Here is a 72,089-nt window from a genome sequence, read left to right as displayed (position 1 = left end):
ATGCTTCTCATCATAACTTTAAGTTACAACAAATGGATGTGAAGAGTGCTTTTCTTAATGGTCCTATTAATGAATTGGTTTACGTCAAGCAACCCCCCGGGTTCGAGGATCCCTACTTTCTTGATCATGTGTATCAACTCGATAAGGCACTCTATGGTCTTAAACAAGCCCCACGTGCATGGTATGACCACCTTACCGAGTTGCTACAAGACCGTGGTTTTGAAGTTGGGCTAATCGACCCCACTCTTTTTACTAAGAAGGTCAAAGGGGAGTTGTTTGTGTGCCAATTATATGTTGATGATATTATCTTTGGTTCCCCTAACAAAGCTTTCAATGAGGAATTTGCCGCTCTCATGACCTCAAAGTTCGAGATGTCCTCCATGGGAGAGTTGAAGTTCTTTCTAGGGTTCGAAGTGAAGCAAAGAAGAGAAGGAACCTTCATCAATCAATCCAAATACACTCAAGACATGCTCAAGAGATTCAAGCTAAGTGACGTCAAGCCGGCCTCCACTCCAATGCCCACCAAGTGCCAACTTGACTTAGATCCCAATGGTAAAGTGGTGGATCAAAAGGTATATCGCTCCATGATTGGATCCTTGCTTTACCTTTGTGCATCTAGACCAGACATCATGTTGAGTGTGGGAATTTGTGCACGGTTTCAAGCCGCACCTAAGGAAAGTCACTATGTGGCGGTCAAACGAATCTTTCGATATTTGGCTCATACCCCAAACTTTGGCTTATGGTACCCAAGAGGATCAAACTTCAAGCTTGTAGGGTACTCGGATTCCGATTGGGAGGGAGACAAAGTGGATAGGAAGTCCACTTCCGGAGGGTGCCAATTCCTTGGTTGCTCTTTGGTAAGTTGGTCTTCCAAAAACCAAAATTGTGTGTCTCTCTCGTCCACTGAGGCGGATTATGTTGTCGCCGGTAGTTTTTGTGCACAACTCCTATGGATGAGGCAAACTTTAAAGGATTACGATGTCAGTTGTGACAAAGTGCCTCTTTGGTGTGACAATGAAAGTGCCATCAAGATTTCTCTCAACCCGGTGCAACACTTCAAGACGAAGCATATTGAGATTCGGTATCACTTCATCTGGGATCACATTAGGCGAGGAGAGATCGAGCTCAACTATATCAACACTCATGACAACCTTGCCGATATTTTCACGAAGCCCTTGGATGAAGCAAGATTTCGCGAGTTAAGGCATGAGCTAAATATCATTGATTCGAGCAATGTGGCTTGAACCCTTGCACACCCTACCACGCTCAATTTGTTGTCTAGTTTAGGTGTAGGCATGGACATAGGGGGAGTGTTGTTCTCTCAATGAACTCTCCCTCCCCCCATTATGCATAAATTGATCAAGTCTTTCACTTTAGCCATTGTTGATGGTACTTGTGCTTCAAAGACGAGTTTTGGTCATGGGCCCAAGGTTAAAATCTTCGCGGCGCCATACCTTTTGACTCAAACATAGGTGGCCTCGGCCACTACCCTCGTTTGAAGAGGTGTGTCTTGGTCTTTTTGCTGGCTCTTTTTATTTCTCTTGCCATTTTTGTCGTTCCTTCGAGCAAAAGCTTTGTTGGTTTGGTTGCCATGGCGTGCTGGGTGGCCTACCGCTGGTGGTGCGCGGTACCGCTCATGAGCGGTACTACCGCCCCCCAGCACAGTACTACCACTGAGGGACGGGACCAGGGGGTTAAGTCGGGGCAGGGGGAGGTTTCTTCTCCCCCATACCCATTCACTTCACCCCCTCTTTCCTCTTCCTCTCTCCAGCCTCCACTCGCCGCGGGAGGGCTTCGGCGGATCTCCGTCTTCGGGGCGTTCCTCTCCATTTCCTTTGGTGGAGTCGATCCCCACCCCGTTCTCTTGCCATGGATGCCGGTATTGCCTCCGTTCCTTCTTTCCTTTTGTCTCGTTTTCAGACCTTGTTTCTTAGGGGCAATGGTGGTTGCATCTCTAGATTTTTGGCCAAATCTAGGCTTGAGTTGGTTGGAGAAGGCAACTAGACTATCTCGATTAAAGTTTGGTAGGAATGTTTTTGAATTTGGTAGGCCGGTAGTGCCGGATCTGACCACGATAGTAGGAAACCGCTGTTTCACCGCCTCGTGCTGTAGGAAACTGCTGTTTCTCCGCCTCGAGTAGTACTACCGCTCTCATTGGAGCGGTACTACCGCTTGACCTCGAGCGGTACTACTGCTCTCTTTGGGGCGGTACTACCGCTTGGGGTGGTACTACCGCGGGCATGTCACGGTACTACCGCTGCATGCCAAATTCCATCATTTCCCTGCCTTACCTTGATCATTTTTGTTGAGTTTGTTGGCTTATGCTCATTCTTTCTGGTTGTTTTGCGTGTTCTTATGTTTGGCTCCAGGTGATGACCATTCCGAGCAGCAAGGTCGCCGTATCAACCCGGGGCGTGCTACATCAAAATGCTACCGCGCCTCAAAGCTAGCCGGTGGTTCCTCGAGCACCCAACCGCCTCTAGCAAGTGCATCTGCAAGTGTTCCTCCACCTCCTCAGCAATCGAAGCGATCCACCAACAAGCCAAAGGGGAAGACTGTGACTGAGATGACCAACAAGGAGTTTTGGGAGAAGCGTCACCGCAACCCCTATGCGGTGGACCAAGAACCCACTTTGGTCAACCGCCCGTTCTGGAACCGTTTTCAGTTTGCCATCTACTTTGATGTGATCAAGGCGAAGAAGAATCTTTTTGTTGATGTTCGCTCCATTGACACTGATGCTATGGAGAAGGACCCGGAGTACTTTGGCGAAGCCCTTCAGATGTGCACTCAGCTGAACATTCTCAGGATCATGCAATTCAACAAGGATTTCGATGCGGATTTGGTGGTTCAATTCTATGCCACCGTCCATCTTGGGACAGATGTCGACAGGACTCTGACATGGATGACCCATGGCAAGCTGCTTTCTGTCAAGTGGAAGGCTTTCATGGAGTTACTTGATGTGGTGGATCACGGGCTTGAGACTCCTGTCGGTTTCCGCCCTCACCGCAATGCTACGTCCACCCACAAGCAAGCCCTTTGGCCCTACTGCAATGTGAAAGTTCACCCAGTAACTGAGAAGAAGACCTATGAGCTGTCTCCGTATCTGGACATTCTTCATCGCATCTTCTGTGAGACTCTCTTCCCTCAGATCGGGAATCTGGATATGGTCCACTCTTACCTCGTGGACATGCTCCTTTTCTCTCAGCATGAGAATGAAGCAAGCACTGGAGAGAGCCTGGATATTTCTCATGTCATGTGGTCTGAACTTCTCTCTGTCGTGTCTGAGCGCAAGTGCCCTATATATGGTCCATTCATCATGAGGCTCATTGAGAGGGCCTGGGCACAGACTTATCCCAGAGTGTTGCTAGAAACTGGAAACTTGGTTTCTCATGAGATCAAACGTCTGAGGAATAAGGACAATTGGACAGCGCCTCACACAAGGGGTCCATCTGCTACTGCTGCCACAGGGGGTCCGTCTGCTGCTACTGCCATGGGGGATCCGTCTGCTGCTGCTGCCATGGGGACCGAGGGTGGGGCTGCTACTGATGATCATGAGGAGGACTTTGGCCCCTCTAGTACAGAACCATCATGGGCACAGAAGCTTAAGCGCAAGATGAAGAAGCTTTTCTGCATGGAGTCTCATGGTCAGTACATGACTCATGTGGCGGAGAAGCATGCCAGGACGCGCCACAAGGAGCTCATGCGTCAAATGGGAGCAACAGTTGCCAGTGGGTCTGAGGGTCAGATCACTGAAGAGGAGGAATGAATTCATCAGCATTGCCCTTGGACCGACTCCGATGCCGAGCAGTTTTCGACCCACGATGAAGATGCAGAGATGTGATGTTCGAGATCTTCATCTTCCCATCACCTAGAGTCGTAGCATCACTCTTTGCCCTTTTTGGTGTCTCGCTGCCAAAGGGGGAGAGAGTGTAGGGATTTGTGTTTGTTGCCGTGCTTTGAGTCGTCTTGTGGGTTCTTGTGTGTTTTCTCGGTGTCTTTTTTTGGTTTGGTTTGGTGTGAGACCTAAGTTCTAGACATATGGTGTGAGACATATGCTCCCTATCGCTACCTTATTACTTATGTCTATTCAGAGTACTGTAGTTTATTATGAGATGCATGCTTGTCCTGTTTATTCTCTTCTCTCATATATCTTGTGCTTAGTATTGTTGGACTATAAAATATAGGGGGAGTGTTGATCCATGTGTGTGTCTTGCCATATCTAGGTGCACACATTCTGGGGGAGCCCGTCTATATTTTGTAGTTTTTAGTTTTCTATGTTTTATTTCTTTTCCTTGCGCAAATCCCTAGTTGTCATCAATCCACCAAAAAGGAGGAGATTGTTACGGCATATCTCTCTCAAGGTAGTTTTGGTGATTGATGACAACATGTTTGCGGACTAATCTTGTGCTTTGAATAATTCACAGATTCTCCCCTGGCACGAGACGCTTTCTTCCCCTCGGAGTGTATTTCAAGACGGTGTAGCTCTTTCATTTCTTTCTTGGTGGACTAGTTGCGTAGAGGGCACCGTACTATCAAGAGGGGGTCCGCTGGGGTATTGCATGGGTGGAATCATCACGTACACATCAGCTTCTCACCCTCCGAGCATCTTCATTCCATTGAAGAGATCTCTCCTCTCTTCCTTGTCCTGTCCGGGTCCAAGCGGTAGTACCGCGCAACCCAGCGGTAGTACCGCTGAGGAGCCACAAGCGGCAGTACCGCTCCACAGCGGTAGTACCGCCCGTGGCTCCATAGCAGTAGTACCGCTGGGGTGCCTGGCACCTCCGCCCATGACCCCGCTGCCATAGTACCGCTGGGCAGTCTGGCTCCTACCGCCTCGATTCGAGAGGTCTTTTTCTCGTGTCGGGTTTTGCGGCACTAGTCGTGGTTGTAGAGGCGGTAGTACCGTTCTAGGAGCGGTAGTATCGTCCCTACCACCACGGTAGTACCACGGTTGGGTCCTTTCCTACTAGTCTCCTCTACACGGCAGTGCCGCTGGCTGGCGTGGCAGTACCGCTGTCCTGGCGGTAGTACTGCCCCCTCTCAGCGGTAGTACCGCCCTGTGCGGGGCTGGTTGGTGGGGGGCAACGGTTGGATTGTTGCCCCCACTATAAAAGGGAGTCCCCTTCTTCTTTTTGACCTACCTCTTCCTCCCCCAAACTCCATTTATTGCTCAAGCTCCATTAAATGCTCCAAGCTCCATTTTCGCCCGATCTATCTCTCTAACCAATCAAACTTGTTGATTTGCTCGGGAGTGGTTGAGAAGGCCCCGATCTACACTTCCACCAAGGGATTTTCGATTCCTCCACTCATCCCTAGCGGATCTTGTTACTCTTGGGTGTTTGAGCACCCTAGACGGTTGAGGTCACCACGGAGCCATAGTCCATTGTGATGAAGCTTCGTGGTCTTGTTGGGAGCCTCCGATTAAGTTGTGGAGATTGCCCCAACCTTATTTATAAAGGTTCGGTCACCGCCTTCAAGGGCACCAATAGTGGAATCACGGCATCTCGCATTGTGTGAGGGCGTGAGAAGAATACGGTGGCCCTAGTGGCTTCTTGGGGAGCATTGTGCCTTCACACCGCTCTAACGGAGACGTACTTCCCCTCAAAAGGAAGGAACTTCGGTAACACATCATCGTCTTCACCGGATCCACTCTTGGTTATCTCTTACCTTTACTTGTGCAAACTCTTTAGTGTTTCTTCCCTTGCTTGTTTGTATGCTTGTTGTTATTGCATTATATAGGTTGCTCACCTAGTTGCACATCTAGACAACCTACTTTGATGCAAAGTTTAATTTGGTAAAGAAAAGTAAAAATTGGTAGTTGCCTATTCACCCCCCCCCCTCTAGTCAACCATATCGATCCTTTCAGCGCCGGGGCGGGCGAGGCGAACAGGACGGGCGCGGCAAGCGGGGGCGCGGCGGCGGCGGGGCCCTCCATGGCCGGCGCGGCAGGAGGAGGAGGCAGTTGCCTCCCGTGCGAGAGAGGAGGAGGAGTGCGGGTTGGGGGGAGATTTTCCTCTCAACCTCTACTTCTTCAGGTTGCAAAGTGGTTTGAGGGTTGGACCTTTAATTTTTTTTACGGGTTTGAGGGTTTAGAGGTTCTAGTCTACAGCGTTTTTTCGACAAAAACTATAAAAAACGATTATTTTTAAAGGTTTGAGAGTTTAAGGGCTCTATTAGTAATTCTCTAGAAGCGCGGCTAGTGACGGGCGGAGACTGGGGCTCCTCATCCTTCACGATGCGAAGGACAAGACGCCACTGGCGAACTACAGCGCGGCTAGCGACGGGAAGGACAAGACGCCACTGGCGAACTACTGGGGCTCCGTGCACACTGACCAATTTAGATAACCGGTGTTGGATGGCTAAATCCCCCTTATCATATGCCACGTGACCTTTCAGGTTTCTCTTTTTTTAGAACTCAGTTTTATTTCCTTGCCCTTATCATATGCCACGTGACCCTTTCAGGATTTTCTTTTTGTAGAACTCAGTTGTATTTCCTTGAGACAAGACCTTTCAGGGTTTGGATGGTCAGTAAAATAAAAATTCGGACAGAAGTTTCTCCATATCTCCATTACTATTAAACAATCAAATAAGAACTTCTCTAAACGCATCCCACGAAATGTACACGGATCAATTACCACCGCATGATTAGGCCCATTAAATTTAATCTAACAGCTAGCGTTAATCTAATCCATTTTCTGTGTGCTTTTAGTAAATTGCATTGACTGACCATACTCCACCTTTGAAGAAAATTACCCACCATGCCACCCGTAAGTGAAAAGTAACGATTTGATAGTAAAGCGTCGTTTTTTTCCATACTTCGCTTGCTTCGTCCCTCATCCTTCCCGATTCCATGACCTCCCAACCCTAGCCGGTTGCGCCTCCGCGGAAAATGAATCGGTGGTGGAGAGGATAGATTGAACCCCGCAGGTCCTAGGCGTCGCTGCCGAAGAGAAAAGAAGCCCCAACACGACGAAGGGCACATCGACGCGGCGAGCGCGCACGCAACTGCAAGTCCGCCCCCCGCCACCAATCCCCTATCTTCTCTGCTTCGAGGCGCACGCCACCCTCACCCGCGCTGCCGCTGGATCATGGATGGCGGGGCGAAAGGGCCAAGACCTGCGACTGATTTTGCGGCGCATCAGCAGCAAGCAATGGCGGGCCTGTACGTGCCAGTGGATCTACATAAGGTGTCGGCACAGGGCTGGCACTGCGGCCAGGTGACGTCGCTACCGCCGCCTAGCACCATGCAGAGCTCCCGCGCGAGCCGGCCCACGCCAACGCGCGAGAAGTACTCGCCGCTGCCCTGCCCGACGCCGGACACCACGGCTCCTGTACCTCTCTTGCCGACGCCTCGAAGACCGGCGTGGTGTTGGCCGGCTTCAGGTCGGCGCGGGAGATCGCGTCGGCGGCCCGGGGAGTCGCGGCGTAGGCGGGGGAGCACGTGGGACTTGTAGCTCTGGTGCCGGCCCTGCTCCTCCCGAAGGAAGGCCCTGGAGTCGAGCCGCAGGGTGAGAGCCCACTCCGGTGAAGGATTGGATCGCTGGAGAATGACCTTCTCTGTTCTTCAATCGCGTTCTGGTGAAGGAGTCGATCGCCGGTGAAATACGTAATTATCTTTGCTTTTCTCCTGCTATCTTCCCCATGAATCGCTAACTGCAGTTAGGAACATCAGATTGCTTTCAACTTTAGAATATTTTCCCTTGATCAACCTCTGCCCTTTTATTCGTGGAAGAAGCAGCCGGTGAGGACGACCTGCTCTCCTTTTCAATCTGGTGCGTAAGTCTGAAGTTTCCCTTTCTCAAGCCATGTTCCTATGAATAGCTCACTAGAACTGACAGAATTTTTATCATAAGACCGCTTTCAACTTGATCAAGCTTTCCCTTTTATAAAAAGAAGAATCAGTCGGGGTTGTATTTTGTCTATTGAGATGGAAGAAGAGGCTAACACATCATACCATCGTACCATGCCAATATGAGCTACCAAGCTTTCTCTTTCACATTTACTTTTCTCTCATCCTGAAATATGGCACTTACACAAGTTTCTTGTGCTCACGATTACTTTTCTATTGCAGAGCTATATTGTCCGGTTTGGTACCTCATGTTGGCATGAAATTTAAAAATTCGGATGAAGCTTGGGCATTTTGCCTTAGCTGTGGTGGTCAAAAGGGCTTTGAGATTCGAAAAAGATATACGAACAAAAGGTCCGCAGATGGCAAGGTAACGTCATGTCGATTTGTTTGTGCAAGGAAATGGAATGCTTAATCTATTTTCCTAAAGTAAATTCAGTTATCAAGTCTGAAAATGTACAAGTAGCAAGGGCTACATGGGCTAATTCAGTTAACAAGTCTGAAAACTAAATTCGGTTATCAGCTAATCGGCCTGCAGCTGTCGACAAGGACGGCGTGGCACAGCCGACCACTACCATGGAGATGGGTGTGCAGGTCGTCGACGTGGGGTTGCTGAGCGCGTATGCCGAGGTGTTCATCACGGGCGACGACTCGAGGAGGCCGACGAACAGGACGCCCTTGGACCAGCATGGCGGGGGGAGGCCATGTAGCACACGTTGCTCTGGTTGCCCTGTATCCTGGACGCCGCCGACCACAGGGGCTCCGGCTGCACGTGTTTCCCGGCCACCTCCGACATGGGGGCTCTCGCGATGTGTGGCTTGGTATCCCGGCCACCGCGGACAGCGAGGGCTCCCTTTGCACGTGTTGCTTTGTTTCCCGGCCGCCGCTGACCACTCGGGCTCCGGCTTCACGTGTTGCTCTGCGTCCACCGCTCCTTTGGCGACAATGAGGACACACCGAGAGCTCATTCTACCCCGACGGAAACTGGATTGTTTTTTTGAGAGGGAGAACAGGACTTCTAGGGGAACGAGGAGATTATTGAAATTAGGCGGTCATCATGGTTTGGATATTTTTGTTGTTTTTCTTTTCGGTTTCATACTACTATTGGATTTTGTTGTTTCTCACTAAGAGCTATTCAACTTATAATCCCAATGTTCTGTTGTTATTTTCCAAACTATTAAAAACTGGGTATGTGCTTTATTGTGAATGTTCACAAGAGAAGCTTACTATTTGAAATTACAGGTTGCAAATACCTTCGTTACTCTGGACCTTGTCATGGAAGGATTAACACTAAATGACCATAAATGAATTACATTGGCCAGGACCTTTCAGATTATGAGTAAGTGTGGTTCCACCTTTAGTGCTTTGGGCATCTGATTTGTCTGTTAGCGAGCTTTGTGACTGGTTTCACGTGTTCCTAACATTGCTTGGTACAACCGCAGGGGCGAGGATGTCTTATTGATACAACTTGATGGTAGGTTTCTGTATGAACTAGTATTTTTTTGTTTCTTAGATGCGCAAACTTGTATCTCCGAACTTTGATGAATTATGTCGTTTGATCAGCTTCCGTGGAAACTACTAATTTTTGTTGCCTCTATATACGCACTTACATATCTTTTTTTCCCAGTGCCTATTGGCAGTGGCACATTTGTAGGTACCAACTAGAAGAAAAAAAGATTGAAAATATATTTTTCTTTGGTTTGGAATATTATTCCTCAAATTTAGTCCAGTTTAGATCAAATGATTACTCTAATCTATGAATAACACGTGAATTATGTCAGTTATGTAGTTTAAGAGGTCATGGCTGCAATATATGACAAACAATTATATCTGCATTACATGATGAACATCTATATAGTACCATGGTTACCCGCGAGGTGTTGGTGATGGCGTTGGTTGCCAAGATGCAGTACTCGATCGAGGGGGGACATAATGCAAATATACTTGGCCACAATTTAATTTTCTTCATGGACTGAATTTGTATCAATTAGTTAACGATATTTGGTAGTTGTTACGCAATGGACTTGGGCATGTATTCATAAAGCATGATATTTGTTAGTCGAGACGTGCATTGCATGTGCATGCTTACTAGTTTTCTTTGACTGGAATTCTACAACCGTCCAGAGGAATTTGGTGCCCTCCGCTTCACCTCCGCCCGGTCACTCCATACGTGGAGATTCCTCATGCTTCACATATTATAATATAAATAGACAGTGATCACGGATCACACTCGCGTCATTGGCCAATTTTTTAATGGCGGAACGAGTAGCTTCTTGAATAATGCTGTCCCGGCAAATCCAGCTTTAGAATCCACGCCCTCGGCTCTTCTCGCGGCGGAGACCACACGACGTTCGTATCAGACAGAAATTTCCAGGAGAAGTGGGTGGTGTGCCTACCGACACAAGCTACGGCCTTCACCGGTTCGACATGCCGTCTGCGTGCCGCGGCCGGTTTTCTCCGTCGCCTCTCCCAGGTGCGGCCGCGCCGGCCCGAAAAGCGGACAACCACAGCCCGGATGTGACCATCGGAGCTGTAGAACTCCTGTGCAGCCCTATGTCATTCCAAACGCCATTGTCCTTTGCCCAAGAAACGGATCCTAGATAATGTGCCCCTTTGACTACGGATCTATCTCGACCGCCGGAATTCACGCCGGATGGATTATCCTTTGGCCAGCGCTAGCCGCCCGGCCGGCCCCAGCCGTTCGATGCGTCCTGTTCCAGCCGTCAGATCTTAGTCAATCTTCTTCTTCATCCTCACGTATACCTCCGGTACCAGAAAATGCCAGGAAAAACACATGGCGGTCGCGCTCGCCCACGGCTACGCGCCCTTGCCCTCGGCCGCCTGCGCTTGCCGGCCACCTCGTGGCACCCTGTGTTCGCCCTCGGCCGCGCGCGCTCGCCCGTCTTCCATCGTCACTGAGGAAGACGCCTCACTGATCGCAAAAGCTTGGCCGTTATCGCCACAACAATTTTTGTTGTCGGCCGTAGCAAACGCGGACGACGATTGCAATAGAAATTGTCGTCGCCTCGGTTGTAGGTCGCCAACTTGTGCCGCGAGGGCTGCCGCCGCCGCCCAGGCACATCGCGTCATACTTGCGTTAGACAACGCTCATGTAGGGGCGGGCCCAATAATTAAAGACTGTGTATTCAAATTTTGAATTTCTTTTGGGAAGCCTATAGCCTTCTTTTTGGCGTGTATAACCGATTATAGTAGTATATTGTACTAGTTCTAAACTATATAAAAGATATTTCATAATGTTTTATATTCATCAAAATTGATCATAACTTGCATTGTTCAACATATAAAAGTAATTGTTCAACATATTGTGGCAAAATCTAAGATATATAGAGAATAGAAAATAGAAAAGGATAAGAAACCTTACAAATTACAGGAGTACTATTCTTTAGATAATGTTCATTGTAGCAAAATCAAAATTTATAAACATTTTCACATTACAAATTTAAATTGGAAATTGCAAATTCTCATGTCTAAATAATTCACAATCGACTGCAAACAAGTTCTAATATCACTATAATTATATAGGCAGAGAAGTGTTCAAACTAACTTACTTTTGTTTGTATGTACTGTAGTGCATCCTCCTTAACGAGAAGAAAATTTTGCTCCTGCCTGCAGTGATATATTATTCAGTTGGACTAAGAAATAAGAATTGGCATGAGAAGAGAGCTCCCAATTTCAGAAGTGAAGGATTAATATATCCAATTAGCAATTATACCTGAATCTATGGGTTGTGCCTTTGAAACTGAACCAATGCCTGCTGGCTGCTGCCCACTGCTGGATCAAAACCAGGGTAAGCGGGGGATGAATTCGTCGCGCCGTCCGGGCCGCCGTTCGCACGTCCAATCGCCGAGCAGGCGATGGCAACCGCCGTGGCCTCCTGGCGGCTCGCCGCTCGCGTGGGGAGAGAACAGGGCAAAGGTGTCGGTTCGTCTCTGTCTGACCTGATCGATAGATTTTCTTTTGAGGGCTGATGGTCGACAGATCGATGGTCTGCATGCGTGCGCGCGCTAAAGCCACTTGGGCCAATGGGCCAAGTCGCGGAGTCGTGGAGTTTTGGGCTGAAATACTTAACTAGCAAGTTTGACTGTACAGTTTCGTTTTTCCTTATATATACACAGTATATACATTATATATATCTAGTTTTTTGGCAAAATTAATGGGTATTCAACTGAATACCCTTGAATTGAGGTGGCCCGCCCCTGCGCTCATGCATTCATCCTCACCTTGGCGCGCCAACAAAACGGTTGAGCATTCGTCACCATGTTCGGACGTCAGATGGACTGTACCACCTTCGATGAGGCAGGGGTTACACGCCTCGTGCCGGGTCCATGCGCTATTTGGGTGGACACAATGGATTCTCTCAATAGAAGGATCCTCGTCCGGCGGCCTCCTTTCGAGAGCGGCGGAGTGCAAGGTGGACGAACACCTTCTCCTCGGGGCCGTGTGGGACGAGCTCCGGGTCAACGGGGACTTGGGCCCGCCATGCCGGAGAAGGTAGGAGATCACCGGATGAAAGCTTGTGGGCGGAGGGGAATGGATTCGAGTGGAATGCGGCTAGAGTTTCGTCTGAAGTATGGATAGGGTTCAATTTATTTGGGGTTGGGTGGACATAGTGGACCGGATTTGACGTGGCGCCTGCGTCCATGTGTGTCCGGGCGTCCCCGTATTCACCCCAGATATGGGCAAGATATGGGGGCTGCCGGTCAGTCTGGGTGTTTGGGCCAGATATGGGGCGTCTGGTTGAATGGCATATTTTAGTCTGAACATTGGCCGGGCAGCCCACCTGGGCGTTTGGGTAGGGTATGGGAGGTCTAATTGTAGATGCTTTTAGGTTAGTTGCACAGTGACCAAAGTGGTCACTGGTGGTTAGTCTTTTTCCAACTAGAACAACTTAGAGCATCTACAACTGGGCACCCCAAACCTGCATCAAATGCCTAGGCGGACGGCTCGGTTAGTGACCGATAAAAAAACTACCTAGACGGACGCCTCAAATGGGCCTGAAATGTTGGGGCTAACTGACACCCCTCATATCCAGCCCAGTTGTAGGGTAGATATGGGAGGCCCGGTCGCGTCCGTCGCGTCGGACCAGACAGACCTACCCCACCACAAGTTGCACCAAATCCACCAAACCCTTCGCCTTCCTCCCACCTCCCTCCACCATTTCCAGCGTCTGAGTCCATCGCGGTCCGCCACGCTTGCTCCCTATCCTCGCATCAATCCTGATTTGTTACCCTAGATATTGTCCGGCCCGTCCCCAACCATCGCGACCGAGGTTGACTCTGCGTCGTCTATCGGCTCCCTGTCCTCGGCGACGTCGTGCAAGCTAGAGAACATCGCCCAGAGGAACCATCGACAGAGGCAACAGGAGAGGGAAGCGCACGGTGACGCTGGGAGCGGAGGCGGACCTCGACGAGTAGCTGCCCCCTGCCACGCCCGGGATCTCATCCCCCATCCATCCAGCTGCCGACAAGGATCACGTCGTCAGACCAGGTTGGGACAGAGAAGGATCCGACGGCCAACTGGGGCATTCCGGAGAGCTTTCCGCCTACATAAATGCCGTCGGTGGACGTCCGTCACTTGCCCGAGCTCATTTGGGTGTGGAAAAGTGTGACGCCCGGATAATTAAGCTACAGTGATCCCACGCTAATGATGCCACGTCACCACGGTTACTGCTGCTAATCTATCGTTAGATCAAAACCGGTCCGAAATTCAAATTCAAAGTTTGGTAAATAATAAAAGTTTTCAAACATTAGAATAAAAATGTTCGGTTTGTACTAAATATTACATAGATAAATATGATGCAGTAAACACATTTTTATAAAATGCCTAAATAATTTAAAATGATTTAAAACAGAAAAGAAATACAAAAGAGAAAAACTAAACTAACAACAACAAAAAACAATGGGGCAAAACCCCCGGCCCAACTGGGACACGGCCCAGCAGGCCACCAGGCCAACCAGGCCGGCCCAGCTGGCGCCTACAGCACCCCTTGGGGCGACCGAACCCTAGCGGCACTCCCCACTCGCCCCCACGTTCTCCTCTGCCCCCCCCCCCACGATCTGGATCGAGGGGGTTCGACCCCCATCGCCGTCGCCTCGCTGCAACGCCACCCCCGGCGAGCGCTGCACCGTGCGTGAGGACCGCCGCCTCTGCCCACCCGCTCCTCCAGGGTCGCCACATCGAGCCTCTCTGCCGGATTCTCCTCGTCTCGATCTGAATCGACAACCCGCCGCCCCTGGACATCGGCGCCGTCGTCGTGCGCCGCGCCACCGCCGCCCGGAGACCTCGCCGCCTCGACCGCGTCCCCGTCTCCACCTCGCGCCCACTGTCGTTGCCCTAGGAATCACCGTGAGCCCGCGCCCCCCTCTCTCTCTCTTGCTTGCGTGCTCGCGCCGACCACGTCGTCTGGCGCTCCCCGTCTCTCCCGCTCACCATGCCGCGCCACCCACCGCACCGCGCTCGTCCCGCTCTCCCTCCCGCTCACAACGACCGGGGTTGTGCTCGTGCACGCACCACGCGCGCGCGGCACTCGCCGACCACAACCGCTCGCGTCCACTGCTCGCTAAGTGCACGCGCGCCCGCACGGCGGCCCTGCTCCCCGCTTTGGCCGCGCCCTCACCAGCCGTTGGTCCCACCTTGGCCACCACTCCCCGGCGCTGCTCCTGCCCGTCCACCGTTGCCGGCACGTGCAGCCGCTGTGGCTTGGCTGCTACCGCCTCGGCTACTCCCCTCTCGCTAATGGCCTCGTCGTCGCCTTTCCCCGCACCGGCGCCGTCGCGATGCCCCAGCCGTCCCACGACGCCCCCTCACCGCCCCCGCTCCGGCCTCCTACTAGCGCCCACCTCTGCTGCTCACATGCGTTCGCCTCCCCTGCGTAGCTCCCCCTGGCTGCGCCGCCCGCCATCCGCCGCGCCGCTCGGGGTCGCTCCCAGCCATGGCTGGACTGGGCGGGTGCCCTGTCGGGCGCCAGCATCCGTGCTAGTTCGCCCGTTCAACAGCGCCTAGTCGGGGTATGCCTGCTAGCGCCCGCCCCGCTTTGGCCATTGGGCCTATGACAGTGGGGCCCCGCGCCAGAACATTTAAAAAAATTAATTAAAAAATATATAATAAAAATTAATTAACTAATTAATTAATTAACCCTGTTTAATTAATCTAATTAGCTAATTAACTTAACTAATAAGTTAACTAGACTAATTAACTTGGTTAGTTACCAAACAGAGAATGACACCTGGGCCCCACTACCCAGGTTTGACCAGTCAACAGATGACTAGTCAACTACTGACTAGACATTTGACTGGGTCGAACCTAGTCCCCTGGCCCCACATGTCATTGGCTATGGCTAGCCCTCAGTGGGTATAAAAAGTATATCATGTTTTAATTCGAATTAATAAATAATTTTAGAAAAACATTAAATCTTCTAAAATCAATATAAAATAAACCGTAGTTCGGATGAAAAAACTTTGTACATGAAAGTTGCTCAGAATTTCGAGACAAATCTGAATACGCAGTCCGTTCGTCCGCCACATGTCCCTAGCATAGCGAACACGCAACTTTTCCCCTCCAGTTCATCTGTCCGAAAACGCGAAACACCGGGAATACTTTCCCGGATGTTTTCCCCCTTCACCGGTACCACCTCGTACCGCGTTAGGGCACGCCTAGCATCACGCCTTGCCTTGTCATGCTTCGTTATGCATCTGTTTGCATTGTATTCACTGTTTCTCCCCCCCCCTCTTCTTCCGCTAGACACCGAGACCGACGCCGCTGCTACCCAGTACGACTACGGAGTTGACGACCCCTCTCTCTTGCCAGAGCAACCAGGCAAGCCCCCCCCCTTGATCACCAGATATCGCCTACTCTCCTCTATACTGCTTGCATTAGAGTAGTGTAGCATGTTACTGCTTCCGTTAATCCTATCTTGATGCATAGCCTGTCCTTGCTATTACTGTTGTTACCTTTACCTACAATCCTAATGCTTAGTATAGGATGCTAGTTTATCATCAGTGGCCCTACATTCTTGTCCGTCTGCCATGCTATACTACTGGGTCGTGATCACTTTGGGAGGTGATCACGGGCATATACTATATACTTTATGTTGGAAATATGCGAAATATGCCCTAGAGGCATAATAAATTAGTTATTATATTTCTTGTTCAATGATAATCGTTTATTATCATGCTAGAATGTATTGATAGAAACTCGGATACATGTGTGGATACATAGACAACACCATGTCCCTAGTAAGCTCTAGTTTGACTAGCTCGTTGATCAATAGGATGGTTACGGTTTCTGACCTGGGACATTGGATGTCATTGATAATGGATCACATCATTAGAAAGAATGATGTGATTGGACAAGACCAATCCTAGCATAGCACAAGATCGTGTAGTTCGCATGCTAAAGCTTTTCTATGTCAAGTATCATTTCCTTAGACCATGAGATTGTGCAACTCCCGGATACCGTAGGAATACTTGAATACTTGTTGGGGAAGGTAGCAGAAATTCAAAATTTTCTACGCATCACCAAGATCAATCTATGGAGTCATCTAGCAACGAGGGAGGAGTGGATCTACATACCCTTTTAGATCGTGCGCGGAAGCGTTCAAGAGAACGGGGTTGATGGAGTCGTACTCGTCGTGATCCAAATCACCGATGATCCTAGCGCCGAACGGACGGCACCTCCGCGTTCAACACACGTACGGAGCAGCGACGTCTCCTCCTTCTTGATCCAGCAAGGGGGGAGGAGAGGTTGATGGAGATCCAGCAGCACGACGGCGTGGTGGTGGAAGTAGCGGGATTCCAACAGGGCTTCGCCAAGCGCTGCGGGAGGAGGGAGATGTGTTATGGGAGGGAGAGGGAGGCGCCAGGGCTTGGGGTATAGTTGCCCTCCCTTTCCCCCACTATATATAGGGCCAAGGGAGAGGGGGAGGGCGCAGCATTGCCCCTTCCTCCAAGGAAGGGTGCGGCCAAAGGGGGGAGGAGTCCATCCTCCCCAAGGCACCTCGGAGGTGCCTTCCCCCTTTAGGACTCTACCCTCCTCTTGTCCCTTTGGCGCATGGGCCTCTAGGGGCTGGTGCCCTTGGCCCATATAGGCCAAGGCGCACCCCCTACAGCCCATGTGGCCCTCCGGGGCAGGTGGCCCCACCCGGTGGACCCCCGGGACCCTTCCGGTGGTCCCGGTACAATACCGGTGACCCCGAAACTTGTCCCGATGGCCGAAATAGCACTTCCTATATATAATTCTTTACCTCCGAACCATTCCGGAACTCCTCGTGACGTCCGGGATCTCATCCGGGACTCCGAACAACTTTTGGGTTACCGCATACTAATATCTCTATAACCCTAGCATCACCGAACCTTAAGTGTGTAGACCCTACGGGTTCGGGAGACATGCAGACATGACCGAGATGACTCTCCGGTCAATAACCAACAGCGGGATCTGGATACCCATGTTGGCTCCCACATGTTCCACGATGATCTCATCGGATGAACCACGATGTCAAGGACTTAATCAATCCCGTATACAATTCCCTTTGTTTAGCGGTACAATACTTGCCCGAGATTCGATCGTCGGTATCCCGATACCTTGTTCAATCTCGTTACCGGCAAGTCTCTTTACTCGTTCCGTAACACATCATCCCGTGATCAACTCCTTGATCACATTGTGCACATTATGATGATGTCCTACCGAGTGGGCCCAGAGATACCTCTCCGTCACACGGAGTGACAAATCCTAGTCTCGATTCGTGCCAACCCAACAGACACTTTCGGAGATACCCGTAGTGTACCTTTATAGCCACCCAGTTACGTTGTGATGTTTGGCACACCCAAAGCACTCCTACGGTATCCGGGAGTTGCACAATCTCATGGTCTAAGGAAATGATACTTGACATTAGAAAAGCTTTAGCATACGAACTACACGATCTTGTGCTAGGATTAGGATTGGGTCTTGTCCATCACATCATTCTCCTAATGATGTGATTCCGTTATCAACGACATCCAATGTCCATGGTCAGGAAACCGTAACCATCTATTGATCAACGAGCTAGTCAACTAGAGGCTTACTAGGGACATGGTGTTGTCTATGTATCCACACATGTATCTGAGTTTCCCATCAATACAATTCTAGCATGGATAATAAACGATTATCATGAACAAGGAAATATAATAATAACTAATTTATTATTGCCTCTAGGGCATATTTCCAACAATACTTTGGGTGTGCCAAACGTCACAACGTAACTGGGTGGCTATAAAGGTGCACTACGGGTATCTCCGAAAGTGTCTGTTGGGTTGGCACGAATCGAGACTGGGATTTGTCACTCCGTGTGACGGAGAGGTATCTCTGGGCCCACTCGGTAGGACATCATCATAATGTGCATAATGTGATCAAGGAGTTGATCACGGGATGATGTGTTACGGAACGAGTAAAGAGACTTGCCGGTAACGAGATTGAACAAGGTATCGGGATACCGACGATCGAATCTCGGGCAAGTATCGTACCGCTAGACAAAGGGAATTCTATACGGGATTGATCGAATCCTCGACATCGTGGTTCATCCGATGAGATCATCGTGGAACATGTGGGAACCAACATGGGTATCCAGATCCCGCTGTTGGTTATTGACCGGAGAACGTCTCGGTCATGTCTGCATGGTTCCCGAACCCGTAGGGTCTACACACTTAACGTTCGATGATGCTAGGGTTATAGGGAATAGATATACGTGGTTACCGAATGTTGTTCGGAGTCGCGAATGAGATCCCGGACGTCACGAGGAGTTCCGGAATGGTCCGGAGGTAAATATTTATATATGGGAAGTCCTGTTTTGGTCGCCGGAAAAGTTTCGGGGTTTATCGGTAACGTACCGGGACCACCGGGAGGGTCTCGGGGGTCCACCAAGTGGGGCCACCAGCCCCGGAGGGCTGAATGGGCCAAGTGTCGGAGGGGACCAGCCCCAGGTGGGCTGGTGCGCCCCCCCACCAAGGCCCAAGGCGCAAGGGAGAGTGGAAGGGGGCAAACCCTAGGCTCAGATGGGCCTAAGGCCCACCTAGTGGTGCGCCCCCCTCTATCCCCCCTTGGCCGCCCCCCTAGATGGGATCTAGGCTGGCCGCCACCCCTAGGGGTGGAAACCTAGGTGGGGACGCAGCCCCTCCCCTCCCCCTATATATACTTGAGGTTTTGGGCTGCCATACACACGAGTTCCTCTCCTTCTTGGCGCAGCCCTACCCCTCTCCCTCCTCGTCTCTTGCAGTACTTGGCGAAGCCCTGCTGGAGTACCACGCTCCTCCACCACCACCACGCCGTTGTGCTGCTGCTGGATGGAGTCTTCCTCAACCTCTCCCTCTCTCCTTGCTGGATCAAGGCATGGGAGACGTCACCGGGCTGTATGTGTGTTGAACGCGGAGGTGCCGTCCGTTCGCACTAGGATCTCCGGTGATTTGGATCACGACGAGTATGACTCCTTCAACCCCGTTCTCTTGAACGCTTCCGCTTAGCGATCTACAAGGGTATGTAGATGCACTCTCCTTCCCCTCGTTGCTGGTTTCTCCATAGATAGATCTTGGTGACACGTAGGAAAATTTTGAATTTCTGCTACGTTCCCCAACAGTGGCATCATGAGCTAGGTCTATTGCGTAGATTCTTTGCACGAGTAGAACACAAAGTAGTTGTGGGCGTTGATTTTGTTCAATATGCTTACCGTTACTAGTCCAATCTTGATTCGGCGGCATCGTGGGATGAAGCGGCCCGGACTGACCTTACACGTACTCTTACGTGAGACTGGTTCCACCGACTGACATGCACTAGTTGCATAAGGTGGCTAGCGGGTGTCTGTCTCTCCCACTTTAGTCGGATTAGATTCGATGAAAAGGGTCCTTATGAAGGGTAAATAGCAATTGGCATATCACGTTGTGGTTTTGCGTAGGTAAGAAACGTTCTTGCTAGAAACCCATAGCAGCCACGTAAAACAAGCAAACAACAATTAGAGGACGTCTAACTTGTTTTTGCAGGGTATGCCATGTGATGTGATATGGCCAAGAAGAATGTAATGAATGATATGTGATGTATGAGATTGATCATGTTCTTGTAATAGGAATCACGACTTGCATGTCGATGAGTATGACAACCGGCAGGAGCCATAGGAGTTGTCTTTATTTTTGTATGACCTGCGTGTCATTGAGAAACACCATGTAAATTACTTTACTTCATTGCTAAACGTGTTAGCCATAGTAGTAGAAGTAATAGTTGGTGAGCAACTTCATGGAGACACGATGATGGAGATCATGATGATGGAGATCATGGTGTCATGCGGGTGACAAGATGATCATGGAGCCCCAAGATGGAGATCAAAGGAGCTATATGATATTGGCCATATCATGTCACTATTATTTGATTGCATGTGATGTTTATCATGTTTTTACATCTTGTTTACTTAGAACGACGGTAGTAAATAAGATGATCCCTCATAATAATTTCAAGAAAGTGTTCCCCCTAATTGTGCACCGTTGCGACAGTTCGTTGTTTCTAAGCACCACGTGATGATCGGGTGTGATAGATTCTAACGTTCGAATACAACGGGTGTTGACGAGCCTAGCATGTACAGACATGGCCTCGGAACACATGCAAAACACTTAGGTTGACTTGACGAGCCTAGCATGTACAGACATGGCCTCGGAACACAAGAGACCGAAAGGTCGAGCATGAGTCGTATGGTAGATACGATCAACATGAAGATGTTTACCGATGTTGACTAGTCCGTCTCACGTGATGATCGGACACGGCTAGTTGACTCGGATCATGTAATCACTTAGATGACTAGAGGGATGTCTATCTGAGTGGGAGTTCATAAGATGAACTTAATTATCCTGAACATAGTCAAAAGGTCTTCGCAAATTATGTCGTAGCTCGCGCTTCAGTTCTACTGTTTAGATATGTTCCTAGAGAAAATTTAGTTGAAAGTTGATAGTAGCAATTATGCGGACTAGGTCCGTAAACTGAGGATTGTCCTCATTGCTTCATAGAAGGCTTGTGTCCTTAATGCACCGCTCAGTGTGCTGAACCTCGAACGTCGTCTGTGGATGTTGCGAACATCTAACATACACATTTTGATAACTACGTGATAGTTCAGTTAAACGGTTTAGAGTTGAGGCACCAAAGACGTTTTGAAACGTCGCGAAACATATGAGATGTTTCGAGGGCTGAAATTGGGATTTCAGGCTCGTGCCCACGTCAAGAGGTATAAGACCTCCGACGATTTTCTTAGCCTGCAAACTAAGGGAGAAAAGCTCAATTGTTGAGCTTGTGCTCAGATTGTCTGAGTACAACAATCATTTGAATCGAGTGGGAGTTGATCTTCCAGATGAGATAGTGATGTTTCTCCGAAGTCATTACCACCAAGCTGCTAGAGCTTCGTGATGAACTATAATATATCAGGGACATATATGATGATCCTTGAGATATTCGTGATGTTTGACACCACAAGAGTAGAAATCAAGAAGGAGCATCAATTGTTGATGGTTGGTGAAACCACTAGTTTCAAGAAGGGCAAGGGCAAAAAGGGATACTTCATGAAACGGCAAATCAGCTGCTGCTCTAGTGAAGAAACCCAAGGTTGAACCCAAACCCGAGACTAAGTGCTTCTGTAATAAGGGGAACAGCCACTGGAGCAGAATTACCCTAGATACTTGGTAGATGAGAAGGCTGGCAAAGTCGATAGAAGTATATTGGATATACATTATGTTAATGTGTACTTTACTAGTACTCCTAGTAGCACCATGGTATTAGATACCGGTTCGGTTGCTAAATGTTAGTAAACTCGAAATAAAAGGCTGCGGAGTAAACGGAGACTAGCTAAAGGTGAGCTGGCGATATGTGTTGGAAGTTTTTCCCTAGCTTGATGTGATCAAGCATCGCACGCTCCCTCCACCTTCGAGATTGGTGTTTGCGTTGAGCATAGACATGATTGGATTATGTCTATCGCAATACGGTTATTCATTTAAGGAGAATAATGGTTACTCTGTTTATTTGAATAATGCCTTCAATGGTCTTGCACCTAAAATGAATGGTTTATTGAATCTCGATCGTAGTGATACACATGTTCATGCCAAAAAGATATAAGATAGTAATGATAGTACCACCTACTTGTGGCACTGCCACGTAAGTCATATCGGTATAAAACGCATGAAGAAGCTCCATGTTGATGGATCTCTGGGCTCACTCGTTTTGAAAAGTTTGAGACATGCGAACCATGTCTATTGGTGTATATGCATGAAGAAACTCCATGCAAATGGACAGTTTGGACTCACTTGATTTTGAATCACCTGAGACATGCAAATCATACCACATGGGCAAGATGACTGAAAGCCTCGTTTTTAGTAAAATGGAACTAGAAAGCAACTTGTTGGAAGTAATACATTTTGATGTGTGCAGTCCAATGAGTGCTGAGGCGTGTAGTGGATATCGTTATGTTCTTACTTCACAAATGATTTGAGTAGATGTTGAGTATATTTACTTGATGAATCATGAGTCTGAATTATTGAAAGGTTCAAGTAATTTCAAGGTGAAGTTCAAAGATCGTCGTGACAAGAGGATAAAATATCTATGATATGATCATAGAGATGAATATCTAAATTACGAGTTTGGCACAGAATTAAGATATTGTGGAAATTGTTTCACAACTAATACAGCCTGGAACACCATAGTGTGATGGTGTGTCCGAACATCATAACTGCACCCTATTGGATATGATGCATACCATGATGTCTCTTATCGAATTACCACGATAGTGGGTTAGGCATTAGAGACAACCACATTCACTTTAAATAGGGCACCATGTAATTCCGATGAGATGACACCGTATGAACTATGGTTTAGAGAAACCTAAGCTGTCATTTCTTAAAAGTTTGGGGCTGCGACGCTTATGTGAAAAAGTTTCAGGCTAATAAGCTCGAACCCAAAGCGGATAAATGCATCTACATAGGACACCCAAAACAGTTGGGTATACCTCCTGTCTCAGATCCGAAAGCAATAAGGGATTGTTTCTAGAATCGGGTCCTTTCTCGAGGAAAAGTTTCTCTCGAAGGAATTGAGTGGGAGGATGGTGGAGACTTGATGAGGTTATTGAACCGTCACTTCAACTAGTGTATAGCAGGGCACAAAAGAGTTGTTCCTGTGGCACCTACACCAATTGAAGTGGAAGCTTATGATATTGATCATGAGACTTCGGATCAAGTCACTCCCAAACCTCGTAGGATGACAAGGATGCGTACTACTTCAGAGTGGTATGTAATCCTGTCTTGGAAGTCATGTTGCTAGACAACAATGAACCTACGAGCTATGGAGAAGCGATGGTGGGCCCGGATTCCGATAAATGGCTCGAGGCCATAAAATCCGAGAGAGGATCCATGTATGAAAACAAAGTGTAGACTTTGGAAGAACTACTTGATGGTCGTAAGGCTGTTAGGTACATATGGATTTTAAAAGGAAGACGGACAATGATGGTAAGTATCACCATTAAGAAAGCTCGACTTGTCGTTAAGATGTTTTCCGACAAGTTCAAGGAGTTGACTACGATGAGACTTTCTCACTCGTAGCGACGCTAAGAGTCTGTTGGAATTATATTATCGATTACTGCGTTATTTATGAAATCTTGCAGATAGGATGTCAAAACATTGTTTCCTCGATGATTTTCTTGAGGAAAGGTTGTATGTGATACAACCGGAAGGTTTTGTCAATCCTGAAAGATGCTAATAAGTATGCAAAGCTCTAGCAATCCTTCTAAGGACTGGAGTAAGCATCTCGAAGTTGGAATGTACGCTTTGATGAGATGATCAAAGATTTTGGGTTTATACAAAGTTTATGAGAAACTTATATTTCCAAAGAAGTGAGTGGGAGCACTATAGAATTTCTGATGAGTATATGTTGTTGACATATTGTGGATCAGAAATGACGTAGGATTTCTGGAAAGCATATAGGGTTATTTGAAAGTGTTTTTCAATGGAAAGCCTGTTTTAAGCTACTTGAACATTGAGCATCAAGATCTATAAGGATAGATCAAAACGCTTAATGGTACTTTCAAATGAGCACATACCTTGACATGATCTTGAAGGTGTTCAGGATGGATCAGTCAAAGAAGGAGTTCTTGCCTGAGTTGTAAGGTATGAATTTAAGACTTAAAGCTCGACCGCGGCAGAAGAAAGAGAAAGGACGAATGTCGTCCCCTATGCTTTTGTCATAGGCTCTATATGGTATGCCATGCTGAGTACCGCACCTGATGTGTGCCTTGCCACATGTCTGGCAAGAGGGTACAAAGGTTATCCAGGAGTGGATCACTAGATAGCGGTCAAAATTATCCTTGGAGTAATAAGGACATGTTTCTCGATTATGGAGGTGATAAAGAGTTCGGCGTAAAAGGTTACATCGATGCAAGCTTTAACACCTATCCGAATGACTCTGAGTAGCAAACCGGATACGTATAGTGGAGCAACCATTTGGAATAGCTCCAAGTGGAGCGTGGAAGCAGCATTTATAATATGACCTAGAGATTTGCAAAGTACATACGGATCTGATTATTGCAGACCCGTTGACTAAAACCTCTCTCACAAGCAAAACATGATCAAACCCCAGAACTCATTGAGTCTTAATCACATGATGATGTGAACTAGTTTAGTGACACTAGTAAACTCTTTGGATGTTAGTCACATGGCGATGTGACCTGTGAGTGTTAATCACATGGCGATGTGAACTAGATTATTGACTCTAGTGCAAGTGGGAGACTGTTGGAAATATGCCCTAGAGGCAGTAATAAATTAGTTATTATTATATTTCCTTGTTGATGATAATCGTTTATTATCCATGCTAGAATTGTATTGATGGGAAACTCAGATACATGTGTGGATACATAGACAACACCATGTCCCTAGTAAGCCTCTAGTTGACTAACTCGTTGATCAATAGATGGTTACGGTTTCCTGACCATGGACATTGGATGTCGTTTATAACGGGATCACATCATTAGAAGAATGATGTGATGGACAAGACCCAATCCTAAGCATAGCACAAGATCGTGTAGTTCGCATGCTAAAGCTTTTCTAATGTCAAGTATCATTTCCTTAGACCATGAGATTGTGCAACTCCCGGATACCGTAGGAATACTTTGGGTGTGCCAAACGTCACAACGTAACTGGGTGGCTATAAAGGTGCACTACGGGTATCACCGAAAGTGTCTGTTGGGTTGGCACGAATCGAGACTGGGATTTGTCACTCCGTGTGACGGAGAGATATCTCTGGGCCCACTCGGTAGGACATCATCATAATGTGCACAATGTGATCAAGGAGTTGATCATGGGATGATGTGTTACGGAACGAGTAAAGAGACTTGCCGGTAACGAGATTGAACAAGGTATCGGGATACCGACGATCGAATCTCGGGCAAGTATCGTACCGCTAGACAAAGGGAATTCTATACGGGATTGATCGAATCCTCGACATCGTGGTTCATCCGATGAGATCATCGTGGAACATGTGGGAACCAACATGGGTATCCAGATCCCGCTGTTGGTTATTGACCGGAGAACGTCTCGGTCATGTCTGCATGGTTCCCGAACCCGTAGGGTCTACACACTTAAGGTTCGATGACGCTAGGGTTATAGGGAATAGATATACGTGGTTACAGAATGTTGTTCGGAGTCCCGGATGAGATCCCAGACATCACGAGGAGTTCCGGAATGGTCCGAAGGTAAAGATTTATATATGGGAAGTCCTGTTTTGGTCGCCGGAAAAGTTTCGGGGTTTATTGGTAACGTACCGGGACCACCTGGAGGGTCCCGGGGGTCCACCAAGTGGGGCCACCAGCCCCGGAGGGCTGAATGGGCCAAGTGTCGGAGGGGACCAGCCCCATGTGGGCTGGTGCGCCCCCCCACCAAGGCCCAAGGCGCAAGGGAGAGTGGAAGGGGGCACACCCTAGGCTCAGATGGGCCTAAGGCCCACCTAGTGGTGCGCCCCCCTCTATCCCCCCTTGGCCGCCCCCCTAGATGGGATCTAGGCTGGCCGCCACCCCTAGGGGTGGAAACCTAGGTGGGGGCGCAGCCCCTCCCCTCCCCCTATATATACTTGAGGTTTTGGGCTGCCATACACACGAGTTCCTCTCCTTCTTGGCGCAGCCCTACCCCTCTCCCTCCTCGTCTTTTGCAGTACTTGGCGAAGCCCTGCTGGAGTACCACGCTCCTCCACCACCACCACGCCGTTGTGCTGCTGCTGGATGGAGTCTTCCTCAACCTCTCCCTCTCTCCTTGCTGGATCAAGGCATGGGAGACGTCACCGGGCTGTACGTGTGTTGAACGCGGAGGTGCCGTCCGTTCGGCACTAGGATCTCCGGTGATTTGGATCACGACGAGTATGACTCCTTCAACCCCGTTCTCTTGAACGCTTCCGCTTAGCGATCTACAAGGGTATGTAGATGCACTCTCCTTCCCCTCGTTGCTGGTTTCTCCATAGATAGATCTTGGTGACACATAGGAAAATTTTGAATTTCTGCTACGTTCCCCAACACTTTACACTGTTACATTACCGGTGATACTGTTTGGAGATGGGGGCTGAAGGGGCAGGTGGCTCCATCCAGGTAGTGGTGGGCCTGAGTTCCCGACGGCCCCTGACTGTTACTTTGAGGCGGAGCGACAGGGCAGGTTGAGACCACCTAGGAGAGATGTGGTCCTGGCCCTAGTCGGCGTTCACGGATACTTAAACACGTTTAACGAGATCTTGGTATTTGATCTGAGTCTGGCTACTGGCCTATACGCACTAACCATCTACGCGGGGACAGTTATGGGCACTCGACGTCGTGGTATCAGCCGAAGCCTTCGTGACATCAGCGACTGAGCGGCACGCGCCGGATTGGACTAGAACACCTGCTAGGCTAGGTCTGCTTCCGGCCGCGTTCGCAACGTGCAGGTGTGCAAAGGGCGATGGGCCCAGACCCCTGCGCCATAGGATTTAGACCGGTGTGTTGACCTCTCTGTTGTGCCTAGGTAGGGTTGCGACGTGTTGATCTTCCGAGGCCGGGCATGACCCAGGAAAGTGTATCCGGCCAAATGGGATCGAGCGTGTTGGGAAATGTGGTGCACCCCTGCAGGGAAGTTAATCTATTCGAATAGCTGTGATCTTCGGTAACAGGACGACTTGGAGTTGTACCTTGACCTTATGACAACTAGAACCGGTTACTTAATAAAACTCACCCTTCCAAGTGCCAGATAGAACCCGGTGGTCGCTCTCTAACAGGGCGACGAGGAGAGGATCGCCGGGTAGGATTATGCTACACGATGCTACTTGGTGAACTTACTATCTACTCTCTTCTTTTGCTGCAAGATGGAGGTTACGAGAAGCGTAGTCTTCGATAGGACTAGCTATCCCCCTCTTATTCCGGCATTCTGCAGTTCAGTCCACATATGATAGCCTTTTCCATTTGATACCAATGCATACATATGTAGTGTAGCTCCTTGCTTGCGAGTACTTTGGATGAGTACTCACGGTTGCTTTGCTCCCCCTTTTCCCCTTTCTATACTCAATTGCTGCGACCAGACGTTGGAGCCCAGGAGCGAGACGCCATCGTCGACGACGACTCCTACTACACTGGAGGTGTCTACTTCTACGTGCAGCCCGCCGACGACGACCAGGAGTAGCTTAGGAGGATCCCAGGCAGGAGGCCTGCGCCTCTTTCGATCTGTATCCCAGTTTGTGCTAGCCTTCTTAAGGCAATCTTGTTTAACTTATGTCTGTACTCAGATATTGTTGCTTCCGCTGACTCATCTATGATCGAGCTCTTGTATTCGAGTCCTCGAGGCCCCTGGCTTGTAATATGATGCTTGTATGACTTATTTTATTTGTAGAGTTGTGTTGTGATATCTTCCCGTGAGTCCATGATCTTGATCGTACACATTTGCGTGTATGATTAGTGTACGATTGAATCGGGGGCGTCACAACAAGCATGGGCACCGGCGGCGCCCGGGCTGCCCACGACCTGTTCGAAGGAATGACACAACAAGACACGATATGTTCTTGTTGCTCCTCTTCGATCAACTTTGCATATGCCATGTTCAGTGTTTTGCATAGACTGCTAGTTCATTTCGGACACGACCAATGATTGGAAACCATTATCATTTTAGGAGTTCATGTCGGGCATGATCAATGATAATCAAGATCCGACCCAAATGGACTACAAGTAGGGGGGTCCAACTTGCCCCTCCATTTGAAGTTGGGACAACATCAAATCCCAATCCGAGCAAGAATAAAAAGAAGCCAGCGACGACAAAGGCAAGCGGGCCGGCATTCTAAACTTTTGAGGATGTCTTGTTGGTTAAATCTTGGTTGGCCACAACAATGGATCCTATATGAGACACAGAGCAAAAAGGGAACAAGTATTGGGAGAAGATTTCGAAGGAATATCATGAACAAAAGCAATATGTGAAGCCGCATCCTATCGTCACCAACCGTAGTGTGGCATCTCTCCAACATCGAGGGGGATCATCCAAGGGGAAGTGAACAAGTATGTCAGCTACTATTAACAAGTGCTTGGACAACCTCCGACTGGGATGGGATTGGCAACTCACATAAGCTAAATTACTTCATCTTGTCATCATTTGCATATGCTTACTTTTGCCACATTCTCATTTCATGCATATTTTTGTTTGCAAGATGGTGGCGGCGGCCACTATGTATCAAGAAGCGGAGAAGAAACCATTTGATTTTAGCCATCGTTGGGTATTGAATGGCAAACTAAAGGGGACACAACTTTGTGGCTGATCTCAAGGCCAGCAAGAAGAGGAATGATGGCTCAAGCTTCCACCAGTCAATTGGGTTAGACAAAAGAAGAGGAAGATGTTGTCATGGAGAATGGAAGAGTCACCACGCCAAAGGATAAACAACAAGTAATGGGAAATAAGTGGGAGAAGACGAGGACCTCCCATGACGCTGCGTCTACAAAAATGTCCTCCACATGGATGAACATTTTTTCTGTTGGGAAGAACAAGAAAGAGGAGAGGTATTAGCTCATGTTGGATGCGCAAAAGGAGAGGATGGGTACCAGGAGAGGGCGAACAAGAAGCTGCAAAATTGAGTTGGATAAGATCAAGTAGGAGAAGAAAGAGGCGGCGATCGAATGGGAGCTCGAGAAGGTCAAAACATTTGGAGAGATTGAACTTGAGGAAAGGTTTCAAATTGCACGAGAAGCGAAGGCTGCGAAGATAATGTTGGTGGATGAAAGCCTCTTGGATAAGCATGCAAAGAAGTGACCTGTGGGATGAAGAAACAGATCAACGAGCATAGATGGCAGTAGCGGAGCATGCGGCAATGATGCAGGCGGAGAAGGAGGCAAGGATGGCCGCTGAGCAGACGGCATGGATGGCGTTCGTCAAGTGATCCGGCCAGCCAACGAGTGATCCGCCATGCTTGAACTTTGATTTTATTTTGGCATGTACGGATTGTTGAACTATAATTTATTTTGCTTTGACGTATTTGTTGCAAACTATTGAATTGGGATGATTTGTATTGTATAATTGGCGTGCATGGATTGAATGGATTTGAGGATTCGCCATTGAGGTGTGTGAATGTGCGGTAGCCCAAATAAGGGCCCGCCCGACATTGTCCGCGGACGTGTCCGAACGTGCTTGCAGGCGTATACAGGCCGGATTTGCAAATCTGGCAGTAGATGCTCTTACTTGGTCATGTTAGTACTGCTTGGAGATACATTCATGATATGTTTACAAAATCATGTTGATTTTGGGCACACGAGCCTTGTTACATTTCTACAAATGTAATAAAATGATTATACTTTTAAAAGCACTGGGCAAATTGTTTATCTCACTTTGATTATTAATTTATATTTCTTTCTAATTCATTTGGTGAGAATAGGTTTCATTATATTTGTTGCAAAAATGGTTTCACCAAATAAATCATACCGTAACTTTTGCTTACCAAACGAAAAAGCAAATAACTAAAAGTAGATGATGGTGCTCTCCAAAAACGCGTGTTAAACTTTTGAGGGGTATCTTTCAAATTTTCACAGTTAAGTATAGATAGATAGCCTTGATGACACCCGTACTATGTTAGGGAAACAAAAATTCAGATTTTCTTTGGGTGTGCGATGGTTATGAGGTTTTGTCAGACCACTTATCTCATTCATTTCTTTAACCCAAAAATGCATGAGTTAAAAAACATGCATTACGTTTTATCGACGTGTACTCTAGTTTGGTAGTTTGATGTGTAAGGATGAAATGAATCATCATTTCATATGCGCCAAAAGATGTATAGTTCCATCTCATTGCTACGACAATTCGAACTAATGCGACTATATTGGACAACTCTCAAGTGAGTGGTACACATTCACTCAATGTTGGGGATATCGCTTATCGGGAACTTATCGGTCGACCCATGATAAGGGGTAAATCGGCCAGTTTATCGGCATATCGGTCGATTTATCGCCATATCGGCTGATTTATCGGCCGATTTATCTTATTGGTCTGACAGCGGTAAGCGATAAATCGGCCGATAAATATCGGAAGATATCTTGAATAGTGCATTCACTTCTAAATAACTTTCGAACATCACCCCTCCCCCCTCTTCTAGTACTCGTGAGGAAATCACTTCATGGTATACTTGGCGAGAGAAGGAACAACTGACAAGAAGGTGTTGCATATCCTTAAGAACCTGGTCGCATAACACACACCACTCTTCACGAGGAAGGTCACAACTAACAAGACGGGTCGTGGTTCAACATCAATCTTGTAGGGCTAGTTAGGTGAAAAAATTGATGCAGAGAGACGCCTAAGTCTTCCAATTGGTGCACTAATTGGTGTCCGGGTGAAGCCTTGAAATAGGCCAAGGTAGCATGATTTTGCAGAATAGATACCAGAATCTGTCCAATGCAATCACATCACATTTGAACCGTCGGTGAGTTGAATGTGGCAGAGTTGGCGCCAAAGCCCCACATATTACACCAAGGCGGCGGGCTCAAGTGCATCATGAATATCTTGCACACATGCGCGATCGACCAGCCCCGGGCGTACAATGCAGTCTCGGTGCCTCCGCTTAGGAACATGGGCGTAGACTAGCGACACCAACTCTGCGATAGACTTTCCATTAACCCACGGGCCAGTCCACGAGCTAACTTCGTGATAGACTTCCCATAGCCCCCAGCGACCAAGAAGTCGAGGCCCTGGAGAAATGGAGGGCCTACGCATCAGCGGGAGGGGGCAGGTGACTCCATGAACGGGAGGGGTCAATGCATTGTAGCCGGAGCCAATGCATCAACAAGGCCACCCCTGCGCGATGTTGGAAATATGCCCTAGAGGCAATAATAAAATGGTTATTATTATATTTCTTTGTTCATGATAATTGTCTATTATTCATGCTATAATTGTGTTATCCGGAAATCGTAATACATGTGTGAATACATAGACCACAACACGTCCCTAGTGAGCCTCTAGTTGACTAGCTCGTTGATCAAAAGATAGTCATGGTTTCCGGACTATGGACATTGGATGTCATTGATAACGGGATCACATCATTAGGAGAATGATGTGATGGACAAGACCCAATCCTAAGCATAGCTCAAAGATCGTGTAGTTCGTTTGCTGTAGCTTTTTCGAATGTCAAGTATCATTTCCTTAGACCATGAGATTGTGCAACTCCCGGATACCGTAGGAGTGCCTTGGGTGTGCCAAACGTCACAACGTAACTGGGTGACTATAAAGGTACATTACAGGTATCTCCGAAAGTGTCTGTTGGGTTGGCACGAATCGAGACTGGGATTTGTCACTCCGTATGACGGAGAGGTATCTCTGGGCCCACTCGGTAATGCATCATCATAATGAGCTCAATGTGACCAAGTTGTTGATCACGGGATCATGCATTACGGCACGAGTAAAGTGACTTGCCGGTAACGAGATTGAACTAGGTATTCGGATACCGACGATCGAGCCTCGGGCAAGTAACATGCCGATAGACAAAGGGAATTGTATACGGATTGATTAAATCCTCGACATCGTGGTTCATCCGATGAGATCATCGTGGAGCATGTGGGAGCCAACATGGGTATCCAGATCCCGCTGTTGGTTATTGACCGGAGAGGCGTCTCGGTCATGTCTGCATGTCTCCCGAACCCGTAGGGTCTACACACTTAAGGTTCGGTGACGCTAGGGTTGTAGAGATATTAGTATGCAGTAACCTGAAAGTTGTTCGGAGTCCCGGATGAGATCGGACGTCACGAGGAGTTCCGGAATGGTCCGGAGGTAAAGATTTATATATGGGATTTCCAGTTTTGGCCATCGGGAAGGTTTCGGGGGTTACCGATATTGTACCGGGACCACCGGAAGGGTCCCGGGGGTCCACCGGGTGGGGCCACCTATCCCGGAGGGCCCCATGGGCTGAATTGGGTGGGGAACCAGCCCTTAGTGGGCTGGTGCGCCCCCCCTTGGACCTGCCCTGCGCCTAGGGTTGGGAAACCCTAGGGGTGGGGCGCCCCCCACTTGGCTTGGGGGGGAAGCCACCCTTGGGCGCCGCCCCTTGGAGATCCATCTCCCTAGGGCCGGCGCCCCCCAAGGCCCCTATATAAAGAAGGGGGGAGGGAGGGCAGCCGCACCCCTTGCTCTTGGCGCCTCCCTCTCCCTCCGTAACACCTCTCCTCCCCGCTTGCGCTTGGCAAAGCCCTGCCGGGATCCTGCTGCATCCACCACCACGCCGTCGTGCTGCTGGATCTTCATCAACCTCTCCTTCCCCCTTGCTGGATCAAGAAGGAGGAGACGCCTTCCTAACCGTACGTGTGTTGAACGCGGAGGTGCCGTCCGTTCGGCACTAGGTCATCGGTGATTTGAATCACGTCGAGTACAACTCCATCAACCCCGTTCTCTTGAACGCTTCTGCACGCGATCTACAAGGGTATGTAGATGCACTCCTCTCTCCCTCGTTGCTAGATGACTCCATAGATTGATCTTGGTGATGCGTAGAAAATTTTAAAATTCTGCTACATTCCCCCCAGTGGCATCATGAGCAAGGTCTATGCGTAGTTACTATGCACGAGTAGAACACAAAGCAGTTGTGGGCGTCGATATTGTCAATTTGCTTGCTGTTACTAGTCTTATCTTGATTCGGCAGCATCGTGGGATGAAGCGGCCCGGACCGACCTTACACGTACACTTACGTGAGACTGGTTCCACCGACTGACATGCACTAGTTGCATAAGGTGGCTGGCGGGTGTCTGTCTCTCCCACTTTAGTCGGATCGGATTCTATGAACAGGGTCCTTATGAAGGGTAAATAGAAATTGGCAATTCACGTTGTGGTTTTGGCGTAGGTAAGAAACGTTCTAGCTAGAAACCTATAGCAGCCACATAAAAACTTGCAACAACAATTAGAGGACGTCTAACTTGTTTTTGCAGCAAGTGTTTTGTGATGTGATATGGCCAAAGGATGTCATGAATGATATATGTGATGTATGAGATGATCATGTTCTTGTAATAGGAATCACGACTTGCATGTCGATGAGTATGACAACCGGCAGGAGCCATAGGAGTTGTCTTTATTTATTTATGACCTGCGTGTCAACATAAACGTCATGTAATTACTTTACTTTATTGCTAAAGCGTTAGCCATAGTAGTAGAAGTAATAGATGACGAGACAACTTCAAGAAGACATGATGATGGAGATCATGATGATGGAGATCATGGTGTCATGCCGGTGACAACGATGATCATGGAGCCCCGAAGAAGGAGATCAAAAGGAGCAAATGATATTGGCCATATCATGTCACTATTTGATTGCATGTGATGTTTATCATGTTTACATCTTATTTGCTTAGAACGACGGTAGCTTAAATAAGATGATCCCTCACAATAATTTCAAGAAAGTGTTCCCCCTAACTATGCACCGTTGCGAAGGTTCGTTGTTTCGAAGCACCACGTGATGATCGGGTGTGATAGATTCTAACGTTCGAATACAACGGGTGTAAGCCAGATTTACACACGCAATACACTTAGGTTGACTTGACGAGCCTAGCATGTACAGACATGGCCTCGGAACACGGAAGACCGAAAGGTCGAGCATGAGTCATATAGAAGATACGATCAACATGAAGATGTTCACCGATGTTGGCTAGTCCGTCTCACGTGATGATCGGACACGGCCTAGTTAACTCGGATCATGTTTCACTTAGATGACTAGAGGGATGTCTATCTGAGTGGGAGTTCATTGAGTAATTTGATTAGATGAACTTAATTATCATGAACTTAGTCTAAAATCTTTACAATATGTCTTGTAGATCAAATGGCCCACGTTGTCCTCAACTTCAACGCGTTCCTAGAGAAAACCAAGCTGAAAGACGATGGCAGCAACTATACGGACTGGGTCCGGAACCTGAGGATCATCCTCATAGCTGCCAAGAAAGATTATGTCCTAGAAGCACCGCTAGGTGACACACCTGCCCCACAGAACCAAGACGTTATGAACACTTGGCAGTCACGTGCTGATGATTACTCCCTCGTTCAGTGCGGCATGCTTTACAACTTAGAACCGGGGCTCCAAAAGCGTTTTGAGAGACACGGAGCATACGAGATGTTCAAAGAGCTGAAAATGGTTTTTCAAGCTCATGCCCGGGTCGAGAGATATGAAGTCTCCGACAAGTTCTTCAGCTATAAGATGGAGGAAAATAGTTCTGTCAGTGAGCACATACTCAGAATGTCTGGGTTGCATAACCGCTTGACTCAGCTGGGAGTTAATCTTCCGGATGATGCGGTCATTGACAGAATCCTTCAGTCGCTTCCACCGAGCTACAAGAGCTTTGTGATGAACTTCAATATGCAGGGGATGGAAAAGACCATTCCTGAGGTGTATACAATGCTGAAATCAGCAGAGGTGGAAATCAAAAAGGAACATCAAGTGTTGATGGTGAATAAAACCACTAAGTTCAAGAAAGGCAAGGGTAAGAAGAACTTCAAGAAGGACGGCAAGGGAGTTGCCGCGCCCGGTAAGCAAGCTACCGGGAAGAAGCCAAAGAATGGACCCAAGCCCGAGACTGAGTGTTTTTATTGCAGGGGAAGTGGTCACTGGAAGCGGAACTGCCCCGAATGCTTAGCGGACAAGAAGGCCGGCAACACTAAAGGTATATGTGATATACATGTAATTGATGTGTACCTTACCAGTACTCGTAGTAGCTCCTGGGTATTTGATACCGGTGCGGTTGCTCACATTTGTAACTCAAAGCAGGAGCTGCGGAATAAACGGAGACTGGCGAAGGACGAGGTGACGATACGCGTCAGGAATGGTTACCGGTATTGTACCGGGACCACCGGAAGGGTCCTAGGGGTCCACCGGGTGGGGCTACCTATCCCGGAGGGCCCCATGGGCTGAATTGGGTGGGGAACCAGCCCTTAGTGGGCTGGTGCCCCCCTTCCCTTGGGCCTGCCCTGCGCCTAGGGTTGGGAAACCCTAGGGGTGGGGCGCCCCCAACTTGGCTTGGGGGGGAAGCCACCCTTGGCCGCCGCCCCTTGGAGATCCATCTCCCTAGGGCCGGCGCCCCCCAAGGCCCTATATAAAAGAAGGAGGGAGGGAGGGCAGCCGCACCCCTTGCTCTTGGCGCCTCCCTCTCCCTCTGTAACACCTCTCCTCCCCGCTTGCGCTTGGCGAAGCCCTGCCGGGATCCTACTGCATCCACCACCACGCCGTCGTGCTACTGGATCTTCATCAACCTCTCCTTCCCCCTTGCTGGATCAAGAAGGAGGAGACGTCTTCCTAACCGTACGTGTGTTGAACGTGGAGGTGCCGTCCGTTCGGCACTAGGTCATCGGTGATTTGAATCACGTCGAGTACGACTCCATCAACCCCGTTCTCTTGAACGCTTCCGCACGCGATCTACAAGGGTATGTAGATGCACTCCTCTCTCCCTCGTTGCTAGATGACTCCATAGATTGATCTTGGTGATGCGTAGAAAATTTTAAAATTTTGCTACATTCCCCAACACGCGATGCATCCGAGGAAGTTCGGTCGGCAAGGAATTTAATGCTAAAATGTGCGGTAACTACTTGTAAGTCGTAATCGGATCCGGCTTGCCTGCTCCCTCTCCATGCTCCCATCCGTGCTCCCACTTCATCCTATGGCTATTCTTGTCCCTTTTTCTTTTCTAATCTAATCATCTCCCCCCTGATTTTCAGGGGGTGGGGCCGGGCCTTATTTTCTTCCAATCAAATCAAGCCACGTATGCGGGAGCATGGATGGGAGCATGGGAAGGGAGCAGGCAAGTATCATCCGTCGTAATCAGCCCACATAAGCTTTGATATTGGAAAATAGGTGACGTGGTTTCCGTTTTAAAATAGAAAAGGGATCATATTTGGCACAAAAGTTTTTTGTGCTTAGGAAATTAATAATTCCAAGTGAGTTGCAGAATCTTTTTCTCCCTCTTGAAATTACGCGATCATTTACCTTTATCATTTTATAAATCCACTGGATAAATACTATAACTCCCCCACTTTTTCCTTAATTCAAATAAATCCTTGTTACTCACTCTGTTTTTATTTACTCCACATATTAGTTTTGATTGAAGTCAAACTTAATAAAATTTGATCAAGTTTGTAGAAAACAATATGAACATTTAGAGTGACAAATTTATATGATGCAAAAATATATGCAATGATGAATCCAATGATATGATTTGGTGGTGTATATATATTTCTAATATATTTTTCTACAAACTTGTCAAAAGTATGTATAAAGTTTGACTTTAGACAAACCTAATGTGCGGAGTAAGAGCAACTCCAAAGGGCCGACCTATTTCGTCAGCCTGCGTCTGTTTGGGTCGGCGTGGACAAAAGTGGCGGCCCAACGCGCCGACCCAAACCCAAATCACGTCCGCGTCGCGTCCGCGCCGACGCATTTGCGGTCCAAATTTGCGCCCCAAATGCGTCGGCGCGGACGCCGAACGGACGCTTCGCGCGCCTTCCCGCTGTCCGCCGCGTCCCCACATGGCGGCCGTCCAACTACCCGCTGCCCATGCGGTCAGCTTAATTTATGACGACGGGCCCACGCGTCAGCGACGGCGCTCGTCCTTTTTAAGCCGACCGTGCGGCGGGGCCGTCCTCATCCAAACTCGTCATCCACATCTGCCATCCTTTGCTCCCTCGTCGCCGGCAAACCCTAGCCACAACAACCACAGTAGAGATGGGCCTCTTCTCCGGCGCCAGTGGTAGCAAGGCCAATGGCAAGTCCCCCGCCACCCCTTTCCTCCCGCCTCCGCCGGCGCCTCGCCGACAGAGGCAGCGCATGAACGTGCCAGTGCACCAGGCGGAGTGGCACTGACAGCAATGCCAGCCTTTGCCGTATCCCGACGTGACGCTGCCGCACGACTGACATCTGGATCCAGAGAGGATCCCAGTGCCGGCGGCGTCGCGGTCGGCTCGTGCTCACGCGGAGGAGGTGCGGCGCCGGCGGGCGATGCTGACGTCGGAGCAGCGCCGCGAGGCCGCCTACACAACCGACTCGCCCAACTGGGCGAGGTGGTTCGCCTTCGAGCACAAGGAGGCGAGGCGACGGGGCGTGCGCGAGGTCGACCGAAGGTCGCCGCCATCGGCGCTCGTCGTCCGTGAGGAGGACCAGGCGGTGGAGGACGCCTACTAGGCAGCACTTGCGGCCGTCTTCCGGGAGAGCGAGGAGGACGAGCGGCGCAGGGCCGAGGCGGAAGAAGAGGCTCTGTACGAGGCGGCAATGGCGCAGGCCCTTGCCCTCTCCGCGGCGGGCGACAACGTGATGCCACCAGTGGCCCCACCGCCCCCATCAAGCCGGAGGCGGAGCCCGAGCCATCCCCCATCGAGCGCTACTCCTGGACGGGAGTAGTGCGCGAATGGGTACGCGCGCCGCCGGTCTGGATGGGAGCGACGCCGGCGCAGGAGAAGGCGTACCTCGAGCACTAGCACAACATCAGGGTGGCCGAGGAGCGCCGCGACGACGAGTACCTCGAGATGCTCGAGCGCGACCTCGAGGAGGAGCAGTGCGAGGCCGAGGAGGAGGCGCGCGAGGCCGAGGAGGAGGCGCGCCAGGCCGCGGCTGCACAGGCGGCCGCACAACCCCCCGCGCCGGCACTACCCGACTGTTGGAAATATGCCCTAGAGGCAATAATAAAATGATTATTATATTTCCTTGTTCATGATAATTGTCTATTATTCATGCTATAATTGTATTATCCGGAAATTGTAATACATGTGTGAATACATAGACCACAATGTTTCCCTAGTGAGCCTCTAGTTGACTAGCTCGTTGATCAACAGATAGTCATGGTTTCCTGGCTATGGACATGGGGATGTCATTGATAACGGGATCACATCATTAGGAGAATGATGTGATGGACAAGACCCAAACCTAAGCATAGCACAAAGATCGTGTAGTTCGTTTGCTAGCTTTTCTGGATGTCAAGCATCATTTCCTTAGACCATGAGATTGTGCAACTCCCGGATACCGTAGGAGTGCCTTGGGTGTGCCAAACGTCACAACGTAACTGGGTGACTATAAAGGTACATTACAGGTATCTCCGAAAGTGTCTGTTGGGTTGGCACGAATCGAGACTGGGATTTGTCACTCCGTATGACGGAGAGGTATCTCTGGGCCCACTCGGTAATGCATCATCATAATGAGCTCAATGTGATCAAGTAGTTGATCACGGGATCATGCATTATGGTACGAGTAAAGTGACTTGCCGGTAACGAGACTGAACAAGATATTGGGATACGGGCGATCGAGTCTCGGGCAAGTAATGTACCGATTGACAAAGGGAATTGAGTACGGGATTGATTAGGTCCTCGACATCGTGGTTTATCCGATGAGATCATCGAGGAGCATGTGGGAGCCAACATGGGTATCCAGATCCCGCTGTTGGTTATTAACCAGAGAGTCGTCTCGGTCATGTCTGCTTGTCTCCCGAACCCGTAGGGTCTACACACTTAAGGTTTGGTGACGCTAGGGTTGTATAGATATGAGTATGCAGTAATCCGAAAGTTGTTCGAAGTCCCGGATGAGATCCTGGACATCACGAGGAGTTCTGGAATTGTCCGGAGGTGAAGAATTATATATAGGAAGTGTAGTTTCGGCCATCGAGAAAGTTTCGGGGTCACCAGTATTGTACCGGGACCATCGGATGGGTCCCGGGGGTCCACCGGGTGGGGCCACCCATCCCGGAGGGCCCCATGGGCTGAAGTGGGGAGGGGAACCAGCCCATAGTGGGCTGGTGCGCCCCCCTTGGGCCCCCCATGCGCCTAGGGTTGGGAACCCTAGGGGAGGGGGCGCCTCCACTTGCCTTGGGGGGTACTCCACCCCTTGGCCGCTGCCCCCCTAGGAGATCCCATCTCCTAGGGCCGGCGCACCCCCCTAGGGGGCCTATATAAAGGGGGGGAGGGAGGGCAGCCGCACCTCAAGCCTTGGCGCCTCCCTCTCCCCTGCTACACCTCTCCCTCTCGCAGAAGCTCGGCGAAGCCCTGCTGTGATCACTGCTGCATCCACCACCACGCCGTCGTGCTGCTGGATCTTCATCAACCTCTCCTTCCCCCTTGCTGGATCAAGAAGGAGGAGACGTCATCCGCTCCGTACGTGTGTTGAACGCGGAGGTGTCGTCCGTTCGGCACTTGGTCATCGGTGATTTGGATCACGGCGAGTACGACTCCATCATCCCCGTTCTCTTGAACGCTTCCGCTCGCGATCTACAAGGGTATGTAGATGCACTCTCCTCTCTTTGCTAGTTGACTCCATAGATTGATCTTGGTGAAACGTAGGAATTTTTTTTGTTTTCTGCTACGATCCCCAACAATGGCATCATGAGCTAGGTCTATGCGTAGTTACTATGCACGAGTAGAACACAAAGTAGTTGTGGGCGTCGATATTGTCAATTTGCTTGCTGTTACTAGTCTTATCTTGATTCGGCGGCATCGTGGGATGAAGCGGCCCGGACCAACCTTACACGTACGCTTACGTGAGACCGGTTCCACCGATTGACATGAACTAGTTGCATAAGGTGGCTGGCGGGTGTCTGTCTCTCCCACTTTAGTCGGATCGGATTCGATGAACATGGTCCTTATGAAGGGTAAATAGAAATTGGCAATTCACGTTGTGGTTTTGGCGTAGGTAAGAAACGTTCTAGCTAGAAACCTATAGCAGCCACGTAAAAACTTGCAACAACAATTAGAGGACGTCTAACTTGTTTTTGCAGCAAGTGTTTTGTGATGTGATATGGCCAAAAGTTGTGATGAATGATGAATGATATATGTGATGTATGAGATTGATCATGTTCTTGTAATAGGGATCACGACTTGCATGTCGATGAGTATGACAACCGGCAGGAGCCATAGGAGTTGTCTTTATTTATTTATGACCTGCGTGTCAACATAAACGTCATGTAATTACTTTACTTTATTGCTAAAGCGTTAGCCATAGTAGTAGAAGTAATAGTTGGCGAGCAACTTCATGGAGACACGATGATGGAGATCATGATGATGAAGATCATGGTGTCATGCCGGTGACAAGATGATCATGGAGCCCCAAGATGGAGATCAAAGGAGCTATATGATATTGGCCATATCATGTCACTATTATTTGATTGCATGTGATATTTATCATGTTTTTGCATCTTGTTTACTTAGAACGACGGTAGTAAATAAGATGATCCCTCATAATAATTTCAAGAAAGTGTTCCCCCTAACTCTGCGCCGTTGAGACAGTTTGTTGTTTCGAAGCACCACGTGATGATCGGGTGTGATAGATTCCAACGTTCACATACAACGGGTGTAAGACAGATTTACACACGCAATACACTTAGGTTGACTTGACGAGCCTAGCATGTACAGACATGGCCTCGGAACACAAAAGACCGAAAGGTCGAGCATGAGTCGTATAGAAGATACGATCAACATGAATATGTTCACCGATGTTGACTAGTCCGTCATGGGATGATCGGACACGGCCTAGTAAACTCGGATCATGTTACACTTAGATGACTGGAGGGATGTCTATCTAAGTGGGAGTTCATTGAATAATTTGATTAGATGAACTTAATTATCATGAACTTAGTCTAAAATCTTTACAATATGTCTTGTAGATCAAATGCCCAACGTTGTCCTCAGCTTCAACGCGTTCCTAGAGAAAACCAAGCTGAAATACGATGGCAGCAACTATACAGACTGTGTCCGGAACCTGAGGATCATCCTCATAGCTGCCAAGAAAGATTATGTCCTAGAAGCACCGCTAGGTGACACACCCGTCCCACAGAACCAAGACGTTATGAACGCTTGGCAGACACATGCTGATGATTACTCCCTCGTTCAGTGCGGCATGCTTTACAGCTTAGAACCGGGGCTCCGAAAGCATTTTGAGCGACACGGAGCATATGAGATGTTCGAAGAGCTGAAAATGGTTTTCCAAGCTCATGCCCGGGTCGAGAGATATGAAGTCTCCGACAAGTTCTTCAACTGTAAGATGGAGGAAAATAGTTCTGTCAGTGAGCACATACTCAAAATGTCTGGGTTGCATAACCGCTTGACTCAGCTGGGAGTTAATCTCCCGGATGACGCGGTCATTGACAGAATCCTTCAGTCGCTTCCACCAAGCTACACGAGCTTTGTGATGAACTTCAATATGCAGGGGATGGAAAAGACCATTCCTGAAGTATTTGCAATGCTGAAATCAGCAGAGGTAGAAGTCAAAAAGGAACATCAAGTGTTGATGGTGAATAAAATCACTAAGTTCAAGAAAGGCAAGGGTAAGAAGAACTTCAAGAAGGACGGCAAGGGAGTTGCCGCGCCTGGTAAGCAAGCTGTCGGGAAGAAGCCAAAGAATGGACCCAAGCCCGAGACTGAGTGCTTTTATTGCAAGGGAAGTGGTCACTGGAAGCGGAACTGCCCCAAATACTTAGCGGACAAGAAGGCCGGCATCACAAAAGGTATATGTGATATACATGTAATTGATGTGTACCTTACCATTACTCGTAGTAGCTCCTGGGTATTTGATACCGGTGCAGTTGCTCACATTTATAACTCAAAGCAGGAGCTGCGGAATAAGCGGAGACTGGCGAAGGACGAGGTGACGATGCGCGTCGGGAATGGCTCCAAGGTCGATGTGATCGTCGTCGGCATGCTACCTCTATATTTACCTACGGGATTAGTTTTAAACCTCAATAATTGTTATTTAGTGCCAGCTTTGAGCATGAACATTGTATCAGGATCTCGTTTAATACGAGATGGCTACTCATTTAAATCCGAGAATAATGGTTGTTCTATTTGTATGAGAGATATGTTTTATGGTCATGCTCCGATGGTGAATGGTTTATTCTTAATGAATCTCGAGCGTAATGCTACACATATTCATAGTGTGAATACCAAAAGATGTAAGGTTGATAATGATAGTCCCACATACTTGTGGCACTGCCGCCTTGGTCACATAGGTGTCAAACGCATGAAGAAGCTCCATGCAGATGGACTTTTAGAGTCTCTTGATTACGAATCATTTGACACGTGCGAACCATGCCTCATGGGTAAAATGACCAAGACTCCATTCTCAGGAACAATGGAGCGAGCAACCAACTTATTGGAAATCATACATACTGATGTGTGCGGTCCAATGAGTGTTGAGGCTCGCGGTGGCTATCGTTATGTTCTCACACTCACTGATGACTTGAGTAGATATGGGTATGTCTACTTAATGAAACACAAGTCTGAGACCTTTGAAAAGTTCAAGGAATTTCAGAGTGAGGTTGAGAATCAACGTGACAGGAAAATCAAGTTCTTGCGATCAGATCATGGGGGAGAATACTTGAGTCACGAATTTGGCACACACTTAAGAAAATGTGGAATAGTTTCACAACTCACGCCGCCTGGAACACCTCAGTGTAATGGTGTGTCCGAACATCATAATCACACTCTATTAGATATGGTGCGATCTATGATGTCTCTTACCGATTTACCGCTATCATTTTGGGGCTATGCTTTAGAGACTGCCGCATTCACTTTAAATGGGGCTCCGTCGAAATCCGTTGAGACGACACCGTATGAATTATGGTTTGGGAAGAAACCTAAGCTGCCGTTTCTAAAAGTTTGGGGATGCGATGCTTATGTCAAGAAACTTCAACCTGAAAAGCTCGAACTCAAGTCGGAAAAATGCGTCTTCATAGGATACCCTAAAGAAACTGTTGGGTATACCTTCTACCTCAGATCTGAAGGCAAGATCTTTGTTTCCAAGAATGGGTCCTTTCTAGAGAAAGAGTTTCTCTTGAAAGAAATAAGTGGGAGGAAGGTAGAACTTGATGAAGTATTACCTCTTGAACCGGTAAGTGGCGCAGCTCAAGAAAATGTTCCTGAGGTGCCTGCACCGACTAGAGAGGAAGTTGTTGATGATGATCATGAAACTTCAGATCAAGTTGCTACTGAACTTCGTAGGTCCACAAGGACACGTTTCGCACCAAAGTGGTACGGCAACCCTGTCTTGGAAATCATGTTGTTAGACAACGGTGAACCTTCAAACTATGAAGAAGCGATGGCGGGCCCGGATTCCGACAAATGGCTGGAAGCCATGAAATCCGAGATAGGATCCATGTATGAAAACGAAGTATGGACTTTGACTGACTTGCCGATTGATTGGCGAGCCATAGAAAATAAATGGATATTTAAGAAGACAGACGCGGATGGTAATGTGACCATCTATAAAGCTCGGCTTGTCGCTAAGGGTTATCGACAAGTTCAAGGGGTTGACTACGATGAGACTTTCTCACCCGTAGCGAAGCTGAAGTCCGTCCGAATCATGTTAGCAATTGCCGCATTCTATGATTATGAGATATGGCAAATGGACGTCAAAACGGCATTGCTTAATGGTTTCCTTAAGGAAGAATTGTATATGATGCAGCCGGAAGGTTTTATCGATCCTAAGAATGCTGACAAGGTGTGCAAGCTCCAACGCTCGATTTATGGTGTGGTGCAAGCATCTCGGAGTTGGAACATTCGCTTTGATGAGATGATCAAAGCGTTTGGGTTTATGCAGACTTATGGAGAAGCCTGCATTTACAAGAAAGTGAGTGGGAGCTCTGTAGCATTTCTCATATTGTATGTGGATGACATACTGTTGATGGGAAATGATATAGAATTCTTGGAAAGCATAAAGACCTATTTGAACAAGTGTTTTTCAATGAAGGACCTTGGAGAAGCTGCTTATATATTAGGCATCAAGATCTATAGAGATAGATCGAGACGCCTCATTGGTCTTTCACAGAGTACGTACCTTGACAAGATATTGAAGAAGTTCAAAATGGATCAGTCAAAGAAGGGGTTCTTGCCTGTATTGCAAGGTACGAGATTGAGCTTGGCTCAATGCCCGACCACGGCAGAAGATAGAGAAAAGATGAGTGTCGTCCCCTATGCCTCGGTCATAGGGTCTATCATGTATGCTATGCTATGTACCAGACCTGATGTAAACCTTGCCGTGAGTTTGCTAGGAAGGTACCAAAGTAATCCCGGCATGGAACACTGGACAGCGGTCAAAAATATCCTGAAGTACCTGAAAAGGACCAAGGAAATGTTTCTCGTTTATGGAGGTGACGAAGAGCTCGTCGTAAAGGGTTACGTCGATGCTAGCTTCGACACAGATTTGGATGACTCTAAGTCACAAACCGGATACATGTATATTTTGAATGGTGGGGCAGTAAGCTGGTGCAGTTGCAAGCAAAGCGTTGTGGCGGGATCTACATGTGAAGCGGAGTACATGGCAGCCTCGGAGGCAGCACACGAAGCAGTCTGGGTGAAGGAGTTCATTACCGACCTAGGAGTCATACCCAATGCGTCGGGCCCGATGACTCTCTTCTGTGACAACACTGGAGCTATTGCCCTTGCCAAGGAGCCCAGGTTTCACAGGAAGACCAGGCATATCAAGCGTCGCTTCAACTCCATTCGTGAAAGTGTTCAAAATGGAGACATAGAGATTTGTAAAGTACATACGGACCTGAATGTAGCAGATCCGTTGACTAAACTTCTCCCTAGAGCAAAACATGATCAACACCAGAATTCCATGGGTGTTCGATTCATCACAATGTAACTAGATGATTGACTCTAGTGCAAGTGGGAGACTGTTGGACATATGCCCTAGAGGCAATAATAAAATGATTATTATATTTCCTTGTTCATGATAATTGTCTATTATTCATGCTATAATTGTATTATCCGGAAATCGTAATACATGTATGAATACATAGACCACAATGTGTCCCTAGTGAGCCTCTAGTTGACTAGCTCGTTGATCAACAGATAGTCATGGTTTCCTGGCTATGGACATGGGGATGTCATTGATAACGGGACCACGTCATTAGGAGAATGATGTGATGGACAAGACCCAAACCTAAGCATAGCACAAAGATCGTGTAGTTCGTTTGCTGTAGCTTTTCTGGATGTCAAGTATCATTTCCTTAGACCATGAGATTGTGCAACTCCCGGATACCGTAGGAGTGCCAAACGTCACAACGTAATTGGGTGACTATAAAGGTACATTACAGATATCTCCGAAAGTGTCTGTTGGGTTGGCACGAATCAAGACTGGGATTTGTCACTCCGTATGACGGAGAGGTATCTCTGGGCCCACTCGGTAATGCATCATCATAATGAACTCAATGTGATCGAGTGGTTGATCACGGGATCATGCATTACGGTACGAGTAAAGTGACTTGCCGGTAACGAGACTGAACAAGATATTGGGATACGGGCGATCGAGTCTCGGGCAAGTAACGTACCGATTGACAAAGGGAATTGAGTACGGGATTGATTAGGTCCTCGACATCGTGGTTTATCCGATGAGATCATCGAGGAGCATGTGGGAGCCAACATGGGTATCCAGATCCCGCTGTTGGTTATTGACCAGAGAGTCGTCTCAGTCATGTCTGCTTGTCTCCCGAACCCGTAGGGTCTACACACTGAAGGTTCGGTGACGCTAGGGTTGTATAGATATGAGTATGCAGTAATCCGAAAGTTGTTCGGAGTCCCGGATGAGATCCTGGACGTCACGAGGAGTTCCGGAATTGTCCGGAGGTGAAGAATTATATATAGGAAGTGTAGTTTCGGCCATCGAGAAAGTTTCGGGGTCACCGGTATTGTACCGGGACCACCGGATGGGTCCCGGGGGTCCACCGGGTGGGGCCACCCATCCCGGAGGGCCCCATGGGCTGAAGTGGGGAGGGGAACCAGCCCATAGTGGGCTAGTGCGCCCCCCCTTGGGCCCCCATGCGTCTAGGGTTGGGAACTCTAGGGGAGGGGGCGCCTCCACTTGCCTTGGGGGGTACTCCACCCCTTGGCCGCCGCCCCCCTAGGAGATCCCATCTCCTAGGGCCGGCGCACCCCCCTAGGGGGCCTATATAAAGGGGGGAGGGAGGGCAGCCGCACCTCAAGCCTTGGCGTCTCCCTCTCCCCTGCTACACCTCTCCCTTTCGCAGAAGCTCGGCGAAGCCCTGCTGCGATCACTGCTGCATCCACCACCACCCCGTCGTGCTGCTGAATCTTCATCAACCTCTCCTTCCCCTTGCTGGATCAAGAAGGAGGAGACGTCATCCGCTTCATACGTGTGTTGAACGCGGAGGTGCCGTCCGTTCGGCACTTGGTCATCGGTGATTTGGATCACGGCGAGTACGACTCCATCATCCCCGTTCTCTTGAACGCTTCCGCTTGCGATCTACAAGGGTATGTAGATGCACTCTCCTCTCGTTGCTAGTTGAATCCATAGATTGATCTTGGTGAAACGTAGGAATTTTTTTTGTTTTCTTCTACGATCCCCAATACTGACATGACGGCGCTCTGGAACACGGCGTTTGCCTGGGCCGGGCCGGCGCCGACGCTCATCGACCTCACGGACCCCGAGGACGACGACGACGACGCCTAGGGCAGCGCGCCGCCTAGTAATTTAGGCTGTTTTCTTTTTTTTAAATGCAAATATGGACGCGTGGACTCTCGCCTGCCTTCGTGGCCGGCTTTAATGTTTATTTAATGTTGTTTTTCTTTTTTTTAATATGCGTGCGTTCATTTTTTTTGGCGGCGTCAAAATGGGTCTCAGGCCAGCGTTGGGCGCACGCGCCGACCCAAATGTGAAAGCGGGCATCCGTGTCCGTCTGACCGATCCAAACGGACAAAAAGCGGACGAAATCGCCGTCCGTTTGGGTTGCTCTAAATAAGAAAGAAGGGTGTCCATTAGCAAAAAAAGTAAAAAAGGAAGAAAAGGAATATTCTTCCTGAGCAGGGAATATCCCTCTGAATCAAAGTGGAGCGTGACCGCGCGAGACATATGTCTTTTCCACAAACACCCCTACGTTTTCTTGGCTTTACAGGTTATAATAGCATCTTCCAGAACCCAAATTGCGGTCCAGCGGAAAGAAAACGATGCCAAAAACATGACCACACCGCACTCAAGAGAGTGAGTCATAATTCGTCCATAGATTAATGTAGAGCAGTACGGATGCAGTACTACTATCCTACCCGATCCCCATCCGAACTAAGGCACAACAGCTGCGGCAGCTCTCTTCTTTCCATTTCTTTTCTGCCGTCGAAAAGAAAACCAAAACCATGGGCGGGCGGGCGGGCGGCCGTCCCGTGGACATTTTGGTCATCTTCCTTTCCTTCATTGGTCTCAGGTGTTACCTCCACCTCGGCCGAGGGCAGGCGCTACTCCGACAGGTGCTACCTATCCACATCTCCATCTTTCTCCATCCTCCCTCTCCCCCCGCTCCACACCCATCTCCCCACCTTCCTCCGTACCTTCCCCAGCCCCCAGCCACCACCGGTCGTCGCCTCTCCCCTCCCCCGCCGCCCGGATCAGGAACGATCGCACCGTGCGGCCGCCTCCCGCCCCGCGCGCGGATCATCCTACCATGCTGAGGCGCTGCGCCCCATACCGACCCCGCAGGGCCGCCGCCGCCTCACCGCGCCTCCCGATCCCCGGCGGCCACCCCTACCTCGCCGTCTTCTCCTTCCTCTTCATCCCGACCTAAGCTCCACGCGTTCCGACAGGCCGGCCCTCGCCTGGCGTCCCTCTCGGCGCCGAGCTGCCTGCCTGCCTGGTGGAATCGTCAGCCGCTCGAGTCGACGGGGCCGATCGACCCCGCGATGAGCGAGGAGGAGGCGCAGAGGTACGGCGGCGGGACCGGCGGCGGTGGCGTCGGGGCGCTGTCCGTGGATCTGCTGGGCCAGGTTCTCGACCGCGTGCTGGAGCGGCGGGACCGCAAGGCTTGCCGCCTCGTCAGCCGCGCCTTCGCGCGCGCCGAGGCCGCGCACCGCCGGGCTCTGCGGGTGCTCCGCCGGGAGCCGCTCCCTCGCCTGCTCCGCGCCTTCCCTGCGCTCGAGCGGCTCGATCTCTCGGCCTGCGCCTCGCTCGACGACGCGTCTCTTGCAGCCGCTTTGGCCGGCGCGGACCTCGGCACCGTCCGACAGGTCTGCCTGGCGCGGGCCAGCGGAGTGGGGTGGCGCGGGCTGGAAGCCCTGGTGGCCGCCTGCCCCAGGCTGGAGGCAGTCGACCTGTCGCACTGCGTCGGTGCTGGGGATAGGGAGGCTGCCGCGCTGGCCGCGGCCTCCGGGCTGAGGGAGCTGAATCTGGAAAAGTGCCTGGGCGTCACTGACATGGGACTCGCCAAGGTAGCCGTGGGGTGCCCCAGACTGGAGAATCTGAGCTTCAAGTGGTGCCGTGAAATCTCTGACATCGGTGTCGATCTGCTTGTGAAGAAGTGCCGCGAGCTCCGCAGCCTTGACATCTCCTACCTAAAGGTTATATACTTCCACATGAGCTGTTGGACTCCCCGCTTATGCAGTGGAAACGTCTAGGTTCGTCCGTTCGGCTTAGGACTAGAACCCTTGATAAACAGGAGAAACAATATGGCGACGAATACATAGAGTGTGACTTTGATGTTTATTGATTGCTTTTAGACCCAGAAAATGTCAAAGAGATTCGGGGTATTGGACCATTGGACTTATTGGGTGGTTCATCCAGTTTAGAGATTGATGCATTTGTTAGGTGTCTTTTAGGGTAGTATGGGTCAACCTATGCAGACACCTTTGGAAGAATGCAGCTGGAATAGGAAACGTTCTTACATATCTGTTCTGGTAGCTAGTATATAGGCTTTTAGAAAAACTCGTGACCTCTTGGATCACACTTTAGTTACATCTTCCTTCCCAAGAAAAGTTCAAATTTGGTGCCAGATGGCAAAAGTACATTTGAAAAAATTGTACCATGTGATAGGTACTGGTATGTATTGTAGGAGTTAGAGGTGGCAAAGATGGATTTTGACCTGGACTAGTTCTTGGTCCTTTTGACTAGGAAATTATGATGCGTTGGTTGAAGTTTACCTCCGTATATGTTGAATCTCAATCTGTTGCTGTGTAGATTAGACTTGACTCATTTTATGGAGTGCACTCATTATATCTTGGTGCAATTTATAATTGTATTTTGGTCAACAACAACAAAGCCATTTGTCCCAAGCAATTTGGGGTAGGCTAGAGATGAAACCAAACAGAAAACCATGAGAACCCAAAAGAGAAGAGAGAAAGTAAAAGTAAACAAAAGAAATCAAGGTTCTGGTACATGGATTACTGATTTCCATCATTCCATGCAGTCCTGTCAAGAACCAAATCCCTGGGTACATCCCAGTCCTTCAAGCCTCTTTTTACCGCCTCCTCCCATATCAACTTTGGTCGCCCCTATCCCTCCTAGTATTTTCGATACTAAGAATTGTATTTTGGTCACTTAAGAGAAATTGTATTTTGGGTACTTCTTCTGTCATGGAACTGAAAGGAACTGCATGTGTCGTGTCATTGCCATCAGGCCTGATTGCCATGTTGTTCAGTATTACTCCTTCCTTATCAAAATATAAGACATTTTTTGACACTATAAAAAAATCTAGTATACTACCCTTTCCAGCCGACACTTTTGGCATGCTGCTGCTGGAAAGGAGTGAGTTTGGGTAAAACAGAATCTAGGTAATTGAGTGGGGGAGACTAGGCAGAACCACAGGATAGACTCTAATCCCAAATATACCTTTGGTCTTCATCTCTTGCAGTTTGTAAGAAATTGCACCATTAAATGGTTTGTCATATTATTGGTGACTTTGATGCATCTTAGGGAATGCTATTGGAATGAGTAGACATGGCTGCATCCATTTGGCATATGGTGTATGTTTTGGAATCCATGTTAACAAGTTTAATGCACGCCCAACGAAAGTCTTAAATCGACGAGGAATGTTTTTGCCAACATAATTTTACTTCGACACATGGCACCATTGTAACGAAAGGAGGTCTCCCTTTTAGTGGAAATTGAGAAGTCCTCATGCTTACAGAAAACATACTGATTTCTTGCTCTGTGATAAAAAACTATATAATAATAATATACTACTGAAAGGAAGTAACATTTGTTAATCAATTAACGGTGCAATTTCTTACAAACCATTTAATAATATGCAACAAAGTATTAATGTGAGGAGTATAATCTAGTATTTTGTCAGCATTTGGTTAGTTCTGAATTTCATCTACTACTGAAAGGAAGTAGCAGCAGTTTAAACCTGAAAGTGTATATTTGTTTACTGATGTTGGAAATTATCTCGATAATGGATTGAACATACTCATGAGCAAATTGCTTTCTACTCAAGTTATTAGTTTGGTTCCATCTAAAATTTTGGAAATCACTTCTTTTTGTGAACTGTACATATGATTTACTTAATTTTCCTTTTCTGTTGCAGGTGAGCAATGAGTCCCTCAGATCAATATCGACACTTGAGAAGCTTGAGGAGTTGGCCATGGTTGCTTGCTCATGTATAGACGATGAAGGCCTGGAATTGCTTAGCAGAGGAAGTAATTCATTGCAGGTATATGGATAATATTGTAGTCTCATGTAGGAATACTCTTGCATATTATCATGTCTTCCATCACCTGAAATCATATGGCTTATTCTTTCGTCAAACATAGTATATAGATAATGATTTTGTCTCATGCCCATTATCATGTCTTTGATCATCCGAAATTATTGCTTACTCTCTCGCCACACTTTAAACTGGATAGGTCTAGTTTACCTGCAATTTTTAGTGTCCGATTATTCTTTTACATCTTACCAAGCATCGATCCATTCTAAATATCGTCTTCCATTGCAGAGTGTTGATGTGTCAAGATGTGATCATGTGACTTCCCAGGGGTTAGCTTCACTGATAGATGGTCACAGTTTTCTCCAGAAGCTATATGCCGCAGATAGTTTGCATGTGAGTTGGTATTCCTAATTTTAGGGTCTCTTTGATTCAAAGGATCTTTATAGGATTTTTGAAGGATTGGAATCCTTAGGAATTTTTCCTACGTTGGTCGTTTGATTCGTAGGATTGAATCTTGTAGGATTTTTTCCTAAGGATTTATTTGTACTGCATTTCACAGGAATTCTAACATCCACTCCAACCTCTTGGAAGAAATCCTTTGCTTTCCCCATGCCACAATCAAACAAACTCAAATCCTATAGGGATCCAATGGACATGCCATTTCAATCCTACGTTTTTCCTATTCCTGTGTTTTTGCAATCCTACGAATCAAAGAGGCCCTTACTTGCTTTGCTGCACACATTGGCTGTACTTTTTGATAAAATGATGGCATGTCTTTGGGGGAAGTCTTGGCCCCCATGATGAATGAATGAATTAATAATCTAAGGGGATACATGACAAATACATAATTGCTGATGATTATTGACCTTCTACTTGAATTTTGTAGGAGATTGGACAGGATTTTCTATCCAAGTTAGTAACACTGAAGGCAACCTTGACCGTGTTGAGACTTGACGGCTTTGAAGTGTCATCCTCTCTTCTTTCAGCGATTGGTGAAGGTTGTACCAACTTGGTTGAGATTGGACTAAGCAAATGCAACGGTGTTACAGATGAAGGCATCTCTTCACTTGTAGCTTGCTGTAGCTACCTAAGGACAATTGATCTCACATGCTGCAATCTAGTCACAAACAATTCCCTTGATTCAATAGCTGACAACTGTAAGATGCTTGAATGCCTCCGGTTGGAGTCCTGCTCTTCAATAAACGAGAAAGGACTAGAGAGAATTGCGAGCTGTTGCCCCAATCTAAAGGAGATAGATCTCACTGATTGTGGAGTGAATGACGAAGGTTTGTGATACTGCATACTGCATCTTTTTTCATCCAAGCATGTCCATGATTTGAGCATTGTCATATGAAGTTAATTCTCTTGCAGCGTTGCATCATTTGGCGAAGTGCTCTGAACTGCTGATATTGAAATTAGGCCTGAGCTCAAGTATTTCGGACAAAGGCCTTGGTTTTATTAGTTCAAAGTGTGGAAAGCTCGTTGAACTTGACCTCTATCGGTAATTTGATCTCCTTGTTTGTTCTTTATAGGCTTCCAGCCATCTTCCTTGCACAATAATAACTTGCATATTATGTTTCTATCCTAAAGCTGCAGTTCTATCACCGATGATGGGCTGGCAGCCTTAGCCAACGGCTGCAAGAAAATTAAGCTGCTGAACCTTTGTTACTGCAACAAGATAACTGATAGTGGTTTGAGCCACCTGGGTGCTCTGGAGGAGCTCACAAACCTTGAACTGAGATGCCTGGTCCGCATTACAGGCATCGGAATTTCTTCGGTTGTCATTGGCTGTAAGAGCCTGGTAGAACTTGACTTGAAGCGCTGCTATTCTGTCGATGATTCTGGCCTATGGGCTCTTGCCCGATATGCTCTAAACCTTAGACAGGTAAATGGTATGCAGAATTTAGCTTCTTCCTGTACAAGTTCTGACGAGGCAGGAACCTTATTAGATTGTCCATATTCTGCAGCTTACCATATCATACTGCCAAGTTACTGGCCTAGGCTTGTGCCACCTGCTTAGCTCCCTGAGGTGCCTCCAGGACGTGAAGATGGTGCACCTCTCGTGGGTTTCCATAGAAGGGTTCGAGATGGCTCTGAGAGCCGCTTGTGGGAGGCTGAAGAAGCTGAAGATACTCAGCGGTTTGAAGACCGTGCTATCCCCTGATCTGCTCCAGCTGCTGCAAGCCTGCGGCTGCCGCATCAGATGGGTCAACAAGCCTCTTGTTTACAAGGATGCCATCTGATCTGAGCTGTACATATTCTTCACCCAAGTTTGTCATGGCTGCCTAGCCATGTTAGAAAATCCACAATAACTGCATGCCTTGTCAATGCCATCCCCAACGTGTGGTCAAGATTATGTTTGTGTTTGAACACCATCTCGGCGTTCAGTGATGGTGAGTAAACATGGCATCTGCTGTCAAATACAGTGTATGGTATGTACAGTGAAGCCCTTTTTTTGCGCAGCAGAGTTGTGCAGGTGGAGTTCTCTATTTGATATGAACCTGAAAAGATGCTGTAAAAGAAGGAACCTGAAGTAGTTGATTTTGTATATTGTACCTCTGTTGTGTACTACTCCCTCCGTTCCTAAATATTTGTCTTTCTAGAGGTTTCAAATGGTGACTATATACGGAGCAAAATGAGTGAATCTACACTTTAAAATATGTCTATATACATCCGTATGTGGTGACCATTTAAAATCTCTAGAAAGACAAATATTTAGGAACGGAGGGAGTAGCTTTCTACGCGTGAGCAAAAGAATAAGTTGTCAAATGTGAAGCATAATTTGACTGATTTTCCAATCGTCTATTCTGATGGTTTCAGAAAAGATATGATCCTTCATCACAAACAGGATCCACATAGAGAGCTGACAAAATTCAACCATCTTCAAAGTCGTGGTTTTCTGCACATAGGTACACCTCATTCGCATCAAATCTTGTTAACAGTAAAACATGAGAGAATAACAAAGAAATAAGTATATAATACTATGAGAGGCTTCTTGGAATCATCATGGCCTCACAGAAGATAATTTTGGAGGACTGAAAGTTTCAGTTCAGGCATAGTTTCAGTTCAGGCATGATCAGAGACACAAAGAGAAATTTCTGTACATTAGGCAGAAGATAATTTTGGAGGTCTGGAAGTTTCAGTTCAGGCATGATCAGAGACACAAAGAGAAATTTCTGCACATAGGTACATCCTGAGCTCAGTTCAGGCAAGGCTAGCTACAAAGCAGCACACTGCTAACACATTTCAAGTCTTTCGGATTCCCCTGGCCAGCAAGTTACGTCAGCATCAACTAAAGGCAACATGTTACCAGATGACGATGAAAATGAATACCCCAACAAATAGTTATGAAATCCCAAACCAAATGTTTTTATTTAGCAGTGTTGAAATGAGTTCACAGCAAGCACACTCATAAATATTAGTACATATATAGCTGAAACAAATCATGAGTTAATAAGTTCCTGAAATAAATAGGGTATAAGAGGCCAAAAAGCTTGTGTACATTACGGAAGCTAGGCGTGACAACTGGATCCCAAGACGGAGGCAACTCGTCAACCCCAACAAGAATCTAGGCGGTGGGTCTCTATCAAAATAAGAACATACCAATGGCGTGTAAGATGACACATACATTTATCATACTAAAAACAAACATCCAACACTCATGGAGAATTAACTAAAAGTTACATCTTACTGGGGAAAAAGTTAGCTCTTCGATCGACGTGAAGAGGCTAATGGTTGCGAGGTGTGGAGAAGGCTGATGGCTACGAGGTGTTGAATTAACCGAGTAAGATCATCACACACACATTTAACTTTAGATTTTTGCAGTGGGTATCAATGACTCATGTTCAGATGCAACTAGCAATCACAATCAAATGATAGGCAAAAGAATAGCTTCTAAAGAATATTGTAATACTACTAAGATTGGTTAAAACCAGCAAGAGAAGGGGATATGGAGGACCCAGGCTACAATGATGAGCACACGCATGTACTCCCTCCGTTTTTTTAGTCCGCATATAAGTTTTGACCAAAGTCAAGCTTTGTAGAGTTTAACTAACTTTATATTAAAAAATATAACATTCACAATATGACATCAATATTATCAGATGCACCATGAAACGTATTTTCATACTATATAGTTTTAGTATTGTAGATGTTCATATTTTTTTATATAAATTTGGTCAAACTTTATGTAGTTTGATTTTGACCAAATCTTATATGCGGAGTAAAAAAAAACGGAGGGAGTACTGATGAGTCAGCTACATCCCCTGCACACCCAGACTAAATTATGTTGAATCAAAACATGCACACGCGTCAGGCAGATAAATACAACTCAACTACCATGGATCAAGAACTCAACCACACACGGATCAGACCACCCACAGATCAAGAACTCAACTACCAGGATTAAATAAACAACAAAAGCACTAGCAACTAAAACTTTAAAAGGCTTATGGATCGATCCAGTGTAGGGCTCGCCGGGGATCGAACCAAAAGGGAAACAGAAGATGGAACAAGCTAGGTCTAGCTTTGGGGTCGGCCGGACTGCAGGAAGGCATGGGTTCTCCGGCAACGATCCCAGTACTATCCTGAAGTGTGTATGGGTGAAAGATAATTTTTTTTTTGCATGAAAAAACTAAAGCTAGCAGTCAGAAAGCCCAAGATAAGTGTCCATACAATTCACTGCATGTTGATAAAAAAACAATTAAATAGCCACCTAAATTACAACCAATATTTGAAGGCCACTGAAGCTAATAAGTGCCGTGTTCTGCGATTAGAAGAGACAGACAAACAAACTCCACGACAGAGCCAAGTAGGACAAGGGAAGGATGGCCATTTTAGCTACTCCCTCTGTTTCATAATATAAGAACATTTTTGACACTAGCGTAGTGTTGAAAACGTTCTTATATTATGGGACGGAGAGAGTAGATGCTAATTAGAAACCTAGGGCACACTGTAGACTATTTTCTTTTTTTTTGTTAAACTTCATCCACAGATTTAGCTAGCAATATACGCGAAAACCTACAACACACTGTATGACACAAAAAAAGTATGATTGAAAACTTCTTTCAAATACGAATTTAACAATTTTTTTTGTGGTGTACACCTTACCTTTCACTAGTCAATCTACCGCCAAAGTTTGTCTTAAAATACTGAGTGATGAGTATATCACTACCACAGTTACACCTACATCCTCTGCTGCATATACCGGACCAATTACTAGAGCTCGTGCACGCCAATAAAATTATCAGGTACTTTTGTTAATGATTCTAATATTCATGAGAATATGATGCTACCTAAATTGGATACATTTGTTTTGCTTACAAATGAAGGTCCCAACATGGACAAGAACAATGAACATTGGAGCATGATCAAGCATGGAGAGAATGGTGTGCGCAAGGAGAACAAGAACAGAGTTTCTAGTGGAGTTTTCACACTTTGGAGCCACCATGATGACATACAAGGACATGAACGAAATATTCAAGATGGCCTTTCATAAATTTTGTCCATAGCTTAATATAGGTGCCGCGCCACCTTATTTTTAAGCCAGGCCCATGTATTTTGAAATACACTTTATAGGCTGTTTCTAGAGTCCGTACTAATAGGAAAAACGATTTAGGACAGAATTTAGTCCCACCTTGCCAAGGGTGGACGAATTCCCCTCCGTCTCCCTATAAATAGAACCCTTAGGGCGTCATTTCAGATTTGGGTTTTAATTAGTTAAAAGTTAGTCATTGCTGTAACTTCATGTACTTTATTTGTGTTCAACGACCAGGCCAAGACCGCTTTTGGAACCCCACTTTTTCAATACTTCATCCATATTCGCAATATTCATATTGCTTTATCACATTCTTGTTTGTTCTTCGATTGCTTGCAGGAATAGACCGTCGTGGTTAGGTTGATCGTGGTCAATAACCTCTCGGAGTTGATTTAGAGATTGCTAAGACGCAACGTCGTTGTACGTTCTAAGACGGATCGTCAAAGTCGTCTTCACCAAATCGATAGTGAAAGTGCTAGTGATCGACTAGAGGGGGGTGAATAGGCGATTTTTATGAAAGTCTTCAAAACATGAAAGTTTCAAAGACAAACGATAGAAATAAACCTATTACCATGCAGCGGAAGGTAGACTACACTAGGCAAGCCATAGTCAAGTATTCAATGAAGTGAAAGCACAAAGACTAATAGCAGCTAGGCAGTATGGATCAGGATGGAACATAGTATGAAGCCAATCAGAACAAGCAGTCACACAGTGAAGACAAAAAGATAATGCAAACAGGCAATGACTTCATAAGGACCAACTGTAATAAAGAGATGGGTAAGATAGAACCAGTTGCTCGTTGAAGACAATGATTTGTTGGACCAGTTCCAGTTGCTGTGACAACTGTACGTCTGGTTAGGGAGGCTGAGATTTAACTCAGAAGACCGTGTCTTCACCTTATTCCCCTTGAGCTAAGGACACCCAGTCCTTGCCCAATCACTCTGGTAAGTCTTCAAGGTAGACTTCCAAACCTTCACAGACTTCGTTCACCAGCGATCCACAATGACTTTTGGATGCTCAGAATGCGACGCCTAACCGGCTGGAGGATTCACAGTCCTCAAGTGTAATAAGTCTTCAGATCACATAGACAGGAAGACTTCAGTGATGCCTAACACTCTTTGGCTCTGGATGTTTAGGGCTTTGTCCTTGCAAGGATTTCTCTCTCAAAGGCTTCGAGGTGGGTTGCTCTCAAACGACAAAAGCCGTGCACTAACTTTGAGCAGCCAACCAATTTATGGTGTAAGGGATGGGCTATTTATAGCCACTAGGCAACCCGACCTGATTTGTCCGAAATGACCCTGGGTCACTGAGGAACTGACACATGTTCCAACGGTCAGATTTCAAACACACACGGCAACTTTACTTGGGCTACAAGCAAAGCTGACTTATCCAGTTCTGGATAAGATTTGCTCTCATTGTCTTCGCTTGAAGACATAGGATTTTGGTTAAGCATCACTTCAGTCATTCTGACTGGTTCACTTGGACCCCACTTAACAGTACGGTGGTTCCTATGACTCAACAAAGAATAAAAGGAAACAACGAAACAACTTAGTCTTCGTGCTCCATAGTCTTCACTCAATGTCTTCTTTTGTCATAGTCTTCAATGTGAATATCTTCACATACCACCTTTGTCTTTGATGTCTTCATACATTTTTAGGGGTCATCTCTAGTAGGAAAACCGAATCAATGAGGGACTACTACCTGTGTTATCCTGCAATTCTCACAAACACATTAGTCCCTCAACCAGGTTTGTCGTCAATACTCCAAAACCAACTAGGGGTGGCACTAGATGCACTTACAATCTCCCCCTTTTGGTGATTGATGACAAACTGGTTGAAGTTTTCGACGGGGATAAAAGTATGTGAAATTGTAAAGGATTTAAGTATTGTCTTCGTAAGTAGCAGGAAGGCTCCCCCTGAAGATGTGCATATAAGTATTTTGCTTTTGAATGCAAATGCACATGACAGGTTGTACTTGCAGAGCTTCTCTTCTACTTATGAAGACAATTCATCATGCATGAAAGGATATATCGAAGATAATGACATGCATAATGAAGAATGGACGTCTGCAAAATGACTTCGTGCGGAATTTATTGTCGCACATGCGGAATTTATCATCGCATCACATAGTGTCGAAAGGGTAGCAGACGACCATCAAGTTTAAGTGTTACAACTCAAAAACGAACCAAATGTATCAAAAGCGAGAGTTGTAAGCACTTGGCAAAAGTATAGCAACCACCCATATGGACCCGCTTGAAGACTATCAACTCATATGCTTCTCCCCCTTTTGTCAGTAAGGACCAAAAAGGTTTGAAGACATAGAGCTTCTACTCGTTCCCATGAGGAGTAGGCGAAGCAGCAGGGTCGTCGTTGAGGTCCGGTGGTGCAGAAGAACTTGGTGCAGTGTCGACACGTGTTGAAGGTGGAGGTGGTGAAGTGGCATCATCTTGATCATCGATGACTCTGGCATTCACCGTTGCAGCTGAGGAAGAATAGTCAGAGTCTTCAAGTGAGGGAGTCCGACGGAAGTGAGCATTCCTTGGAGGAGTGGAGTCAAACTTGAATCTTTCTGTGAAGCCATCGTCTTGAAGATCTGCTTCAGCAGTGAGCAATGTCAAACTCTTCCAGGACCTCCGACAGGTTTCATGTGTAACAAAGGCATTCTTGGTGGCAAGATTGCAAATGCGATTGACGTCCACCAAGAGGCTTTGCATCTGACGCTTAAGCCAGTCATGATGCTTATCCTGTTTCTGATGTAGAGCGACGAGAAGCTCTCGGTCATTGAGAACACGAGAAGCTTCCGAGGCCTTTGGGCAATGGTGCTTCCAGTGGCTTCAGTTTGGGCGCGAGGGGCACGTGTGTTGCCAGCCAAGGGATAAACATGAGAGACGGCCTGAACTCCTTCAATAGGCTGGGTGAAGCTTTGACGATCAACATTGTGAAGATAAATTGGATCCTTTGCAGGCTCTGGGTAAATGGCTTCAACAGACAGATCAACCTCTGGCAAGAATACGAGATGATTGCGCGCAAACGGCTGATAGTTGAAGGCAGAGTGAAGCTTGATAAGGCGCATTACCCATGGAGCATAGAACTTCAGACCAAAGATGTCGGAACCAGATGCAGCCAACTGCCCGATGAAGAAGTCTTGAGCATTGAAGCTGATGCCATTGAAGATATAGAAAACCAAAGTCTTCATTGCTCCTTCAAGCTTCGCTGCAGATGAATGTCCTTTGACAGGCCATAGAGTTTTTCTGATGATATGGTAAATGGTGCGGGGCAGATACTCTAGGTCTTTGACAAAGAATTCCGTTGGGTATTCAGCGTCGCGTGACAGAGGCTTCATCATGCTCAGCATTTGGCTCATGTTAGGCTCTGGCTTCTGGAAAATGCTCTCCAAAGCATTCTGGTGTTGTTGACAATCTGGTTCATAATATTCGCCAGGAGTGGGCAAGGCTGTAAGCTCAATGATGTCTTGGGCTTTAGCTTCATGATGGACATTGCCCGTCATCCACTCAAGGATCCAAGTCTTCAGATCCCTGTTGTATCCACGAATGTGGAGGGTAGCATAGAATTGAAGCAGAAGTTCTTCATTCCAGTGTTCCTTGGCAGTCACAAAGTTGAGCAGACCCGCATCACGGAAGCAGTCAAGGGATTCTTCAAGGCATGGCAGTCCAGTAATGGCTTCACAATCAAGACGCATATGTGGGAAGATGCGCCCCTGATTGTACATGATGCAAGAATAGTAGCTTCGCTGCTGATAACTCCAGAATCGATCTGAGGAGATTCTTGGTCTTGTGTAGGGGTTCTTGTCACTGTCAAAGAATGTGTTGTGTGCCTTGAATCCATTCAGATTAAACGATCCTGGTGACATTGCAGTACCTGAAAACCGTGGTAGCCTTGGCTTTGGCTTCTGGACCTGAGGCCTGTGCTCCACATGATAGGAAAATTGAGGTCCGGGAGCAGGCGGAGGAACCAGAATTGGCCAGTGGACTGTAACAAGCTGACCACGATCATATGCTTGCTCGATGGTGTGTGGCCTGGGAGGTGGTACAGGAACAGAGGCATTGGCTTCAAGCTGCAGATTTGCATCAAGTGCAGCATTAGCTTCAGGTGCAGCGACATCTGGCACCACATTAGCTTCAGGCGCCACATTAGCTTCAGCCATGACAACGTCATTGGCTTCAGTGTTGGTGGCAGCCTCAGTACTGGTAACCTCCACTTCAGGAGCTGGAGGGTCAGACACGTTCTCCTCGAGAACAACTTCAGGATTGGAGTGCAGCAACTATTTCTTCATCTCTTGGTTCTTCTTCTTGGTCATCGGCTGATGCAGCCGGAATATCTTCAGCCGTTTTGGCTTCAGATTCAGGGATGTTCGCAGTAGGAGAGGCTTCAGGAAAGACTTCACGTGAAACGGATTGGCACTCTTCTTCTTCTGAAACACTTGACAATGTGACCTGTGGCCTTGTCCTTTGCGAAGCCTGCGAAACGCTGGCGACGCCTATGGAGATGGAGTTGGTTGGGCCTCAAGGTCTTCATTGTCAATCACCGGAGTGGTGACCTGTGGTGGGGGAGTAACTGGTGTTTCTTCATCATGAGGGGATTCTTGAGGGTGATCAGCCCATGAGTCATCCTGAGCAATTGGCGTTAATGGACGACCAATGCTGATGAGTTCGCTGTTCGTAAGAATAGGCGATGATACCAAATTGTGCTCGATCTGAGGAAGGACTTCATCATCTTCAACATTGTCTTAATGACCAATGTCTTCAGCTGCGGTGGGGTCAGCAGTTGGATTCTCTTCAGCTTCAGGAGCCTCTGTGGAAGCAGGCTCATGAACTACCAAACGACGTTCTTGATATGCAGAGGAAGGACAAGCAACAGAAATTGGCTCGACAACAAGGGGCTCTGTGGAAGAAGCCCGGTCTCTCTTCTTTATTTTTCTTTTCTTGGTTGGTGGAGCATCATCAGTGGTGGTTTTGGTCTTGTGCTTTCTGGCTTCGGCTTCAGCTGCTCTAGTTTTCTTGAACTCCGAAGCCACTGTGGGGACCTTAGGCTTCGAGCCTGTCTTACTGGCCGGGAAGACAATGCGAGGTTCTTCCTGCCTTGATGCTTCTGATTCGGCCACAGCTGGCTTCTTCTTCTTCTTGGCAGCCATTCTGGGGTCGATGCCTGGTCGCCCCAAAGCCTTGCGCTTTTCAGATTCATTGTAGCCTTGAACACATTTGGCAGCAAGATTCTTCATGCGCTCATGAGAACCTTTTGCCTCTTCTCGTTTCTTGTGGAATGCCTCCTTGAGCTCATGCATCATGACCTTAAAATTTTGAATGTCTTCAACATTGAGCTTGGCCATGTGCTTATTGAACTGAGCCTTTTCATAATCAATCTTGTGCTTCAGCTCAATAATCTTCTGTGCAAGAGCCAGCTCAAGAGCAATGGCTCCATGGAAGGAGATGCTGAGGCCAATTGGGAGCTGAAGATCATCAAAACTGAGGTATGGACTGTCAAACCACTCATCAATAAATTTGTACATAATTTCCACATCAAAGAGGGGAAGATCATTGAAGATTTCCGCCTCTTGCTTGCTCTTTATCAATTGCTCAAGAGCATCATCGCCAAGATCGTCGTCGCTAGACAGATCAATGGCGTCATTCTCGTTTCTCAAAACAACAGCAGGGGTCAATGCTTGACCAGTTGGTTGCATGGGCTTTTTCAACTTGTCAGACTTGGAGACGCGAGAGAGATCTTCAGACTGCACACTGGCTTTAGGAGGTGCAGTGGACAGAGGCTTCGCCCGTGAGACCTTTGGTGCAGAAGAGGGCTTTGAAGCCTTTGGTTTCTTTTGCTTCACAGGCTTTGGTGGTGCAGGCGCTTCGTCAGAATCAACGTCATCTGCAGGTTGATCCACGTTTGCCCCTTGAACCATTATATGAGTGATGAGACCTTCTAAGTTGTAGAAGGGCCCAACAAGATTGGGTTCAGCTTCGCGTGTGCCGTCAGCACGTGGCGCAGAGGGGCCTGGGTTGAAGTCTAATCCCAAAGACTTCTTGTTTTCCTTGGTCGAGTTCTTTGCAAACTGATAGTTGCGCTTGAAGAGATTATCTTCACGACACCATAACAGGGAGGATGGGTCGGCATTAGCAAGCTGAGGTCCAAGAATCATGAAGGGGTAGAAGCCTTGAGCAATAGCTTCGGACTTCGACTTGGGCTGAAGACCTTTCTATATAATATCTCCCTAGGGGCCCTTGATGGCATTCTTTTCAGCATATTGATACGTCTCCAACATATCTATAATTTTTGATTGCTCCATGCTATATTATCTACTGTTCTGGACTATATTGGGATTTATTTTCCACTTTTATATTATTTTGGGACTAACCTATTAGCCGGGGGCCCAACCCAGAATTGCTGTTTTTTTGCCTATTTCAGTGTTTCAGATAAACGGAATATCAAACGGAGTCCAAACGAAATAAAATCTTCGGGAACGTGATTTTTGTTGGGGAACGTAGCAGAATTTTAAAATTTTCTACGCATCACCAAGATCAATCTATAGAGTCATCTAGCAACGAGGGAGAGGGGAGTGCATCTACATACCCTTGTAGATCGCGTGCGGAAGCATTCAAGAGAACGGGGTTGATGGAGTCGTACTCGTCGTGATCCAAATCATCGATGACCTAGCGCCGAACGGATGGCACCTCCGCGTTCAACACACGTACGGTTGGTAAGACGTCTCCTCCAACTTGATCCAGCAAGGGGGAAGGAGAGGTTGATGAAGATCCAGCAGCACGACGGCGTGGTGGTGGAAGCAACGGTGATCTCGGCAGGGCTTCGCCAAGCACAGGGAGAGGGAGGAGTGTCACGGGAGGGAGAGGGAGAGGCCAGGGGATAGGGTGTGGCTGCCCTCCCTCCCCCCACTATATATAGGGTCCCTAGGGGGGGGCGCCGGCCCTAGGAGAACCAATCTCCAAGGGGGGCAGCGGCCAAGGGGGTGGCTTGCCCCCCAAGCCAAGTGGGGCGCCCCCACCCCTAGGGTTTCCAACCCTAGGCGCAGGGGAGGCCCAAAGGGGGCGCACCAGCCCACTAGGGGCTGGTTCCCCTCCCACTTCAGCCCATGGGGCCCTCCGGGATAGGTGGCCCCACCCGATGGACCCCCGGGACCCTTCTGGTGGTCCCGGTACAATACCGATTACCCCCGAAACTTTCCCGATGGCCGAAACTTGACTTCATATATATAAATCTTCACCTCCGGACCATTCCGGAACTCCTCGTGACGTCCGGGATCTCATCCGGGACTCCGAACAACTTTCGGGTTACCGTATACTAATATCTCAACAACCCTAGCGTCACCGAACCTTAAGTGTGTAGACCCTACGGGTTCGGGAGACACGCATACATGACCGAGACGACTCTCCGGTCAATAACCAACAGCGGGATCTGGATACCCATGTTGGCTCCCACATGCTCCTCGATGATCTCATCGGATGAACCACGATGTCGAGGATTCAATCAATCCGTATACAATTCCCTTTGTCAATCGGTATGTTACTTGCCCGAGACTTGATCGTCGGTATCCCAATACCTCGTTCAATCTCGTTACCGGCAAGTCACTTTACTCGTACCGTAATGCATGATCCCGTGATCAACCACTTGGTCACATTGATCTCATTATGATGATGGATTACCGAGTGGGCCCAGAGATACCTCTCCGTCATACGGAGTGACAAATCCCAGTCTCGATTCATGCCAACCCAACAGACACTTTCGGAGATACCTGTAGTGTACCTTTATAGTCACCCAGTTACGTTGTGACGTTTGGCACACCCAAAGCACTCCTACGGTATCCGGGAGTTGCACAATCTCATGGTCTAAGGAAATGATACTTGACATTCGGAAAAGCTATAGCAAACGAACTACACGATCTTTGAGCTATGCTTAGGATTGGGTCTTGTCCATCACATCATTCTCCTAATGATGTGATCCCGTTATCAATGACATCCAATGTCCATAGTCAGGAAACCATGACTATCTTTTGATCAACGAGCTAGTCAACTAGAGGCTCACTAGGGACGTGTTGTGGTCGATGTATTCACACATGTATTACGATTTCCGGATAACACAATTATAGCATGAACAATAGACAATTATCATGAACAAAGAAATATAATAATAACCATTTTATTATTGCCACTAGGGCATATTTCCAACAGTCTCCCACTTGAACTAGAGTCAATAGTCTAGTTACATTGTGATGAATCGAACACCCATGCAGTTCTGGTGTTGATCATGTTTTGCTCTAGGGAGAGGTTTAGTCAACGGATCTGCCACATTCAGGTCCGTATGCACTTTACAAATATCTATGTCTCCATTTTGAACACTTTCACGAATGGAGTTGAAGCGACGCTTGATATGCCTGGTCTTCCTGTGAAACCTGGGATCCTTGGAAAGGGCAATAGCTCCAGTGTTGTCACAGAAGAGAGTCATCGGGCCTGACGCATTGGGTATGACTCCTAGGTCGTTAATGAACTCCTTCACCCAGATTGCCTCTTGTGCTGCCTCCGAGGCTGCCATGTACTCCGCTTCACATGTAGATCCCGCCACAACGCTTTGCTTGCAACTGCACCAGCTTACTGCCCCACCATTCAAAATATACACGTATCCGGTTTGTGACTTAGAGTCATCCAGATCTGTGTCGAAGCTAGCATCGACGTAACCCTTTACGACGAGCTCTTCGTCACCTCCATAAACGAGAAACATATCCTTAGTCCTTTTCAGGTACTTCAGGATATTCTTGACTGCTGTCCAGTGTTCCATGCCGGGATTACTTTGGTACCTTCCTACCAAACTTACGGCAAGGTTTACATCAAGTCTGGTACACAGCATAGCATACATGATAGACCCTATGGCCGAGGCATAGGGGACAACACTCATCTTTTCTCTATCTTCTGCCGTGGTCGGGCATTGAGTCGTGCTCAATCTCGTACCTTGCAATACAGGCAAGAACCCCTTCTTTGACTGATCCATATTGAACTTCTTCAATATCTTGTCAAGGTACGTACTCTGTGAAAGACCAATGAGGCGTCTCGATCTATCTCTATAGATCTCGATGCCTAATATGTAAGCAGCTTCTCCAAGATCCTTCATTGAAAAACACTTGTTCAAATAGGACTTTATGCTTTTCAAGAATTCTATATCATTTCCCATCAACAGTATGTCATCCACATACAATATGAGAAATGCTACAGAGCTCCCACTCACTTTCTTGTAAATGCAGGCTTCTCCATAAGTCTGTGTAAACCCAAACGCTTTGATCATCCCATCAAAACGAATGTTCCAACTCCGAGATGCTTGCACCAGCCCATAGATCGAGCGTTGGAGCTTGCACACCTTGTCAGCATTCTTAGGATCGACAAAACCTTCCAGCTGCATCATATACAATTCTTCCTTAAGGAAACCATTAAGGAATGCCATTTTGACGTGAATTTGCCATATCTCATAATCATAGAATGCGGCAATTGCTAACATGATTCGGACGGGCTTCAGCTTCGCTACGGGTGAGAAAGTCTCATCGTAGTCAACCCCCTGAACTTGTCGATAACCCTTAGCGACAAGCCGAGCTTTATAGATGGTTATGTTACCATCCGCGTCTGTCTTCTTCTTAAAGATCCATTTATTTTCTATGGCTCGCCGATCATCGGGCAAGTCAGTCAAAGTGCATACTTCGTTTTCATACATGGATCCTATCTCGGATTTCATGGCTTCCAGCCTTTTGTCGGAATCTGGGCCCGCCATCGCTTCTCCATAGTTCGAAGGTTCACCGTGTTGGAAATATGCCCTAGAGGCAATAATAAAAGGATTATTATTATATTTCCTTGTTCATGATAATTGTCTTTTATTCATGCTATAATTGTGTTATCCGGAAATCGTAATACATGTGTGAATACACAGACACCAACATGTCCCTAGTAAGCCTCTAGTTGACTAGCTCGTTGATCAACAGATAGTCATGGTTTCCTGACTATGGACATGGGGATGTCATTGATAACAGGATCACATCATTAGGAGAATGATGTGATGGATAAGACCCAATCCTAAACATAGCACAAGATCGTATAGTTCGTTTGCTAGAGTTTTTCCAATGTCAAGTATCTTTTCCTTAGACCATGAGATCGTGTAACTCCCGGATACCGTAGGAGTGCTCTGGGTATACCAAACGTCACAACGTAACTGGGTGACTATAAAGGTATACTACGGGTATCTCCGAAAGTGTCTGTTGGGTTGACACGGATCAAGACTGGGATTTGTCACTCCATATGACAGAGAGGTATCTCTGGGCCCACTCGGTAATGCATCATCATAATGAGCTCAAAGTGACCAAGTGTCTGGTCACGGGATCATGCATTACGGTACGAGTAAAGTGACTTGCCGGTAACGAGATTGAACGAGGTATTGGGATACCGACGTGTTGGAAATATGCCCTAGAGGCAATAATAAATTGATTATTATTATATTTCCTTGTTCATGATAATCGTTTATTATCCATGCTAGAATTGTATTGATAGGAAACTCAGATACATGTGTGGATACATAGACAACACCATGTCCCTAGTAAGCCTCTAGTTGACTAGCTCGTTGATCAACAGATAGTCATGGTTTCCTGACTATGGACATGGGGATGTCATTGATAACAGGATCACATCATTAGGAGAATGATGTGATGGATAAGACCCAATCCTAAACATAGCACAAGATCGTATAGTTCGTTTGCTAGAGTTTTTCCAATGTCAAGTATCTTTTCCTTAGACCATGAGATCGTGTAACTCCCGGATACCGTAGGAGTGCTCTGGGTATACCAAACGTCACAACGTAACTGGGTGACTATAAAGGTATACTACGGGTATCTCCGAAAGTGTCTGTTGGGTTGACACGGATCAAGACTGGGATTTGTCACTCCATATGACAGAGAGGTATCTCTGGGCCCACTCGGTAATGCATCATCATAATGAGCTCAAAGTGACCAAGTGTCTGGTCACGGGATCATGCATTACGGTACGAGTAAAGTGACTTGCCGGTAACGAGATTGAACGAGGTATTGGGATACCGACGTGTTGGAAATATGCCCTAGAGGCAATAATAAATTGATTATTATTATATTTCCTTGTTCATGATAATCGTTTATTATCCATGCTAGAATTGTATTGATAGGAAACTCAGATACATGTGTGGATACATAGACAACACCATGTCCCTAGTAAGCCTCTAGTTGACTAGCTCGTTGATCAACAGATAGTCATGGTTTCCTGACTATGGACATGGGGATGTCATTGATAACAGGATCACATCATTAGGAGAATGATGTGATGGATAAGACCCAATCCTAAACATAGCACAAGATCGTATAGTTCGTTTGCTAGAGTTTTTCCAATGTCAAGTATCTTTTCCTTAGACCATGAGATCGTGTAACTCCCGGATACCGTAGGAGTGCTCTGGGTATACCAAACGTCACAACGTAACTGGGTGACTATAAAGGTATACTACGGGTATCTCCGAAAGTGTCTGTTGGGTTGACACGGATCAAGACTGGGATTTGTCACTCCATATGACAGAGAGGTATCTCTGGGCCCACTCGGTAATGCATCATCATAATGAGCTCAAAGTGACCAAGTGTCTGGTCACGGGATCATGCATTACGGTACGAGTAAAGTGACTTGCCGGTAACGAGATTGAACGAGGTATTGGGATACCGACGTGTTGGAAATATGCCCTAGAGGCAATAATAAATTGATTATTATTATATTTCCTTGTTCATGATAATCGTTTATTATCCATGCTAGAATTGTATTGATAGGAAACTCAGATACATGTGTGGATACATAGACAACACCATGTCCCTAGTAAGCCTCTAGTTGACTAGCTCGTTGATCAATAGATGGTTACGGTTTCCTGACCATGGACATTGGATGTCGTTGATAACGGGATCACATCATTAGGAGAATGATGTGATGGACAAGACCCAATCCTAAGCCTAGCACAAGATCATGTAGTTCGTATGCTAAAGCTTTTCTAATGTCAAGTATCATTTCCTTAGACCATGAGATTGTGCAACTCCTGGATACCGTAGGAGTGCTTTGGGTGTGCCAAACGTCACAACGTAACTGGGTGGCTATAAAGGTACACTACAGGTATCTCCGAAAGTGTCTGTTGGGTTGGCACGAATCGAGACTGGGATTTGTCACTCCGTGTGACGGAGAGGTATCTCTGGGCCCACTCGGTAGGACATCATCATAATGTGCACAATGTGATCAAGGAGTTGATCACGGGATGATGTGTTACGGAACGAGTAAAGAGACTTGCCGGTAACGAGATTGAACAAGGTATCGGGATACCGACGATCGAATCTCGGGCAAGTATCGTACCGCTAGACAAAGGGAATTGTATACGGGATTGATTAAGTCCTTGACATCGTGGTTCATCCGATGAGATCATCGTGGAACATGTGGGAGCCAACATGGGTATCCAGATCCCGCTGTTGGTTATTGACCGGAGAACGTCTCGGTCATGTCTGCATGTCTCCCGAACCCGTAGGGTCTACACACTTAAGGTTCGATGACGCTAGGGTTATAAAGGAAGTTTGTATGTGGTTACCGAATGTTGTTCGGAGTCCCGGATGAGATCCCGGACGTCACGAGGAGTTCCGGAATGGTCCGGAGGTAAAGATTTATATATGGGAAGTCCTGTTTTGGTCACCGAAAGAGTTTTGGGGTTTATCGGTAACGTACCGGGACCACCGGGAGGGTCCCGGGGGTCCACCAAGTGGGGCCACCAGCCCCGGGGGGCCACATGGGCTGTAGGGAGTGTTCCTTGGCCTAAATGGGCCAAGGGCACCAGCCCCACTAAGGCCCATGCGCCTAGAAGGGGAGAGGGGGCAAACCCTAAGGGCAGATGGGCCCTAAGGCCCATATACCCTGCGCCTCCCTCTCCTCCCCCTTGTGGCCGCCACCCTCAGATGGGTTTGGGGCTGCCGCCCCTCTAGGGGTGGGAACCCTAGAGGGGGCGCAGCCTCCTCCCCTTCCCCTATATATATGAGGCCTAGGGCTGCCCCAAAATACACGTGATTCGATCTCTCGTTGGTGCAGCCCTACATCTCTCTCTCCCTCCTCTTGTGTGGTGCTTGGCGAAGCCCTGCAGGATTGCCACGCTCCTCCACCACCACCACGCCGTTGTGCTGCTGCTGGATGGAGTCTTCCTCAACCTCTCCCTCTCTCCTTGCTGGATCAAGGCGTGGGAGACGTCTCCGGGCTGTACGTGTGTTGAACGCGGAGGTGCCGTGCGTTCGGCACTTGGTCATCGGTGATTTGAATCACGACGAGTACGACTCCATCAACCCCGTTCACACGACGTTTATGTTGACACGCAGGTCATAAATAAATAAAGACAACTCCTATGGCTCCTGCCGGTTGTCATACTCATCGACATGCAAGTCGTGATTCCTATTACAAGAACATGATCAATCTCATACATCACATATATCATTCATCACATCCTTTTGGCCATATCACATCACACTTCACATGCTGCAAAAACAAGTTAGACGTCCTCTAATTGTTGTTGCAAGTTTTTACGTGGCTGCTATAGGTTTCTAGCAAGAACATTTCTTACCTACGCCAAAACCACAACGTGATAAGCCAATTTCTATTTACCCTTCATAAGGACCCTTTTCATCGAATCCGATCCGACTAAAGTGGGAGAGGCAGACACCCGCCAGCCACCTTATGCAACTAGTGCATGCCAATCGGTGGAACCAGTCTCACGTAAGCGTACGTGTAAGGTTGGTCCGGGCCGCTTCATCCCACGATGCCGCCGAATCAAGATAAGACTAGTAACGGCAAGGAAATTGACAATATCCACGCCCACAACTACTTTGTGTTCTACTCATGCATAGAAACTACGCATAGACCTAGCTCATGATGCCACTGTTGGGGAACGTAGCAGAATTTTAAAATTTTCTACGCATCACCAAGATCAATCTATGGAGTCATCTAGCAACGAGGGAGAGGGGAGTGCATCTACATACCCTTGTAGATCGCACGCGGAAGCGTTCAAGAGAACGGGGTTGATGGAGTCGTACTCGTCGTGATCCAAATCACCGATGACCTAGCGCCGAACGGACGGCACCTCCGCATTCAACACACGTACGGTTGGGAAGACGTATCCTCCAACTTGATCTAGTAAGGGGGAAGGAGAGGTTGATGAAGATCCAGCAGCACGACGGCGTGGTGGTGGAAGCAACGGTGATCTCGGCAGGGCTTCGCCAAGCATAGGGAGAGGGAGGAGTGTCACGGGAGGGAGAGGGAGAGGCCAGGGGCTAGGGTGCGGCTGCCCTCCCTCCCCCCACTATATATAGGGTCCCTAGGGGGGGCGTCGGCCCTAGGAGATCCAATCTCTAAGGGGGGGCGGCCAAGGGGGTGGCTTACCCCCCAAGCCAAGTGGGGCGCCCCCACCCCTAGGGTTTCCAACCCTAGGCGCAGGGGGAGGCCCAAAGGGGGCGCACCAGCCCACTAGGGGCTGGTTCCCCTCCCACTTCAGCCCATGGGGCCCTCTGAGATAGGTGACCCCACCCGGTGGACCCCCGGGACCCTTCCGGTGGTCCCGGTACAATACCGATTACCCCCGAAACTTTCCCGATGGCCAAAACTTGACTTCATATATATAAATCTTCACATCTGGACCATTCCGGGATCTCATCCGGGACTCCGAACAACTTTCGGGTTACCGTATACTAATATCTCAACAACCCTAGCGTCACCGAACCTTAAGTGTGTAGACCCTACGGGTTCGGGAGACACGCAGACATGACCGAGACGACTCTCCGGTCAATAACCAACAGCGGGATCTGGATACCCATGTTGGCTCCCACATGCTCCTCGATGATCTCATCGGATGAACCATGATGTCGAGGATTCAATCAATCAGTATACAATTCCCTTTGTCAATCAATACGTTACTTGCCCAAGACTCGATCGTCGGTATCCCAATACCTCGTTCAATCTCGTTACCGGCAAGTCACTTTACTCGTACCGTAATGCATGATCCCGTGATCAACCACTTGGTCACATTGAGCTCATTATGATGATGCATTACCGAGTGGGCCCAGAGATACCTCTCCGTCATACGGAGTGACAAATCCCAGTCTCGATTCGTGCCAACCCAACAGACACTTTCGGAGATACTTGTAGTGTACCTTTATAGTCACCCAGTTACGTTGTGACGTTTAGCACACCCAAAGAACTCCTACGGTATCCAGTAGTTGCACAATATCATGGTCTGAGGAAATGATACTTGACATTCAGAAAAGCTATAGCAAACGAACTACACGATCTTTGAGCTATGCTTAGGATTGGGTCTTGTCCATCACATCATTCTCCTAATGATGTGATCCCGTTATCAATGACATCCAATGTCCATAGTCAGGAAACCATGACTATCTTTTGATCAACGAGCTAGTCAACTAGAGGCTCACTAGGGACGTGTTGTGGTCTATGTATTCACACATGTATTACGATTTCCGGATAACACAATTATAGCATGAACAATAGACAATTATCATGAACAAAGAAATATAATAATAACCATTTTATTATTGCCTCTAGGGCATATTTCCAACGATTTTCTCACCGAACGTGATCCAGGAGACTTGGACCCTGCTCCAAGGAACAAAAGAGGCGGTCACGATGGTGGGGGCGCCCCCCTAGGGCGCGCCCCCCTGCCTCGTCGACCCCTCGTTGCTCCTCCGGCGTACTTCTTCCTCCTATATATACACATGTACCCCGAAAC

The 72,089-nt window shown here is 47.7% G+C and overlaps 1 protein-coding gene across 2 annotated transcripts; it reads left to right on the top strand.

The window, feature by feature from the left end:
* Positions 1-47,517: 47,517 nt before the first annotated feature.
* Positions 47,518-53,284, top strand: LOC125508166 (F-box/LRR-repeat protein 3). 2 transcript variants are annotated; one of them, XM_048672772.1, is made up of 7 exons: positions 47,518-48,645; positions 50,610-50,735; positions 51,018-51,122; positions 51,616-52,015; positions 52,101-52,230; positions 52,326-52,614; positions 52,697-53,284. In XM_048672772.1, exons 1-7 carry the CDS (start codon positions 47,992-47,994, stop codon positions 52,970-52,972), a joined length of 1,980 nt encoding a protein of 659 aa, XP_048528729.1. In that variant the 5' UTR covers positions 47,518-47,991; the 3' UTR covers positions 52,973-53,284. The 2 variants fall into 2 exon arrangements, with proteins under 2 accessions (XP_048528729.1, XP_048528728.1); XM_048672771.1 differs by having other exon boundaries at positions 47,524-48,645; positions 52,320-52,614.
* The last annotated feature ends 18,805 nt before the right edge of the window (positions 53,285-72,089 follow it).

The sequence above is a fragment of the Triticum urartu genome, chromosome 5, assembly GCF_003073215.2.
Source record: "Triticum urartu cultivar G1812 chromosome 5, Tu2.1, whole genome shotgun sequence".
Lineage (NCBI taxonomy): Eukaryota > Viridiplantae > Streptophyta > Magnoliopsida > Poales > Poaceae > Triticum > Triticum urartu.
Note: the sequence above shows the minus strand (reverse complement) of the source record. Positions and strands in the feature narration are given on the sequence as shown.

Bases quoted from the DNA above. Each gene is read 5' to 3' on its own strand.
- LOC125508166 (XM_048672771.1), top strand. From the start codon at position 47,992: ATGAGCGAGGAGGAGGCGCAGAGGTACGGCGGCGGGACCGGCGGCGGT. The intron at 48,646-50,609 runs GTTATATACTTC...TTTCTGTTGCAG, and splicing joins TTGACATCTCCTACCTAAAG to GTGAGCAATGAGTCCCTCAG. The intron at 52,615-52,696 runs GTAAATGGTATG...CATATTCTGCAG, and splicing joins ATGCTCTAAACCTTAGACAG to CTTACCATATCATACTGCCA.